At 38.4% G+C, this 63,452-nt stretch overlaps 4 protein-coding genes, 1 long non-coding RNA gene and 1 pseudogene across 5 annotated transcripts; 3 read left to right on the top strand and 3 right to left on the bottom strand.

The window, feature by feature from the left end:
* Positions 1-3,489: 3,489 nt before the first annotated feature.
* Positions 3,490-4,057, bottom strand: LOC130049079 (uncharacterized). The gene is made up of 3 exons (XR_008797605.1): positions 3,902-4,057; positions 3,645-3,773; positions 3,490-3,517 (listed from the first exon to the last, which is right to left on the bottom strand). It is a non-coding gene; the product is annotated as an uncharacterized LOC130049079 (long non-coding RNA).
* A 13,745-nt stretch (positions 4,058-17,802) lies between these two features.
* LOC125656815 (uncharacterized protein F54H12.2-like) lies at positions 17,803-19,206 on the top strand. Its single transcript, XM_056147610.1, has 2 exons — positions 17,803-18,774; positions 18,967-19,206. Exons 1-2 carry the CDS (start codon positions 17,803-17,805, stop codon positions 19,204-19,206), a joined length of 1,212 nt encoding a protein of 403 aa, XP_056003585.1.
* A 2,215-nt stretch (positions 19,207-21,421) lies between these two features.
* Positions 21,422-22,204, bottom strand: LOC130049692 (uncharacterized). The gene has a single exon (XM_056147609.1). The coding sequence runs from the start codon at positions 22,202-22,204 to the stop codon at positions 21,422-21,424; it is 783 nt and encodes a 260-aa protein (XP_056003584.1).
* A 21,052-nt stretch (positions 22,205-43,256) lies between these two features.
* On the top strand, positions 43,257-47,772 carry LOC125663206 (tissue factor pathway inhibitor 2-like). The gene is made up of 5 exons (XM_056147608.1): positions 43,257-43,289; positions 44,896-44,929; positions 45,516-45,742; positions 46,060-46,160; positions 47,646-47,772. Exons 1-5 carry the CDS (start codon positions 43,257-43,259, stop codon positions 47,725-47,727), a joined length of 477 nt encoding a protein of 158 aa, XP_056003583.1. The 3' UTR covers positions 47,728-47,772.
* Positions 47,773-57,336: 9,564 nt separating this feature from the next.
* On the top strand, positions 57,337-60,498 carry LOC130049065 (ATP-dependent DNA helicase RecQ-like). Its single transcript, XM_056146142.1, has 3 exons — positions 57,337-57,808; positions 58,891-59,050; positions 59,487-60,498. Exons 1-3 carry the CDS (start codon positions 57,466-57,468, stop codon positions 59,977-59,979), a joined length of 996 nt encoding a protein of 331 aa, XP_056002117.1. The 5' UTR covers positions 57,337-57,465; the 3' UTR covers positions 59,980-60,498.
* A 1,260-nt stretch (positions 60,499-61,758) lies between these two features.
* LOC125663204 (uncharacterized) overlaps positions 61,759-63,452 on the bottom strand; it is an 11,799-nt pseudogene continuing 10,105 nt past the window's right edge.

Genomic DNA, 63,452 nt, shown 5'->3' with positions numbered 1-63,452 from the left:
TGCGGAAAACATGAATGTTTCCTTGTCATAAGAATTGATAGACAACTGTAAATTCTATAAAAGGGAGATCGAATTTCTTCCGATATTTTCACATTATTTGATAGATAGATCTACATTGATCATTACTTCTGCTAAAGTTTTGGTATTCATTATATTTATTTATATTGCATAAGACACGTAACCCCAATAAAACATCAATAAGCCTCAAGGGACGGGTAAAAATTGGAGCCTACATACTACTTCGTGTAACTTTTTCAAAGTCCCCACTCAGCTACGTCATCATGTTTAAAATGTGTACCAAAACGTGACGTCATAATATATAGAGCAATAGGGTGACGTCATAATACATTTCTCAGTTGGTACAGTATTGACGAAAACTGCACATCGGAGATATATACGAACACATATATCCATAATCAACCATTTTTTTGTTGTTGCTATAAACTCTTGTTAATGTTTAAACGCGAACATGGGCGAGAATACCGCAGAGAAGTTTGTCTGGGTCCATTTCACGACCCACTATATAACCAACGACGACAACCAGATGCTGGCCATCAGCGAATCCATTCCACAACTCGGCTCGTGGAATGTTAAACAAGCTGCTGTAGCAGGTAAATATTCCCGTGGATCATTTTTCGCCGCGTTAAGTTTTTTTTCCACGCAGGTATAATAAATAATGCGTTGATTAACGCAGGAAAATTATACATTTAATTAACTTGTGCTTTAAAATATCAAATGATCAATAAAATAACATTATATCTTAGTTGGCTAATTTATTTTTCACAATTCCCCTATGACCTTTTGACCTACCATGACGTTTGAGTGTGCAAAACATCTATAAACTCTGTTAATTTGAAACGCGAAGATGGACGAGAATACCGCAGAGGAGTTTGTCTGGGTCCATTTCACGACACACTATATAACCCACGACGACAACCATATGCTGGCCATCAGCGGATCCATTCCACAACTCGAGTCGTGGGATGTTAAACAAGCTGTTGTAGCAGGTAAATTCCCGTGTATCATTTTTTTTCGAGTCAAGTTTTTTTCTACGCAGGTATAATAAATAATGCGTTGATTAACACAGGGAAATTATATATATATATTTAATTAACTTGTGCTTTAACATATCAAATGATCAATAAGTTAATTATCAAAAGTGGCTAATTTTTTTTTTCACAATTCGGAAATGCTCTCGAACAAGTTCATGATTTATACAAAGGTAATTTCTCAATAAATGAAGAAAGTAAGTAGATTGGTTGGTCACGAGATTAGAAGGCAAACTTTCCCGTGAAGTGTGCTACACTTAGGCTTTCATATTTTATTATAAAGGTACTTAATCCCAAAGTTGAACATGAATATGCAGATTTTGGAAAAAGAAGATAATTAATGCTTTCTGCCATTACCAATATTACTGCTGTGCCATTTTTGCTAGAACATGCAATGCGTAAATGAAAGATTTGTGCGGCGCACTTTTCTAATCGAGTCAGTTTTCCTCATTTCAGACCAATTATAAAAGCTACTATGTATCCTACTGTTTGGAAAGATCATCACTATTTCCTGAATATTGTGAATTTCTCAATATTAGACTCTTTCATATTAAAATTATGTATTATTCAGACGCGCTGAATGTTCCTAAGATCATTTTGCAGGGGGGGGGGGGACGACAAAATATTGACAACTTACTGCATGGAGGCCTACTAAGATCTAAATAGATAAAAACAAATAACACTAAAACAATCGTAAAACGTACACTGTACTTCAATTCAAACCTCAAATCCTGAACTGGGGTAGGGGGTGTTGCTTCAATAGATGGCTTAATTTATCAGAACAAACTTGCATTAAATACACCTCAATATTGCATGTCGCAGAATAGAGAAAGGGGTTGGGTGGGGGATGGGGTTTTCGCTAAATTGCGGCTATTGCTAATTATCTTAATGTATGCTGCTTTGATATTTTTCAATATGCCTGGATAATTAAAACTGGATCTTAGACTCAATTTATTGAGCTTGAGCATCACTGAAGAGACATTATTTGTCGAAATGCGCATCTGGTGCATCAAAATTGGTACCGTATAAGTTTTACATTACGACCCCTGGGTCGAGGCCTCTGCTGGTGGACTGTTAGTCCCTGAAGGTCTCTACAGCCCAGCAACTAAGTACTTCATTACTAGCTTGAAAATACAGATGTATATTTATTTGCTGGGATAAAATTTAGAAATTCATTTCAAAATTAAGGATTATCTCCCTCATGCATAGTTCTGATCCTTGGACGAATTTCAAAGGCTCCGGTTTTTTGTTTGTTTTGTTTTTTGTTACTCTGGTTTTCCTTTTAGCTCTTACAAGTTTATTGTTATTTCAAATTAACAAAATTTCGGCTTCAGCATCACTGAAGAGACATTATTTGTTGAAATGCGCATCTGGTGCATCAAAATTGGTACCGTATAAATTTTACACTCAATACATCTTTCTTTGCACAATTCATTTTGTAATCCTCGTCTCTTCTAACATTTCCTGGCTTCTTGCTTGCATTGATGATAGTTATTACTTATAGGCGGATATCATTTATATGGTAATTTGTTTTTTGAAAGTAAACTTCCTGTCAATTGCCATATTCAGGTATTATTTTTGACAAACATGCAGTGACCACCATCACATGAAAGAAAAATGACTGAACTACTCCCTGAGAAATGTCCTCGGTGTTTTGGGCGATTTTTTTTTTTTTACCATTTCCATGTTTGAACATGCTCCCATGCTATTACTCCATAGTGAGGTGGTCTGCGTTAAGGTCCTAAGACAAGGCATGCTTAAAAGTACATGTAAGATGGCGAGGTACTATGAAGACGCTAGCTAGAATTCGATGGTTTAGCCATGCTTTTAAAAAAATATATCTAACTTCATATATGTGAAAGACCAACTTTAGAAACCTCACGGACATCGAAAATTATTACTGTTATGAATGAAACAATACAAAAAGGTGCAATTGAGCGAGTTTGATAACATTTTATTGCTGATATAGGTTTGATTTTGTTATTATGTAATTATATTTCAAGAGTATGATGAAGTATTTCAAGTTATTATCATGTATACTTAATCAGTAGATGACAAATTTGCGTTATTTTTAAAACTATATTAACAAGAGGCCCAAGGGCCTAGAATCGCTCTTCTGATAAATTGTACAACCCCACCATTTCTATTCTTAGCCTCTTAGTATTCTAAATCTTTAGTTAAATCCTAAGAATTCAAAAAAAGTAGGTCAATGTGACCTACTTTTTGGTTTACACATTTTGAGAACCCAAGAAATATCAACTGACAAAGTTTGATGATTTTAAGCCAATTAGTATCTGAATATTGAAATATAGCTGTCAAATTCCAATCGTAGGTCATGTGACCTATTTGTTGGTCAGCGAACTCCGAACATGCAAGACCCATCAACTGACAAAGTTTGATGACTAGGTTTAATAGTATCTGAATTATATAAATATAGCCGTCCAATTCCAAAAGTAGGTCAAGGTGACCTACTTTTTGGTCGACACCCTTTGAACATGCAAGACGTATCAACTGACAAAGTTTGATGACTAGGTCAAATAGTATCTGAAATATATATAAATATAGCCGTCCAATTCCAAAAGTAGTCAAGTTGACCTACTTTTTGGTTGAAACCCTTCGAACATGCAAGACCCAACAACTGACAAAGTTTGATGACTGTAGGTCAAATAGTATCTGAAAATATATAAATATAGCCGTCCAATTCCAAAAGTAGGTCAAGGTGACCTACTTTTTGGTCGAAACCCTTCGAACATGCAAGACCCATCATCTGACAAAGTTTGATGACTGTAGGTCAAATAGTATCTGAAATATATAAATATAGCCGTCCAATTCGAAAAGTAGGTCAAGGTGACCTACTTTTTGGTCGACACACTCCGTAGACTCAAGATGCATCAACTGTCAAAGTTTGATGATTGTAGGTCAATTAGTGACTGAAATATATAAATATAACTGTCAAATGCCAAAAGTAGGTCACAGTGACCTACTTTTTGGTCGATACACTCCGAAGACTGAAGACGCATCAACTGACAAAGTTTGATGATCCTAGGTTTTACAGTGCCCAAAATATGCATCTAAAATTGAAAATGTGAAATTTGAATATCTTCAAAATTCAAAAAGTAGGTCACTGTGACCTACTTTTTTTTATAAATATGTTTCAAGGCCTCAAGATGCATCAACTTACAAGATTTGCTGATTCTAAACCTCTCGGTATTTGAAATAACAACTTCAAATATATCTATAAATGATAAGCCATAAAATTCAGAAAGTAGGTCACGGTGACCTATTTTTCAGTTGACGCATTTCAAGGTCCCATGATCCACCAACTGACAAGTTTTGATGATCATAGGCTTCAAAGTGTCCAAGATATGCATCAAAATTAATTTTAAAATAAATACCTGCAAAATTCAAAAAGTAGGTCACCGTGACCTACTTTTGAGACAGCTTGACACAAGGTCCTAAGATGCATCAACTGTCAAAATTTGATGATCCTAGTCCTTATAATGACTAAAATATCAAAGATTTAAGGAAATATAAATTTAGGTCAACTTTGAAGTGACCTTGAGACCACGCCCTTTGCCCCAGGGTAATGCCTTGAACAATTTTTAATCTACAACATATCCTCATCCTTATGTGTAAGTTTGGTGATAATCTGCCCAGTGGTTCTTGAGAAGAAGATTTTTTAGCAACCACTACTTTTGTTTGTATTTTCCTGATTATCTCCCCTTGTTAAAGGTCACATCCCTCTATTTAGTATGTATGAAAGCCCTTGGGCCAATGATACTCTGTAACAAATTTGAAAAAAATTGGCCAAGGGGTTCTTGAGTTATAGCCCCTTTTCTAAAAAGTTTACGCACACCGCACAAATGGCCATAGCATTAGCTCTTTGAGCCGAGCTAAAAATGCAACATATTTCATATCATTATTGATAATATCAAACAAAGAAGACAACATGGCAAAGTCCAGTCATTTCGAATTGGAGTGATTCAGAAATATGTCAGAGTGAAGGAGAGACAACTTGTAAATTTTATCCTTTGAAAAATCATCACCTTGCTCAGTAGGTTAGCACGTTGACTGTTGAACTGTAAATCGCGTGTTCAAGTCTAGCAGGGGTTTTAATTTTTTTTTCAGATTGCTTTCTACTGAAACTGCATTTTTTGACTAAAAGAAGTAAATTTAAAAAATTTCAATTTTATATCCTCAATGTACATATCTTCCACTTTTCATCCATATCCGATTTCTCTGATGTAGCATGCCTCCTTAAGCTGTGTTGATGTAGAGCACATAAGAGTCTTGTGAATATCAATACTCAAATGAAATGTTTGCAAATATATACATGTATATGAAATTTGAACTTTAAAGTATTTTCTGTCTTGCGTCTCATTTTGAGAATGTGACACTCGTGTAGAGACGTGGATAATAAAATATTTTACCACAAAACATTGCAGTTAGTGTTTTACGTTTTTCTCTGAATGTTCAGGATTGGTTAAATTTATCGTTTTGAAAAATCAGTGATTCAGATTGGAATGCAATTTGATAGGACAGAGGGTCTAAATGATACAAAAACTATCGGCCATATTGTCCTTACTCCATGAAAACTTTAGGCCCTAAATACATGTGAAGCAATGCTGCAAATAAACTCAAAACTTTAAATTTAAACTGACTTTTTATTTTTCAATTCTTCAGTTTAATTATCATGACTGCAATTAACTGTTTCGGAATTCTTTTCGGCCGTTCCTGTGTTGCAATGTGTTGTTATTGTTTGATTGTTTTTCATTCCGTCGATAATTGAGACGTCACCAGTTGTAGGTGAAGTATCACAAATTTAGACCTATGCTGAGCGCTCAGGGCCATAGCAGTGGAATTTTTATCGTTTTGAAAAATTGCAATAATTAAATACAAGGCATGTTCACATAACTTACCGTCATACATAGCATGTTTTATTTGTAAATCCGGTCTCTGTTATACATAATTACCTCCTTCTTGTTCCACAAATATTAGGTTTGGCACTGCGTATTTCTTTTATGAATGACACATACAAACAATCCCATTGTTTTTTATTCATTGTATTTTATTACAGACTTTGAAATGGTTACAAATATATACTACACATCTCCTCGTAAATTACTTACAAATACATACTAAAAGTTTATCATAATTCTGTTCAGGAATGGTGAGACGAACTACAGCCTTGCATACTGTGTATCTGACGTTAGTAGTATAACGCCTCCCGATAGGGAGTTCAACTGAGTGCACTTTTTATGCAAATGAGGTCAAGCAAGGGCGTTTTTGATTGGTCAAGCGGTGTTGGGGTCAACGGAGTGGTTCAATATCTAGGACGGGGTCAACCCCAGCAGGGGTTGTAGGCCGGGTGTCGGGTGAATAGGTTGGCCTATGGCCGCTGGTCTAATTTTAGCATGCGGTACTTTCGCTTTGAGTTCCTGGAATGAGTTCCTGCTATTTTTCTGAAAATCGGTATAAAATCCAGTGAAATCCTGTGTATTAAATCCTGTGTATTAAATCTAAAAGAATAACACAAGGTTTTAAGTTGACATGTTTATTAAAGAACAATGGTACAATCCCCAGAGCTGGCACGGTCCCTAGTTTTACCCAGCGCTGTCTACAGGTAATATATAAAGCGGCGCGCGGTGCATTGGGTGTCACTTTCGACATCATGTCAGACAAGTTACCTACTGGACTTCCACGGAGTTATATTGAACAGCGATTGAGATTTTTGAATGATCAGCTGAACAGACAACGGCAGCGTGAATTACAACTCCGCAGAGAGAATCAACGGCGACTACAGTATTTACAGCGGGGAGTGGGGGAAAAGAAACTCATTTCGGATTATTACAAAATTCAACTGGAACGAGGACGTCAATCACGGAAATTTAAAGTCAAGGAAAATGTCTACAATGTTGCCTTCAAACCTATTCCAGAGAAGGAAAATACAGCCTTCATTCGTCGGCTCTTCCGGGATATGTTAAAAAATGTGAAACAGGAAATGCAGTGCAATCCCAATGATTATCTACGTTTAAATATTCGACACCCGTCTCTGGATTCAGCTATTTGGTACGAATTTACGCAGTCCAATCAGCTCAACGAGGACAAAATTCTGAACAAAATAGAATCCGTCCAGCAATCTAAAAAGGAATTCCTAATCACCGACGGGGCAGTGCAGATGGATTTTTTCCATGTCAAATATCCACAAGGCAGCGGGTGCACTAAGAAAAAACATCTGCATGTGGAAAAGGAAAAATTCAAAAACTCCAAGAGAGCGATCGTTCGCATTCAAAATCCTGAGGATTCTCTCTGCTTGTCCCGGGCTATTGTGGTAGCACGTCTACACAGCCAGAAATCAAACGACCCGGCATGGGAAACGAAATGGTTACGCATGAGAAAAGGGGATTTCAAAACTCTCGACCAGAAACGAGAAGCGATAGCCTTGATGGAACAAGCTGGGTGTGTTATGAACCAGCCGTGTGGGCCACGTGAATGGGAACAATTACAGCACGCGCTCGCCCCACAGTATCGATTGAAAATATTTCAATTCAAAACGAATACAACTCGTTTACGACTGGAACCTATTTACAAAGGACCGGGGCACGGGACTTGTTTGAATATCCTGCTGGATAACGAGCATTACGATGCCATTGTGTCTATGCCTGGAGTGACGGAAAACAAATACTATTGCGATGTTGGCTACAGTCACATTGAAGATCATCGGACCGTCTGTCCTCATCGATGCTCATTTTGTTTAGCCGATACCCCCTGTACCCCGGACGGGACTCAGACGAATTGCCCTCATTGTAAGGGATTTTTCAGAAATGCAGCTTGTTACCAGAACCATTTAAAACCCTACAGCAGTAATACAACGACCACGGTCTGCAGTTTAATGGGGCGCTGTAACCAGTGTCAGAAATGGATGTCCAAGCATTTATTAAAACGCCACGCGTGTGGGGGTCAAACCGAATGCCGCATCTGTCACAAAGTCGTCACCATGCCTCATCACTGCTTTGTACAGACGAAACCCAAACCTAAGAAAGAAAAAGAAGAAGAGGAGTTGAAAATATACATTTATTACGATTTCGAATGCAGTCAGGAAAACGGTATTCACATCCCCAATTTATGCGTGGCAGAACGTGTGTGTCAACATTGCGACAGTGTGGATATCGACAAGCCCTGTTCTCATTGTGAAGGATTCGGATCACAACGCCGCTTCCTATTTCAAGGACCCGACACGTTAAAACAGTTTATGGAATGGCTCTTACAGAGCGAGACCGATGAGCAAGGCCATGTGGAACTCAAACACGATGAAGCCACCATCATTGCCCACAATTTCAAAGGATACGATGGGCAGTTTATTTTGAATTACCTGGTTCACACGGCGTGTATCAAACCCACCGTCATCCTGAACGGCAGTAAAATCTTATCCATGCAAGTCTTGGGGTTGAGATTCATCGATTCTTACAACTTTCTACCCTTTGCTCTTGCCAAGATGCCCTCTGCTTTCGGATTAACGGAATTGAAAAAAGGATATTTCCCGCACTTTTTCAACACGACAGAGAACCAGCAGTATGTGGGTCCTTACCCGGCCGCTCATTTCTACAATCCTGACGATATGTCCACCGCCAATCGTGAAGCCTTCTATACTTGGTACCATCAACAAGAGGGCAAAGTCTTTGATTTCCAGAAAGAATTCTTAGCTTACTGCATCTCGGACGTGGATATTTTACGCCGGTGTTGTGCCCATTTCAAGTCCACCCTGTTTGATCTGGTGGAAGTAGACCCCTTTCAAGAATCCATCACGTTTGCCAGCACGGCTAATTTAGCCTACCGACGAGGATTCATGGTTGAAAATACCATCGCCATCATTCCTAATATGGGCTACCGGCCAGCACGACGATATTCAGCTAAAGCTTGTCGATGGCTCGCCTGGCTAGAACATCAACATCACTGCATACGACATGCTAGAAATGGGGGCGAAGTCACGCTTGGACCCTATACAGTAGATGGGTATGATGAGGAATCTCGTATCGTGTACGAATTCTATGGCTGTTACTGGCACGGCTGTCCCACCTGTTTCCCGAATCTGTTGACTGACATGCATCCTCATCGTGTTCAGCATACGTATCAAGACCTCTACCTGGACACCTTAAAACGAGCCAGTGCTTTAGAAGACCAAGGCTATACAGTCGTGAGCATATGGGAACACGAGTTTGATCGTCAGACCCAGACCAATCCCGACTTACAGGAATTTTTACAAGGAGTCGATATACAAGATCCTTTGAATCCTCGTGACGCTTTGTACGGAGGCCGGACCAATGCTACACGACTGTATTGTGAGGAGGGTGACATGCGATACGTGGATGTCTGTTCCCTGTACCCGTACGTGTTGAAATACAAGCCATTTCCCGTCCAACATCCCCAAGTCATCACCAGCCATTTCACCGATGTCAGAGACTATTTCGGGCTCATTCGTTGTCGTGTCCTCCCACCCCGAGAGTTGTATCACCCCGTATTACCTTACAAGACCGGGGGTAAATTACTCTTTCCCTTATGCCGCACCTGTGCGGAACAGCGCAACTTAGGACCCGACGAGCGGTGCCAGCACACCGATTCTGAACGCAGTCTCACTGGCACCTGGGTGACCACCGAACTTCACAAAGCATTAGATCTGGGTTATCGTCTCGACCGCATTTACGAAGTTTGGCATTTTGAGAAAACCAGTGACCACTTATTTCGAGCGTATATCAACACCTTTTTGAAAATTAAACAAGAAGCTTCCGGATTCCCCGAGGATTGTCAAACAGCCCAACAGCAGCAACATTACATTGAGGAAATTCAGCAACGAGAAGGCATTGCCATGAACCCGGCAGACATCCAGAAAAATCCTGTCCGAAGAACCATTGCCAAACTCTTTTTAAATTGCTTGTGGGGAAAATTTGCTCAACGATTACAATTACCCAAATCCCTGTATCTCACGGAAGAAGAAGAATTACAACAGAAATTACAAGATGCCACTTTAGAAGTCAAAGGCATCGAACTCTTAGAAAATCGTGAACGCCCCGAATGTGATATGATGCTGATCAATTATGAGGAGAAAGAAGAATTTTTAGAAGACTGCCCCTTTGGAAACGTGGTGCTGGCGTGTTTTACAACAGCTCATGCTCGTTTACATTTGTACGAGACGTTACAGCCTTTGGGAGAGCGTGTCTTATACTTTGACACGGATAGTATCGTCTATCAGCACGACGAGACCCAGTTCAATCCGACCATTATCAACAGTTTAGGCGGCTGGACCGATGAATTGGGTGGAGATCGTATCATCAAGTACATGTCGGGCGGGCCCAAAAATTATGCATACGAGACCCAGGGGGGAAAATCTGTCTGCAAAGTCAAAGGATTGACACTCAATTATCGTGCCTCTAGAGTCGTGTCTCTCGATACGTTGGAAAAAATGTTAAAAGGAGAAGAAGAAGAAGTCCATGTCCGCTATCCGCACTTTATTCAACGAACCCGCCAACATGATGTGCGAACCATTCCTCTGGTGAAGAAATACCGCATGGTGTATGATAAACGTCAACGTATTCATAACTATGACACACTGCCTTACGGGTATTAAAAAGGACATGCTAGAGAAAACCATCAGTCGGCAAAAATGACGGACTACGAATCACTACATAACCCGGGTACACCACGTTATGCTCTACTGTCAGATCGAGTAGCGTCGTTTGAAAATGCTCCCGAACACTTGCAGAAGCTATTACCTACCATTGCAGAAGCGGGATACTTTTACAAAGGGTACGGGGATAGCACGTGCTGTTTTTATTGCAACTTTGGACTTCACCATTGGGGAGCTGTCGACAATCCTTGGATACAACATGCTTATTGGTATCCTCACTGTCCTTACCTGAAGTGTAATAAGGGCAAACAATGGGTACGCCAAATGTTCGACGCCGTTAGCCGAATGCGAGACACAGGGAAGGATTGGGGAGACTTGTCTGTAGACAGTGTGGAGAATCCGGCTACGACGACGGAGAAATGTCATCTGTGTTTAGAAAGAGACTTGAGAATAGCTTTTTTACCTTGTGGTCATTTATGTACTTGTGCTATATGTGCTACGGGACTGAAACAATGTCCTATTTGTAGACATAGTGTTGAGCAAGCTGTACGTATTTTTATTTGTTAATAAATATGTATGATCCCATGAACTTGTGTCATTTATCAAGATGTATACCTACGAGACACTTGAGCCTTTTCAGTTGAAACATGAATTTACCATGGTGGTGGCTGGACCCTCTAAATCGGGTAAAACAGAATTTGTGAAGCAACTGGTACAAAATACGCAGTGGATTGCACCGCCTCCCGAAAAGATAGTATGGTGTTATCGAGAATGGCAGTCCGCGTACGAATCCTTACAGGACAAGGTCACTTTTATCCGCAATATACCTCAAGACGATGAGCAGATAGTGGCGGATCTCAGTACGCGTCATCTACTCATTTTTGATGATATGATGGGAGGTAAAGCCATCGAATCGATTGTCGACTGGTTTACGCGCAAAGCGCATCATCGCAATACCAGTGTCATTTATATCACACAAAATCTGTTTGATCGAGCAGTACAACATCGTACCATCAGTCTGAATGCTCACTATCTTGTGCTGTTTAAAAATCCTCGAGATAAATCTCAGATTGGGGTGTTAAGTCGGCAATTACAAATGCCGCATTTACTTCCAGCCTATGAGGACGCCACCCGTGTACCTCACGGGTATTTACTAGTGGACTTGAGTCCTCAGACGTCGGACGATTTAAGATTAAGAAGTCAACTCTTTACCAACTTGGCTGTGCACATGCCCCCGAGAGTATAAATAATGTCACATCATGGGTAGGTGTATCATTTGAAAGACAGTCTTCACCATGGGTAGACCTTCCGCGAAGAGTAAATTAGTCAAAACGTTACGCCGTTTACAACGGGAACGGGATCCCGTTCAACGGAGCCATCTCATTGAATTAGGACGTAGAGCCTTACTCAACTGGTTTGCGATGGGAGCTCGAAATTTATTGCGAGGCGTCTTACCAGGCAATAAAATCACTCAGCGGTTCATTCAATCCCATCGCCAAGACTTGAGTGTCATTGCCGATAAGAAGTCCAATGAAGAAGAGCGTAAAAAAGCCATTTTGAAACGAGGAGGCGCCGGATTCTTAGGAGGGACCATTATCCGTCATTTATTCAAATGGGAAACAGGCCGTAAGCCCCGTGGGGGACAACCCAAGAAAACCAAGAAACCACGGGCTAAGAAAGCTAAAAAATCACCTCAGAGAATTCCTAAACTCATTATTCGCTTACCTAAGAAGACACCTAAGAAGTCCCCTAAGAAGTCCCCTAAGAAATCCCCTAAGAAGACACCTCTCAGGATGAAGAATCCGTTTCCCAATTGGGCTCCAAAGAAAACCTCTCTCATTGTGAAGATGCCGTTTCCCAAGGCCACTCCCCCCAAGGTCACTAAAACGTTAGCCAATCTGAAAGCCGGATTAGCTCAAAAGAAAATGGAACGACCCATGCATGGGCCTATAGGAAGTTCCAGAACCAGTGATACTGCTCTACCGAGTTTTGCTCATACCTTTGGAAGCATGAAATTTCAACCCTTAACCACCTCAACACCGGTTCAGGTGCAAAAGAAATATAAATGTAAATTTTGCCCTCTGGTCTTCAATGCGAGAGAGAACCGCAATCGTCACGAAGAGACCGTCCATCACAAGCGTTTTGATCCTAAACATCCGAGTGCCATTGTCCTGGACTAGGTATAAAAAGGAGGGGGAAGGTGCCCCACCCTTCATTACCATGGCTCATACGAAGAAGTGTGAATGTCGATTACGACCTCATTTACCGCTCTTGCAGACGTTAGCGGCTCCTCACTATTCCAGCAAATTAAAGACAGAGGTGTTGAAACATTGTTCCAATGACTGCATTTTAAAGATTTGTGAGATTGTGTACAATCTATTAAAAGGGGTGATTCCTCTCACTCCTACTCAGAAGCGACAACTGGGTCGAAAGAAACACATCTTAAGACGCTTAGTCCACCCTCAACCCGTGAAAAAACGACGAGGTATACTCATCCACCAAAAAGGATTGGGTTCGTTTGTGTGTGGCAAAATTTGTAAGAAATCATGAGTCGAAAAATGGTGTTGGTACCGGAAGCGATGCTCAACGAATTAAAAGGCAAATTACCTAAACCTCCCGAATTTACCTCGACTATTGGTTTACGCAGTGATTTGGACGAGATTGAACATCGAGATGATTTAACCGAGAAAGAAAAAGTGGGGTTGTACGGGCATCAACTTCATCGCTATCGTCAATATTTACAACAAGCTCGACATCCCACCACAGCGACTCTGCCCTCACCAACCAGTGCAGCCAGTGCCGCCTCACCACCCTCAGCCGCCTCAGCACCCGATGACTTGGAGGAACAGATTATCAAAAGCGTCAATAAACCGGGTCGAAAGAAAGCAGGTTTATTACTCGATCATCTCAAGAAATCCAAAGTGGTGACTTGGAATAAAGAAGGAGAAATCAGTTATAGAGGACGCAGGGTTCCTGATTCCAATATTGTGGATTTAATGACCGAAGCCCAACGACGAAGACCCTTAAGACATCGTGATCCCCCCGCGGGATTAGAGGAATTTGCTCAAGCGTTAAAAGAGACTCATGCTCCCAAAGGATATGTGAACAATCGGGATGTTATAAAAGCCATGGACAAACCAGGGAAAATCAGTACGCCTAGACCTCTAGAGGAAGAGGAGAGCGGATTTCAAGAAATCTCTGGTTTTGACCAATCGTTCTATGAAACTCCCAGACGAATGATGACCCCTAAAAATATCTGGGAGGCTAGTAAAAAGACATCACGTGAGATCGGAAAATGGTTAAATCTACCATGAAACCAGAACAGATCTTACAGCGACTGTATTACGATCCCAAGACAGGGTATGGGGGAGTCCAGGCGTTGTATCGTCAAGTGCGTCAATTAGGACACAAGATTACCCTGTCTCAAATTCGAGAATGGGTGAAAGCTCAAGATACCTATACCTTGCATAAACCGATACGGAGGAAATTCAAGCGACGACAAACACGAGTGACGGATATGGATGAACAATGGCAATTAGATTTAGCCGATGTCTCCAGCTTGAAACAAGACAATAATGGGTATACGTTTTTATTATGTGCCATTGACGTGCTGTCTAAATATGCCTGGGTCGTGCCTTTAAAACAGAAAACGGGGAAAGAAATGATACGAGGCTTACGACGGATTTTTCGAGAGGGACGTCGCCCCGTGCGCATTCAGTCCGATCAAGGAAAAGAATTTACCAATAAAGAATTTCGTCAAGCCTTCAAATCCATTCATTTCTTTACGACCCGTAATGCCGAAACCAAAGCCAGTATTGTGGAACGTTTTCAACGCACGCTGAAAGCACGCATGTGGCGGTATTTTACACGTCATAAAACACGACGGTATGTCGATGTCTTGGCCGATCTGGTGTATGGTTACAATCATACCTATCATCGCAGTATCCGGCGAGCTCCTGCTCAAGTCAATGCCAAGAATGTCTTGACCGTATGGAAAACCTTGTATGGAAAACAGAGTGCCGATACCACGAGTCGCTTGCAAGTGGGGGATCGTGTACGCATTAGTAAAGCCAAACGTACGTTTGAAAAAGGATATTTACCGAATTGGACCAAAGAACTGTTTACCATTTCTAGAAAAGTGCCAGGACGAAACGTCTATCGCATTCAAGATGATCACGGGGAAGAATTAGAAGGAACGTTTTACGAGAAGGAATTACAACAAGTGATTAAAGACGATGATGTCTATGAAGTGGAGGAAATCTTAGGGTATAAAAACCGGCGTGTGGGAAAAAAAGTCATTTCAGAAGTCAAAGTGCGTTGGAAAGGATATCCTCCCAGTTTTGATTCATGGATTCCGCAAGCGGATCTCATTCGGCCATGACCGCCCAGTGGACTTTCTTGGGTGAAAAAGTCCCTCGAGCAGAAATTGTGTATTTTGCACAATTATTCCTGTGTTTAACCATCATTATCACCTCGGTCGTCATGTTAGCCTTAGGCGATCCCAATCGCGATTTTTGGATGGTCACCTTAAGTTCTCTCGTAGGCTACGTCATGCCTAGTCCACAAATGACGTTAGCGAGCCCGAGTATAAAACAGGAACGATCTTCTTCAGATTCACCAGTTCACCATGGCTAACACACAGTACGCATGGGAACAAGAGGGAAAGAAAACGGCATGGTTTGCGGATAAGCAGATGTGTTTGATGCATTGTAAACAACACAAAGTGTTAGATCAACCGGTGTACTTGTACAAACGTATACTGATACCTCACGGATGGTCCGCCTTTATCATGAAGACCAAGTATCAAGAGTTTTGCTGGAAAGTCAAAGCCTTCTGGGGATTGATGGGACGACAAGACGAATCCGATTGGACCTTAAATGAGAGTCCTTGGTTTGACCATTCCGAGGACTGTCTCCGACATTTCAAAGACATGATCAATGAAGGTTATGATGTAGCCGATTGCTGGGGAACCCGACACTATCTGGTGATGCGACGACGCTTAGTCCCGAGACGAACCCTGACGTTACCAGACTCGGATGCGTTGATGTGGGGTGGTGGCCGCGATCAAGAAGAATGAATTCAATGTATTGTCATGTTGTATGTTGTTTCAAATAAAAATTGTGAAAAAACAAAACGGTGTTGTGTATAAATAGAGAAGGAAACAGAGACAGGGTCTCATTTAAGACATCATGGCTGGAGGAGAAGGGTTTTACATGACTCTGTTGAGTGATGGGTCGATGGAATCGTTTCCGACGAATACGACTGCTCAATTTAAAACGTTATTGCCACACACCATGGACTTAACGGATGGAGCATGGGAAGTCGGATTGACCGAAATGATGTACTCGGCCAACTTACAAAACGTATCGGATAGCGAGGCTTATGTGGACGTTCTCATTCCAGATCCGTATACGAAACATGTCCAAGATCCCAACACTTATAAATGGGAAAGATTTAAGACAGAGAATATGGGCAAAGTCACGATGGCCAGGTGTGAGGTGGTGGTCCCCTGGCGTCTGACGCCATGGTCCCATCTCTTTGAGGGAGGGGATAGTTTATTTCCCTTCGATATCATTCGCATTCACTTCCGACCCGGAGCTTATACACAACCTTTGGCGTTAATCAATGAAATCAACGAAGCCTTAAGGAGAACCCTGTGGAAAGTATGGAGCGAGATAGGGAATCCTAACGAAGAGGGGAACAACCAGATCTTAGTGTATCACTCCGAGTACGATCGTGTGGAGTATCAGTTTAATGGGAGAACACTGAGATCCACCCCCATGTGCATTCGTTTCCCTACGCCCTTAGCGTACAAGCTAGGTCTGGATAGTGACAAAATGATCCTGGGCGATGAAACCATGACGAAATGGATCAACGTGAATTACTTGGGGAACACGACCATGGATGTCTACGACAATCTGAAAGCCATGTATGTGTATTGTGACATTGTGGATCCTCAAGTGGTGGGCACCAACAAATTGAAATTATTGAGAGTCGTCCCCTGTACGGGTCAATACGACGATCGACAACAAGCCCGTTGGGAACCGATTCGAGCCGAATATTTGAAACTGAGTAAGAAATATTTCGATACCATTGAGGTACACATCATGAATTCTTTAGGGCGTCCTATGGGCTTTTTAAATGGGCGCTCCTTAGTCAAACTTCATTTCCGCGAAGTGTATTGAAAGATGAAGTACCATCGAGGAGTCAGACGCCAGAAAGGACACGGAATCTGGTTTCTCATTCCATGGATTGCCAATGCCATTGTGGGTCAAGCGGGCCAAGGAAAGAAGAGAAAGAGACGGCGTAAAAAGTATAAAAAGCGGGTGTAACCCCTAACGAAGTTCATTTACATCAAGATGCACTACCATAAAGGTTTAATACGGCAGCAGGGTCACGGGCTTGGAGCCCTGCTGGGAATAGCCAGCAAAGTGGCGGGTCCCCTGATCAGTGGATTATTAGGTGGAGCCCCCGCACAACAGCAACAACAACAACAGCGTCCTGTCTATCAAGAGAGATATTATGATTACGACCACCCTTATCGCTCTTATCAGAGGAGACGACGTAGAAGCCATCCAACAGAAGAATATGATCCAGAATCTGAAAAGCAGAAGGGAAAAGGATTTTTCACCGATTTACTCAAATCGGGGGCTAAAAGTGCCTTAAAGGCTGCTGCTAAAACAGGGATGGATGTGTTAGATAATAAACGATCACTCAAAGACGCTCTCAAGACACACGGTGCCCAAGCCCTGAAAGAGACAGCAGGGTATGCCCGTAGGCGAAGATCTCGAAAAGCCCCATCCAAACGAGGAAGAAAAGCACGCACAGGAATACTCAGGAAGCCTGGAACCACGACCCTCAAAAGAAAACAGGTGGGAAAACAGGTGGAAATACAGGAAGGAAAAGGATTTGTTAAAAGAAAACAACGTATCTTAGCTCGGGGAGGGCCTCATAAGAGACCTAGGAAGCAACCTAGGAAGCGATCTAGGAAGGGAGGTAGGAAGCTAGTGAAAAGGGGTAAGCCAAAACGCTCTCTGGATATTTTCGACTGAGAACCCTATAAAAAGGGAGTGAGAAGGAGACCAGAACACATTTGATCCCAGTTCACGCTGAGTAACACATCGTTCCAATATGATGCACCGAGAATCTTGCGCTTGTGGCACCAGCAGTTTAGAACTGTTTAAAGTGCCCCCGACCAACGTCACTTTAGAAGATTCGAAATGGATGGAATATTACCCCATTTCCAGTACCCTCAACTCGGATACGGCTCCGATTGAATTTGAAATCAAAGGACAAGGAGATGAATATCTGGATTTATCCCAAACTTATCTCCAGATGGTCTGTAAATTCACGAAAGCCAATGGAACGAATCTCACAGGAGGCCATTCGACCTCCACCCCCGTGAATAACATTCTACATTCCTTGTTCAGTGAAATCGATGTCAGTCTCAATGGAAAAGTCATTACCCCGGGGACGGATACTTATCCCTACAAAGCGTATCTGGAGAAATTGTTGTCTTATGCACCCAAGACTCTGGAAACCCAGATGAGAGCCTGTAGCTTGTGGGAAAAAGATACGGCAGGACATATGGATGAGGTCAAATTAGAAGCTCTGGCTCAAACTCCTGTGGAATTTGCAGTAGTGTCTAACAAAGTCAACATCGCGGCCGTCATCCCGACTCCCGAGTATCCGGATGATTCCAAGAATGTAGGGTTGAGAAAACGTCACGAGAAGATTACAGACAGTAAGGAGATCGTGTTGATGGATCGATTACATCTGGATTTGTTTGAGCAAGAGAAATGTCTCCCTAATGGTTTGGATGTCCGTCTCAGATTCAATCGCGCTCGACCCCAGTTCTACATGATGACCGATGCCGGGAGTAGTGGGAAAGTGGTCATTCAAAGTATGATCTTGTGGGTGAGGAAAGTCAAACCTGTGCCGAGTATCATTAATCTCATCAATCAGCAACTGAGTACTCAAACGGCGAAATATCCATTGAGACGAGTGGAAGTGAAAACCTTCACCATTCCTAGTGGCACCCAATCTAAAATCACCGATCATCTGTTTCAAGGACAGATGCCTAAACTGATCGTGTTGGGCTTTGTAGACAATGCTGCTTTTAATGGGGATAATACCAGAAACCCCTTTCATTTCCAAAATGAGAGAGTCAAGAAATTAGAAATCAGTATCAATGGAGAAATGATGGAAACCCGACCTTTGGAACCTAATTTCACCGACGATCAGTACCTGAGATCGTATTTGAGTCTGTACAAAGGCTTGGGAAAATTAGGCCAGGACTGGGCTCCGGACATTACCCTGGAAGAGTATAAAAACGGTTACACCCTCTGGTGTGTGGATTTCACGAAAGATCAAGAAGCCCAGACGGATAAATTTCATCTCATACAGACGGGGAACTTGAGAGTGGAAGTGCAATTTGCCGCCAACGTAGCCAGGACCTTAAACTGTGTGGTGTATGCCGTGTTCGACAATCTGCTAGAAATCAACAAACAACGAGAAGTCAGCATCGATTACTAAGAGAGAGATGGATACTCAGCAATTGAGAGATGTTTTACAACGAGATTTAGGACCGGCGTTTGCAGGTGTGTATCCTCGAGATGTCATACCTGAGCTGTTACCTCATCACAAAGCCATCGTGGTGAATACAGACCCTCACGATCGCCCTGGAGCGCATTGGGTCTGTTTGTATTTGAGTAGCCCTACCGTCGAATATTTTGATTCTTACGGATTACCTCCCAGCCATAAAGACATCCAAGACTTTATTCAACGCCACGGAGAGACTTGGATTCATAACACCCATTGTTATCAAGATTTGAATACGGATGTCTGTGGACAATACTGTGTGTATTTTTTACATCAACACCATCGACATAGAAGCACCGTACAAGAATGGTTACTTCCCTGGAAAGGCACGGCCTTACAACGCGATCGTTTTGTGGCGGATTGGTTTAAAGAGACCTTCCGTAAACCGAGAACCCATCAAGGACAAACTTGTCAATGTCAAAGACTGAATGTATTGTAAACTATGATATTGTTATTGTTCATAGTTGGAGTTTAATAAAACGTTGGAAATTTTTTTTTTTTCTTGTCATTGTAATCAACCATGTCTTTTCAAAAAGAATGGGTAGCCCTGAAAAGGGCTGTTTTCTTTCTCTCTCTGTTCTTGGTCTTTTCTCTTCTTCTCTCTTCTCCTTCTCTTCTTTTCTCCTCGGTCCCCCTCACTGTCTGTTCTTCTTCTTCTTTCTTCTCTTCTTTTTCTGCTCCTCCGGGGGTTGCTCGTGGTCAAACACAAAAACAGGCAACCACCCGTGTTTAAAAAACAATCTCCCCGGAGGCCGTTGCACCACTTCTAACTCTGCGTCCCAGTTTTCCTCAGGCGGGGGTAGATCCTGGCTCATGGGCGGTGGGGGAAGAGCCTCCCGTGAGGCCGGCGGGGCAATCTCTTGCTCCCAATCCTCCTCCCATTTGATACAATAATCATTCACTGTAGGGTCTGGTCCTACTCTACGGCTCATAGTTCTGGTTCCTTTAAAAAATCGGAATGCCCGATTTTTGACGTTGCGCTCGTTTTAAAAAGGCGAGAGCGCGGACGTCCTCGAAAACATCCCCTACCTCAGATGGCTGACGTCATGTTGATGACTCATCAAAAAAACACTATATAAATAAGTCACTTGTTACCATTTTTCTCAATCATGTCGTTTGAACGGTACGTGCAATATGAGAAAGATGTACTAGTGTGTGGGTATTGCCGAGGACCTTGGAGAACTTGCGGGTGTTTTCATTATAAAAAAGAAAACATCCTGGCCAAACATAAGTGGATAGAGTATATGGCAGAGCTGAATTATTGTCCCTTTGTCTATAAATGTTGTGGTCACACTAGAGAACCCTGGCTACCGTGTAAGTGTCCGCAGCATTGTACCATCACCCCTGAAGATGAAATAGCACATAAGGACTGTACCTGTGAGATCTGTCAGGAGTTTAGAGAGCGCTGGACTCAGAGAAAGTTTAAACCCCACCTGTTTCAACATTGTCCTTACAGTCAAGAACCCCGGTTAACGTGTACCTGTGAGACCTGTCAACCAGCATGTCGGTGACGGATCTACGAGGAGATGTATTATCTATACCTTGGGTGGATGCTATTGTACAACAATGTAACTGTTTAACGGTGAAACCTCATGGATTAAGTCAACGTATTGCCGACCGATTTCCTTGGGCTAATCTGTATGCGACCCGACAACCTTTAGGACGGAGAAATTTAGCTATAGCAGCGGATCGAGGAATACCGGGTACTGTGTGTATTATGCCTCATTCTACTCATCCTGATGTGATCTGTTTGTTAGCGCAATGGGATTACGGGAGAGGCACTCAACGCTTACCCCTGTATGCCGATACCCCCGAACAACGTGAACTTTGGTTTCAACAATGTTTACAGGAATTAGGCACTTTGTCTTACCAGACTTTAGCGTTTCCTTATCGTATTGGATGTGGATTAGCCGGAGGCAATTGGACTCATTTTAGACAATGGATTTGTGACTTTGCTTATCAGTATCATAAACATGTTTACATTGTCAAGAAAATGTAACTTTATTATAGCTTTATTCTAGCTATTACTTGTGTTAATAAAACTTTTTTAAAACAAACTTGTGTGTTTCTTGATTTTTGCCATAAAAAGTGTCTTTTCAAAAAAGTTGGTGGCCCTGAAAAGGGCCGTTTGGTCCTAAGGACCGACTTTTCAATCCCTGGTTCCGGTAAACCGGCATAACGGGCACCGTCCCCGGGTGTGTCGCCGCTCCTGTAACTCTTCCACGCACGAGCAGCAAGCTGGGCGCTGCCCACATCCCCTACACGTGATACCGGAGTGTACCCTGTCTTGCCAGACAGGGCACTTAAACCAGATAGGAACCGCCCTATCTGCCCAGCCAGGGACAGTCATAGGGTGGTTCGTCGGGGGATGAGTTGCCACCGGTGCGTGGGTTGGTCTCGGTGGTGGAGTCCTCCCTGCAAACCGGATGGTAGGTGGTGGGGGTCTTGCAGGGGCTGCTGGTCTCGGTGGTGATGACGTGCCTGCCACCAACAGCGACGGACTCTGACGTGGGCTGGAAGGTGGTGCGGGGGACGGTGACCTCGGTGAGTACTCCACCGGTGACGCTGGTGAGTCGCTCATCGGCACCGGGCTGTATTCCACTGGTGCCGATGGGATCGCTGGTGGTGGTGTTGTAGGCGTCGCCGGGGAGTAAGGTGGTGGTGGTGAGGGTGGCTGTGGGGCCCGTCGGCGCGGTCTCGTAGCCGTGGAGATTCGAGCGGTGCGGCGGCGTCCCCTCCCTTCATACTCTGCCCGCACCCGACAGATGATCTCACGGACCCCACTCTGGTCGAAAGGGGAGAAGGTGCTCAGGTCGTTCTCAGAACGCACGACCCAATTCTCCCCTACCCGTTCCTCAGCCACCACTAAGAGCCGGTACCGAAACCCAGGCAAGGTCTGGAAATTGTAGAGCGGGTCTCTTCTTGCAGCCATTCTTCTTTCTTCTTTAAAATCCTTCAAACCTGTGCTGGATCACCAGTGAAGCGAACTGGCGAGTGCGCCGGTATATATCAGGAAAGCGCGGACCTCCTCGAAAACATCCCTCGCTTCGGAGACGAGGCCGTCAAAATGGCGGATTTGTGCTTTCGAGTAGAGAGTTTTTTCTCATTGTCTTTTTCTAGACATTCGATATCTGTGCATGGTAGATTTAATCTGATAGATTCTGGGGCGGGGAATTCGTTAAACTTATTTTTATTTTGCTACGTCGCATAGTTTTCAAAGAAACAGAGGTTAAAGAGCTCGAGTCGAGGTTCAATGTTTCTTCACCACCTCTTTAAAAAATTATTTCTCGACCATGTACATCCCTAAAAACATCTCATAAGGTCTATTCGATAGAAAACACCTTATTTGATTCGATTTTCACTCTACCTTTAAGATTTTCTGGATTCCTCAACAAATAAACCCTTCTCTGAGAGACTCAACCAAACACAGCTTTCGTGTAAACAATTTTATTCATGTCACATATTTCAAATACATAACTCCCACACACAACACCAATTCACATGTCTTTTTAAAATAGGGTCCAACATTTTTTCCATTTCTCGAATCCTGCGTCGAAATCGATATCGATCAGCGACTACAGTCATCCAGATACTTGTCCGGTCTTCTTCGGGTAACCGATACACTTCATTATTGTCCAGATTAAAAGTCACACGTTTAACTTGACGTACATCTCTCGAAGACATCGTAGTCTGATTTTCTCGATTTCTGCTCTGTCTGTGGGTCGAATTCGTTTCAATTCCTGACCCATTAAATGAATCAATACTAAGGCTTGCGGGGTGATCCGGTTCTCGATCAAATACTGACAGAGACATGGATAGTCCTTTAAGCTGATGGGAAATAATTCTTCTCGCATATAGTGTAACACAAATTCAATCTGCCAAGAATGAATGTCTGTGAGATAATCCAATACATAAACTATCGCTTTCTCTGTGATGTGGTCACTGCTGGCCATCCTCCGGGAATAAATGAAATGAATTAAGTTCTTCACACTTTATGTATACTTCTCGAAGCCAGTCCTTGGTGATACTTTCAATCTCGGCGGTTTTTTCAGGCATGCGTTTCTTGAATTCCTCCCCCAGGACATAAATTAACATCAATCCCGCATCGTTATAGAGATTGATGTATATCCGGTTCCGTAGATCTGTATATTCGTCCAGAGTCATTGGAAACACTCCCGCTATCAGAAAATTTTTAGCGAATTGAAACACCGTATCGTCTTGCATTTTCTCGACCCATTCTAATGCATGGTTATGCGCTTTTTCTGCGATGTTGTCACTTTCAGCCATGGTTTGTAAATGAAAAAATTCCAAAACGTTCTTGTTTTATAACAGGGCAGCCATTCCTTTCATACGAATCAGTTCTACGAATCCTTTTTGTAGACAATCGCGTAAGATCCGATCAATGTCACTCATCTGGTCTGGAAGATTCTGTTTCAATTCCTCAGCATACAAATAAATCATGAGTAAACGTCCCGTATTGGTATTCTCCGCTAATGAATCAGCAATCCGTTGAAAACTATGTACATTTCTGACCTCCGGTGACATCTGTTGTACAAATTGACGAGCATTTTGAATGAGAGGATTATGTAAGGCCACGTTCATACATTGTAGTACATAACTATATCCATTTATTCTCGTAGTAGCACTGCCGCCCATAGTAAATAACGAACGTTCAGAAAACACCTGTATTTATAGGTAAAGGTTATGCATCACGTGATCAAACACCTGCACCACGTGATCAAACACCTGTACGTCAGCTGGTTTTTCTACAGTCATTCTTGTCTGACCTTCAGTCATGGATACACGGAGAATTTTAAGAGCGAGACGCCGCCGCCAGGGAATACAACAAGTGGAGAATTTAACCATAGTAGAAGATTATGTAGACGAGATGGAGATCTGGGACAATTTAGTACAGAGATGTCGCCATCGATTACGCTGGGGCCGATCTAAAAATTGGTGTTTTGACTATGTATTGCGATCACATGAAACAGTGGAGGATATTTACCTGCGTTTAAGTGACATGTACCTGAAAAATTCCCCCCTCATACAGTACATGATTTACCAGTTTTACACGTTATTGAACGGCACTCAAAAAGTATCGGGATTTATTCGACTGGAGAAACCACGTCACCGGAGAAGTGTATGGGTATTGTTTTGGGATGCACACTGGCTGTGGGAAACCGTCGAAGAGATACGTTTCCCCGGGAGAAGAGCTCGACAATTAGTACAACACATTATATCCGAAGATCATGACTTACACGTGTATATAGAAGAACCTGCGTATGAAGCCGGCCATTTTTGAAAATAAAAACTTCATGCACAGCCCTTTTTAGGGCTACTTTAAACACCAATATAAGTTCCATTCCACTAAAGTCAATGTGTACCAATGTGCACTAGCACGCGCTGGTCGCGAGAAACCGGCTTTTCAAGTTCAATTAGTGCACTAGCACGCGCTGGTCGCGCGATGTTCTAGCTGAAACCGGTTTTTCCAGAAAAAGATGATGCAACCACGTGCTCCCCACGTGCCCCCCACGAGACAGAATAGTCTAGACATTTTGCTGGCTATAAAAGCGGAGCCCCAGTGTCAGTCCTCATTCGATCTTCAATCACCTTCCAGAAGACATGGCTCAGAAACAACTAGAATTTGTGGACAAAGCTCAGAAGAAAATAGATCAGCTGGTACAGAAGGAGATGGGGCCACAGAAAGACTACATTGAACTGAAGAAAGCTAAGAGTGACGATCAGAAGACTGAACTGGGGAAGACCTCGAACTTCTTGCTCACGTCTCCAGACTACGTTGCTCAAAGAAGAAGAGAAGAGAAGAAGATGGCCCAGACCTCGAACCAGACCACGAGCTTCAATCTCACGCCTTCAGACCACGTTGCTCGACAAGAGAAGATAGCCCAGACCTCGGATTACCTCCCTAGCCAGAATCCGACAGACCCCGGATTAGGCTTCTATTTTCCCGATTCACAGGATGCTACGGGACTGGAGATGGGCTTATACGATAAACTCCCCTTCGGTGGAGAAGATTCCCCCATGAGCAGGACCGATTTCGCCATCATTACCACGACACTAGACGGGATCGTTAACCGCATTAATGTGCTGAGTAATGAGATTGGAAATCATACCACAATCCTACTGAAGAAGCTGGAAGAGCTGACTTCTAAAAAACCTAGGAAGGAATACACTCCAGATTACACTGCTAACCCGTGCTACACGTGTGGAGAAACAGGACATTGGTCGCCGGATTGCCCACAGAAAACAGATTATCCGCAGACCAGTAAGAAATCGAGGTCAGCAGATTCTCAACAGACCAGCAAGAAAACCAAACAAAAGGATCCTTGCTTCAAATGCGGAAAAATAGGACACTGGATTAGTGAGTGTCCAGAAGAACAAGCGGAGATAGATGCGATGATTGGGTCCGTACCTGGCTCAAAACCCCCTGTGAAGAGAGAATACACACCGTTAGAGATGTGGAATCCGCCCGCACCTACTGAAGAACGGCCAAAAAAGAAGAAGAAACTCAGCAGAAAGTAATGGACTGTGCTTGAACTGTTATGCTTATTGAACTGTTTTTTTATGCTTATTGAACTGTTTTTATGCTTATTGAACTGTTTTGCATTGTTCTATGCTTGTACCATTGTTCTTTAATAAACATGTCAACTTAAAACCTTGTGTTATTCTTTAGATTTAATACACAGGATTTCACTGGATTTTATACCGATTTTCAGAAAAATAGCAGGAACTCATTCCAGGAACTCAAAGCGAAAGTACCGCATGCTAAAATTAGACCAGCGGCCATAGGCCAACCTATTCACCCGACACCCGGCCTACAACCCCTGCTGGGGTTGACCCCGTCCTAGATATTGAACCACTCCGTTGACCCCAACACCGCTTGACCAATCAAAAACGCCCTTGCTTGACCTCATTTGCATAAAAAGTGCACTCAGTTGAACTCCCTATCGGGAGGCGTTATACTACTGACGTTAACCAATAAAGCAGTCACCATGACTCAGTTCTCAGAGAGTGTTGCTATAATGCAATAATGTTATGAAGAGGTCAAGCTAAGTGACATCAGAATACTGGAGCGGATCAAAGATATTGTTTTGATCAGATTGTGAGGAGATCAGGATTTTGTAAATTCTGAAGGCTTATCATGAACAAGGGAAGCAGAATTTATATAGAGAACGGGAAGTCATTCTCAGAATCTACCGTTTCATATACTCCATACAAATACATGTACATATGTATTTTAGAACCATTATAACTTTTGACAATTCATATGTTTACGGTGTGACCGTTGAGACGAGCGAAGACCAATAACATCTTATAACATTACTTGGGCCAATTCATGTAACGCGGTTGATGTAAACAGTGCATTGTGACAATATCATTAAGCGATTGTTTTTCTTTCAAATAAAACAGAACCAATGAAAACTGGGGTGAAATTTATAACCATAGTAAGAGGAATTAAGGTAGGTAAATACTATTAGAAATTTCTGTCAATCAATTTTTTTTTTTCATTTAAATAACTTTAACAATTCATAAACTAACTAAAAAACCCATATTAAACATACCTTTGCGGGTTTATTTTTATACTATGTGCTACAAAGCACATATACCCCCAAATGCAAAAGCCAAATTTTAACACAAGAATGCATGATCTCATGTTTTATTAAAATTTGCACCAAAGCACATTATATTAAGCTATAATATATAAAGACCAATAGCTATTCATTTACCGAGAGCATTTTTAAAGATATTCAATTGAAAACATACACAATTGCTGTTTAATCTGCGCACATCCTTCAGAAAAAAATCACAGAATATCGCAATTTTGAAAAATTCTCAAAATCTAAATTGTTTACATGCCAGTTTTTAGCTCACCTGAACCGAAGGTTCAAGTGAGCTATTCTGATCACATTTTGTCCGGCGTCCGTCCGTCTGTCTGTCCGTCTGTCTGTAAACTTTTCACAATTTCGACTTCTTCTCCAGAACCACTGGGCCAATTTCAACCTAACTTGGCCAAAAGCATCCTTGGGTGAAGGGCTTTCAAGTTTGTTCAAATGAAGGGCCATGTCCCTTTCAAAGGGGAGATAATCACAAAAATAGGGTGGGGTCATTTTAAAATCTTCTTCTCAAGAACCACTGGGCCAGAAGAGCTGAAATTTACCTGAAAGCTTCCTGACATATTGCAGATTCAAGTTTGTTCAAATCATGGCCCCCGGTGGTAGGATGGGGCCACAAGGGGGGATCAAAGTTTTACATACAAATATATAGGGAAAAACTTTAAAAATCTTCTTCTCAAGAACCACTAAGCCAGAAAATGGTTTCCGGGCTCTAGAGCGTTATCCTTTCCACTTACAGTCCCTATATCATACATATTGACTATCCATGGAACGAAGATGTTCCCTATTGAATTTTTAAGGTCAAAATATCAAAGGTCAAGCACACTGAAAATTGAAGTAGCAATATTGTTTCCGGGCTCTAAAGCGTTATCCTTTCCACCTACAATCACTATATCATAGATATAAACTACTCATAAGACGAAGATGTTTCTTATTAAATGTGAGGGCCCAAAGGTCAAGTGCACTCATAGAGAAGAGACTACACAATGTTTTGACATGCCCTTTCTTTTTTACACTCAGAAAAGGGGTAATTTATACCTATTAACAACACCCTTTGGGAGATTGGGGTAATCGGGGGTGGGGGTGGGGTATATTATTAGTGCGTATGTTTGATCTATGACCGTACACAGGGTAGGGTAGTCAATCATCATTACGATTTTTGGTAAAAGTTGGTTGGTTGTATACTGTTTTACGTCCCACTGGAGAATGTTTCACTCATATGAAAACGTCACCATTATCTTGCCACATCTGCTGTTACATGTACACGGGACCTCGGTTTTAGCTCACCTGATCGCCTGGTGTCCGTCGTCTGTCCGTCTGTAAACATTTTACATTTCCGACCTCTTCAGACCAACTGGGCCAATTATAACCAACCTTGGCCTAAAGCATCCTTGGGTGAAGGGCTTGCAAGTTTGTTCAAATGAAGGGTCATGTTTCCTCAAATCACAAAAATGCAAAAATAAGGTGGGTCATATAAGAATATTCTTCTCAAGAACCACGGGTGTAGGATGGGACCACAATAGGGGATCAAAGTTTTAAATACAAATATATAGGAAAAATCTTCTTCACAGTTCTAGAATCACTGGGCCAGAAGAGTTGAAATTTACATAACAGCTTCCTCACATAGAGCAGATACAACTTTGTTAAAATCATAGCCCCTGGGAGTAGGAACGTACCACAATAGGGGATCAAATTTTTACATACAAATATATAGGGACAATCTTGAACAAGCATTCTGAGAGTATTGCATGGCAATACATAGTCCCCTACCGGTTGCAAAAATTACTGTACCACAACAATATTCGAAGTTCATTATGTAAGTTGTGGTAATAGGGGAAATTGGGAAACCAGGATAGGAATGGTTGGAAATCAACTACTATTCGTGTGTAGATTAGACCAGGAAAAAGACAAATTTATAATTAGGTTTAGATCTTTAACCAAGTCAAAAAAACTGTGACATGTAGGTGATCTTGAATAATTTAGCTACATTGTTGTATTACTATGCTAGACGTTTTAATGAATGCAGCACTTGGATGTAAACTAACAATTCATGTTATTTTTCTAAGTTCAAGGATCATAACTTAATGGAAAATCTACGCACCAAGATGAAATTCGATTATGATCTGTAACTTGTTATGGCAAAGCAATGTACCAAATATCAAATGAATATCTGCAAACACAACAAAAAAAAGCCCGGAAAACTGATCATTCGTGCTATTTTTTTTCAGTCCAAGGATCATAACTAAGTAAACAAGCATTCTGAGAGTACTGCATGGCAATACATAGTCCCCTACCGGTTGCAAAAAATCACTGTACCTCAACAATATTCAAAGTTCATTATGTAGGTTATGGTAAATAGAAAAATTGGGGAACCAGGATAGGAATGATTGGAAATCAACTACTATTCGAGTAGAGACTAGACCAAGAAAAAAGACAAATTTATAATTAGGTTTAGGTCTTTAACCAAGTCAATAAACTGTGACATGTAGATAATCATGAATAATTTATCTATATTGTAGTGTTACTATGCTAGAAGTTTTAGTGAGTGTAGTATTCTTAATTCTTATCTACAGAGATAAGAAACTTGGATGTAAACTAACAATTCATGCTATTTTTCTACGTTCAAGGGCCATAACGTGATGGAAAATTAACGGACCAAGATGAAATTTAAACTTGATCTGTAACTTGTTATGGCAAAGCAATGTACCAAACATTAAATGAATATCTGCAAGCACAATCAAAAAAAGTCTGGAAAACTGATTATTCGTGCTATTTTTCTAAGTCTAAGGGCCATAACTAAGTGAAAAATCAACGGACCGAGACGAAGTACGAACTTGTTATGACAAAGCAATGTACTAAATATTAAATGAATATCTGCAAGCACAACCAAAAAAAGTCTGGAAAACTGATTAGTCATGCTATTTTTCTAAATCCAAGGGCCATAACTAAGTGAAAAATCAACGGACCGAGACGAAATTCGAACTTGATCTGTAACTTTTTATGGCAAAGCCACATACCAAATATAAACAAAATATCTGTAAGAACAGAAAAAGGTGCGGAAAACTGGACTTACGGACAGACGGGGCGCAAACCTAAAATTCCCTTGACTTCGTCGGTAGGGGATTAAAAATCTTTTCAACAGCCACTGAACCAGAAGAGCTGAGATTTACATGCAATCTTCCTGACATAGTGCAGATTCAAGTTTGTTAAACTCATGACCCCTGGGGTTAGGATGGGGCCACAATAGGGAATCAAATTTTACATAACTAATACATAGAAGAAGAAAAATCTTTAAACCTTTTTCCTTTAGAACCATTGGGCTAAAGAAGTTTACATTTGCACAAAAGCTTCCTGACATAGTGCAGATTGAAGTATGTAAAGACCATGGTTCCCGGGGGTAAGATGGGTCCACAGTAAAGGATATTATTTTTAGGTACAAATATCTTCTGAAAATTCACTGGTCAGAAAAGTTTACATTTACATAAACACTTCATGACATAATGCAGATTCCGTTTTGTAAAAATCATGGCCACTGGGAGTAGGTTGGGGACACAAATAGGGTTAACAGTTTTACCTGTGAATATATAGAGCAAATCTATAAATACGAGCCAGGGGAAATCTTTAAATATCAGCCAAGGTGACTCAGGTGAGAGATGTGGCCCATGGGTCTCTTGTTTGTTGCTTTACGGTATCATCCAAAAGACCGCCCCATTTAGCATCTCACAACAAGCAAGGAGGTTCCCACATAATTATGTTTTGCATCATGATGTCTGAAAATGAGCTCTAAGGACCGCGGGCTAGTAAAGGTAATGGGAAACCCCCTAGGGATTTTTGCAAACAAGTATGTTTTGAAAGTACATAGTCTCTTGATTATAAATCAGGTTGTTTGACATTTCTACGTGGGGGCATTACGAGTTTAGATTAAGGATTATCTCCCTCATGCATAGCTCTTATCCTTAGACGAATTTGGCTCCACTTTTTTGGCACGCTGTTTTTGGCTATAATAGCTCTAAAACTTCATTTTTATTTCGGATTTCAAACATTTCGGTTGAGCATCATTGAAGAGACATTATTTGTCGAAATGCGAATCTGGTGCATCTAAATTGGTACCGTATAAGTTTTACATATGACTCGTGTAATATAGCTATATGTATTTCTAAATTTCACTTGATCTTTAAGCTAAAGAGTAATATAAATCTCTTCCCACAGAACGTGTTATTGCGTAAGAAGATCACATCAATAACAGTATCATTATTTTGATTACCATAACCAATATCACGCCAGTAATAGCAATAGTAGCGCAATGGGTATTGAGTCCTCCAACCCCGCACAATAGAAAAAACACAGCTATCTGTCACCGAGGCATGACATAAATCAAGCATTATTCCATGCAGTGTGGGTCTCTGATACTTTTTCCGAATGCAGATCCGAAGATTCAATAGTCACTGATTATGTTACAAACAATCCAAACCACCAATAGCTATAAACATATCCATGACGATGTGATAACTAAGGAAGAACGTGTTCGGCTTTACAGTTCTGTGTCTACACTACTATTACATCAAATATGAATCAAAACATTTTTTTACTATAAAAATATGAAATATGAAAAAATAGTCATTACTCAACATAAAACTAGGTTAAGACTTCCGGTATGCGCTTCGTTTAACAGACATGTATGTACTAGTTGTTCACGGAAAACAAATCAAAACATAGATTATGAAATTATTAGATTATAAAAGATCTTCTCTTCGCAACAGTTCTATGCTTTGGTTATTTTTCCCCAAATAAGGTTTCGGAACATAAATTCTCATGCAACAATAATATTTGTGAACTCATATAAGATTAAATGTGTTGTGCAAATAAAAGCGGGAATTAAGTCATTTAAAGTGCAATATTGTGTGTTAGAATTTTTCCCACCCTATAATTCTATTGGTATCCTAAATCAATGTGCTGACAGGTTTTTACTACTTGTAAGATTTTCCACCATGCAACAATAGAGCTTGAAATTACAGCCAACACCTGTGTGTTTAACATAAATTTATCATATGGGATAGGATGCTATAAATGATATCAGATCTGTTTTGTCCCTGGATCAAGATAACAAACTTTTCTGCTATGATTCACGTTTGAATCAATACACATTAAAGCTGACATGAATTAATAAATACGTACACCTTTCTCATCTTATCCGTCATATTTCTCTCAGGTAGCCTAATTTACTCTACCCGAATATACCCCAAATATGATTGTCACACCTGAGTGATTTTTCTAGGTGGACTCGACCAGTGCACATCTCCGATAGTAATATATAGGGAATGAGAAACAAATAAAATCACATTTTTAAACATTATGCTTTGCTCAAAATTACAAAATATTGGTTGTATACACTGTACTTATGCAACATTCTGGAAGTTTAGATAAGTTTGACAAAAATGAAAAGAAAAAAAAAAAGCTTTTCTTGCATACTTGCAAGTGCATGCAAGTATTTGCATTTTCTTATAAAATAAATGCGGATAAATCATTTGCGAATTACATATTGATAGAATGGAATAGGCAAGAGCATAAAATATATTATTTATATCAATTCTTGCAAAATAAAGGTGCATGCCATATGCATAGTATGCAATGCACAAGGTATATTCGCCAAAAAAACAAAACAAAACAAAAAACAAAAACACCGGTATCAGATACGGGCGTCTATTCAACAGGTATCGGAGATGTGCACTTACCGAAAATATTAGATTCTCTTTATTCTGATAAATCCACGAAACAAAACGATAAACTCCATTTGTATCTCGTTAGAACTTTACAACACGTTGTCATTCCATTATACAGACTGCGACACACTTCACCCGTGCCAAACAGGGTGTCTTCAATCAGGGGAGATGTCAGAGTCGAATATTTTTCATGTATTGAATGCTTGTCTGGTTGAGGTTCTGCAGTTTATAGAAATCGGGAATCTAATATCTGGTTGGATATATTGCGTGTACAATTCAAAATTTCTCGATGATAATATACAAACTTGGATATACAACTAAGGGAATAATGATCGAAAATATACATCTGTGAAAATGCGTGTATTACATTTGCAATCCATAATAAATAGTTGATTACACAAAGACACATATAAACGGAAATTTATAAACGAAAATATAGTTTTGTTGTCTCTTTTGGAACCACGTACTTATTCACGGTCTCTGTATGTCCACATTCAGTGACTGAACAGGAGAGAGAGAGAGAGAGAGAGAGACAATATATTATTTCATAGAAGGAAAGAAAATTGATCACTGATATAATGGAAAGCTTGAGAGTATTAAAAATGTCCAGCTATTTAAAAATTTGTGATTGACAATATATTAAAAACTTACAAGAGTCGATGTTTATAATTGAGTTGATGCGTATAATTGAATTCATTACAAATTTAAAAACAATATTAGTTTGAACTGTGCATGTAGAAAATACTGACTTTGTATGTTAGAATAACGAGAAAAAAAAGTAAATTGACAAAAAAGTGGGGAAAGGAGACCAGCCTTCCTGCCCACCCCAACCCCCTGCATACGTTCCTGAAACAACATATCAATTTGTGTTGAAATAAAGGTGCATATATACATTTCATTAAATTCCAAAGGAGCTCTTAATTATTTTGTATGCTAGATTCGTTCCCGAATTTAGGATCATGCTTTCAGTCAGGGCAGAAATCAATTAATTTTGAAGTACATCTAGTTTGAATGCAAATGTTGGGCCCCTTCTTTTAATTTCATCAAACTCATTAGAAACACCTCACTCAAAATGTACAGCTTTGCTTTTATTGATATCTAAATCGGTATAAATGAATCCGTATATAAATTATGTAATGTTTTTTCGTGATCATATAGATATTGATACTAATAATGAAAAAAGAAAATGTTTATACTCTTGCCTTTTGCATAACCTACTAATGCATTACAGTATATTGACATTGTATCATATCAAGTAAAACCTCAGCACGAATTTTACTGAATTATGAATACTAACATCTTATCGAATACATTTGAATTTGAAATTTCTACGTACAGCGGTATGGCCATTGCGCCAGATCTACGAAATGAAAATATTGATGAATAAATTACACTCAAGCCTGAAAGAAATCATTATGGCATGTTACAGAAACATTAAAACACACATATGATATAGTCCTGCAATGCATGCATGCGATTTTTCTGAATACATGTATTTATGTATTCGTGAATGAAGTTCCTACGCTTGAAAATATCTTGGTCTTTATGTATTTTGTTTTGTGATTTTGGTTTACCATTCCTTACACTGTGTAGATGAAGGAAAACTTGGTAAAGGGTTCAATTCTACATCATACAATTAGTATACATGCATGTGTTGCAAAGCAAAATGTAAATGTAATAACCAGACATATATCGTCATTTTTCATGGGGGAGGGGGGGTACAACAGGGGTAAAAATTGAAAATTGGATTCTTCAAAACTTCTTGCCATTCAAAATAATAATAAAAAATGAACGAAAACAGCAATAAAATAAAACAAAACACCCAAACAAACCAAGATGTTTTGTCCGATGTTCAAAGTCCTAATGTGGGGGTGAAGGGTTAAAGAGTCTTTTACTTTGACTACCTCAATAATTTCCCCCTACACTTCATTTTCTTCAATCGCTGGGGGTGAGATAGGGTGGTTAGAGTCCTCTACTATGAGTACCTCACAATATCTTCATTTTCTTAATTGGTGGTGGTGTGTGTCTTCTACTATTATATCAGAACTTTCAAGCTTGGGCAAGTGGGGGAGGAGTTGTCACTCAATATATCTTTTATTTGCATTACAAAATAACAAAAAAATGGATATTGTTATTAAAGGTGGGGGGCAGACACTCTTGTCCTCTCCCTTGATTCTATGTGTTTGATAACAACGCATAACATGATAAACTCGATTATTACATTTTGCATTGGTACAATTTGCGTCGAGTTCAACGCAGAATGTAATAACGCAAAATGGCATAGATATATATATAAGGTCTATTGAGCGCCAAATTAGCATAAAATGAAGTAATTGAAAATAACATTATTTAAAGATATGTTTAATTTTTAATTATTGCGTGCTTTAAATGAATCAAATAAATCTGTATAATCAATTAATGAGAGCAATATTGAGTTACTAGTACTGTTCTCTTTTATTGAATTAACGATATCATTTGTCTTAATAAGAGCGCGATTATTACAAGGTCATCGGTTTTTTCTCTCTCTCTCTTGTTTCTCTCTCTTGTTCTCTCTCTCTCTCTCTCTCTCTCTCTCTCTCTCTCTCTCTCTCTCTCTCTCTCTCATCCCATCCCATACACTCGTACAGTATTGTATATGCAAATTTACCTAAATGATTTTCTGATTTTTAAATCTGCAATACTCTGACCAGTAAATCATATGGTATAAGGATTCATGCACAATACAGGGTAACTATTATACTCTGATACTTCCCCTGATTGAAGATAGCTGATCGGCACGGGCTAAGTGTGTCGCAGTCTGTACAATATACAATGTTGTTTACTGTTGGAATGCAAATGGAGTTGATCGTTTTGTTTCATGGATTATGTAAATAAAGGGAGTTTTACTACTACTTAGAGTATTTTCGACAAGTGTACACGTACATCTGCGGGCCTTTACAGATATAACGAGTAGGCCCAGGTAAATAGTCGTCCGCATTCGATGCGTTTTCGTGGCGAGCATACATGCCATGTTTATAAATACAGTAGTATTTATGTATTTGCCTTTTACTTGAAGTAATTGTGAATGGTATAGATTGTATACCCTTTGCTTATTCCATTTTATCAATAGATAATAGATGAAATATTTCTCCGCATTTTTGTATAGTTTTGACATATTTACTGCAAATGTACGCAAGTTCACGTAAACAAAAGACATTCTATATATATTTATCGAAATATATATATATATATATATATATATATATATATATTGAAAATCAGAATGACACATTCCATAAAAAACAATCATTTACTGCTAGCGCTTTCTCCATGTCTGCATGGTTCACCAGGCAGTTCAAATATGTATACAAAAATTGTTTAGTAACGTCTTTGTTAACAATTTTTGTATACATATTTGAACTGCCTGGTGAACCATGCAGACATGGAGAAAGCGCTAGCAGTAAATTATTGTTTTTTATGGAATGTGTCATTCTGATTTTCAATATTTATTTACAACTGTGCCGAATCAACTTCTAATATATATATATATATATATATATATATATATATATATATATATATTTAGAATGATTTACTACTGTACGATATTTTATTATAATTTTGAGCACTGCGTGGTTTTCCAAAACGTGATTTCATTTCTTCTTGATGTCCTATAAATTAGTATCGGAGATGAACGTGCTACCTTTCGAAGCTACCCGCACAGGAAAATCGAAGACACTGATGTGAAGTGAAGCGTAGCAAAGCTCGTCCCCTTATATACCATGCGAACCCTTATACATATAATAATAGAAATTCTAACTAATATGGCGGATTAGCAGAGAAATATGGCGGACATATAGAATTATACTATATTTATTAATTCATGTCAGCTTTAATTTCATTTCTCGTTAGCATCATTGAAGAGACATTTGTTGAAATGCGCATCTGGTGCATCAAAATTGGTAGCGTATAAATTTTACACACACACACACACACACATATATATATATATAGATATAGATATATATATATACATGTACATGTGTGTGTGTGTTTATATATATATAAACTAGTTGGCAATTCATATCTAAGTAAACTTTAAGATCAATAAAGTATGATTCAACAGTCACATTCTCAAAATACATGTTCACGTGATAAGAAATGCAGCATTTTCTATTCTGTATTATCTATGTATCTATATTGTTTTACCTGTTGTCACATAGAAAGTTTTGTTCAGAAGTTAATTAAAGGACATAAATTTAATTTTTTACATTTGATCACACTGTAAATGTTTGACCTAGTAAAAGGATCTAAAGTCATGTTTTATCCTGTTCTTTATAGCATGAATGATACTTGCATATTGAATAAGAATAAGTTTCACATTTTGATAGGTATCGCAGAAAACCTCATAAGTAAAAAAAAAAATTACCGTCATCTTAAATAATGATTTATAAAGTTACTGTGAAAATATTATTAATTTAACAAAGAATCGTTTCCTAACCATAATCAAGAACTCTGAGGTTATGACTTCATACTTCATCTATGTATATCAAGAAACTTGCAATTATTGCTTTTATACTTGTAGTTTTTACTTAAATACGTTGTTGATATTTCTCTCTCGTTCTTTTAATTGAGTGAAATTTAGCATGAATGTCATCTGATTGTGTAACATCTGATCTTAAAGTTTCCAATTAGTTGTAGTTGTGACAGCCATTTTCTTGCTTATAGTTTATTTTGGAAATAAGGATAGCAGGTAAGGGTCGTGACAGCGATCAGACACGTCCTGTCCGTTATACCACCATACAGAGGTGCATGGGCACACTGCTCTGTAAAACAGACATATACTAATTAGAATAAGTTTGAATTAATGCGTAGCAGCAATTATAAAATCAAGCAATTTTTTTTATATATATTCATCCGTTTTACAATCCAATCAAATGAACATTTATTCTGAGAATTAGTTGATTTACAAAATATTCATTTATATAATATATATAATTTACTAAGGGCCTCCGTAGCCGAGTGGTTAGAGCATCGCGCTCAAAATCACACGGCCTCTCACCTCTGTCGGCGAGGGTTCGAATCCTGCTCGCGCCGGTAAGTGAGAAAGTTTCCCAGTTTACTTTCGGAAGGTCGGTGGTCTCTTCCCAGGTGCGTTGTATCTGGGTTCTCTCTTCCACCAACAAAAACTGGGCGCCAACATATAACTTTGTTGATATAAAATTGTTGAGTGTGGCGGAAACATCAAATCAAAAATATAATTTACATGTCAAATCGTTAATAGAGTAAATTCACGGGCAATGCTATAAAACTGAATGTTATCAGTATTTATTATATACCCATTAATGTATCGTTCGTTGATACTGTGGTTTTCCGGATCACCACACTGTGGTTTTCTGATTCCGTATCAGTATCCTCTGAAACTGATGCCGTCACAATGCATCAACGCAACGTTATTTGTGGAAAATATTGACCGGGTATATAATAAATTTATCATTATTACAGTAACTTGATCCGAAGAGTTGGATCACGTCTCGTTGACAGGCGCGGATCATCAGAAGCGTCGAGTTTGATCTGATTTTAATTACTCATGCTCAAGGCATTGCGACGTAAGAAATATATATTATTACTACAGTAACTTGATCCGAAGAGTCGGATCACGTCAAGTTGACAGGCACGGATCATCAGATCAAACTCGACGCTTCTGATGATCCGCGCCTGTCAACTTGACGTGATCCGACTCTTCGGATCAAGTTACTGTAGTAATAATATATATTTCTTACGTCGCAATGCCTTGAGCATGAGTAATTAAAATCAGTTCTACAATCCTAAGATCTTTAGACTATTCTATATGCAAGATAGATGTCAAAACTGGATTATCTATAGCAGATCTGTCAGCATACCATTGAAATCCACGCATCTTTCCACATATACATATCAGATCAGTACTTTTTTAATTATCGAGGAACACCCATTTCATAGCCAATGACACCAACGCCATTTGACAGAGAAGGTTTTTCTTGCATACATGTACCTGCAAATGGCATCAGGAAATCTTGGGCAGATTTCATTAGTGCAGGGAGCAACGACACAGGCTATCGCTATGCAAACTACAAATAATCCAAATGAAAGAGAATCAGCATCTAAATTTGTAATAATGTAGTGAGCTTGTAGTTTTAAGACAAGTGTAATTTATTTGCAAAAACAAATATGAACATATGTAAATACATATGTAGTAGCCATCGTATTTATTTATGTGCTTTCTCGGAAATGTTTCGCTTATCTAGAGACATTGATGCTTTTCGGGGAAGGGTCACACGTGTTGAACTTTCCATGACCCTTACACCCACAGCTTTCACCTACTGTGACACGGGACCTCTATTTTGTAAGGTTACATCCGAATAAAATGTGTATTTCGTTTTAAATAATTGGTATAAATATATTAAAGGTTAATAGCATGATACTTTCCACTTGGTTTGCAGACCATGTTACAAAGAGATTCTGTTTCAAAATTGTTTGCATTTCCTCCGCAACAACTATACGTAAAGCGGTGGCATTCTCCTTGCTTTGCGTCGTAGTGATAACGTGGGCACACTCCTTTACAATCACCAGCATTGGGGGACAGAGAGCATATATCATCGGCTGAAATGGGTTTTATTCTTGTGGATTTCTCTTCATAAAATGAAAACACACTGATTCTATTGTTATGATTTTCTATAATTTTGATATTTCTCTATTCATAATTGTATGCATACATGATAAAGCAATAAATACATCAACATGTGATTGGCCTAAAATAAGGAGGAAAACCGGTGAAAACGAATGCACACAAATATTTGCCTATATGTATCTGAACACCTCACGCGGGATTAACATTTTTGGAACAATTATGGTACCTTTCAAATCCAATGAACAGGGAGATAGAAAACAAAGTCTTGCATGATTTCCTTGTTCACCGGATATGTTCCTCGACAACCCCAGAAAACCAAACTGCATGTAAGACCCGAATCATGCACAAAATCCACAAACTTTAATCTAAAGGGGCATTTGCTGTGATTTTGGCATAAAAAATTTGATTTAATAAAAACTGCCTCATCTTATGTATTTCAGTAAGAACACCAGTATTTAATGGGGTCAAACACCTTTTATCCTCAAAACTGGCACATGGATATGTAAATATGGTAATAAAATACTTATTTTTTGCAAGACAATAATTCTTTCTTATATATTTCTGAACACTAAAATTGGTTATCTGACGTTGATTCTCTTCTTGTATAAAATAAATATTTTGTTAGTTATCAATACATATCCCCATGTCATTGAGAGATTTTGAAAGAAATGGTTGCCATCACTTCCACAGCTAATGCCCCTTTAAGATCATAGCATCAACAAAATTATGCGTATAAAGACATCCAAAACAGCCAACCCCTTTGATAATGTACGGAAAATATTGTTAAACTTTTACTGTTTTCAATTCATGTCAACAGACCGTACACACAAGCATACTTACTTGAATTTATCCATCGGAGTCTCACGGACACAACCTAAGATACGAAATCAGATATATTCCTCTTAGGCACCTGATCCTATCTCTTGTCTGTCCAGGAGTCCGTGCTTGGCCAACTCTCTATTTTGTATTGATTATAGGACTTATGAGTCTGATCAGTGTTCGTTATTTTTCGTCTTTCATAGACACCCGTATCAGGCAGATGAAGACGGCTTTGTCGTAACAAAGTTATAGAACTTTTAAAATAGCAACTAACAAGACAGCATTGTCTATTACACGCAATAACATGAAGTTACTTTTGATTCTTAAAACATTAAGTTGATGAGTAGGGCAAACACAGACCCCGGGACATACCATAGATGGATCAGATGACAAGAAGGAGTAAACATCCCCTGTCGACCTGTTACACGCGGCGCGATCTCACGCGATATCTTCCGAGTCCGGAAATCAATTCACGGTGGACATTTCAATCATGACTATTCAACAACCCGAGATATACGTATACATGAATAGTTCATTGGTAGAGCACTTGCTTGATTAATATGTATATAGTCACTCTCATGCTCGGTAAAATTGTATTATCTGAGACCCCCAATTCAAATATTTTTATTCATGTTATCGAGGGGAATAAAGTGGTATTAATACATTGGTTTCACTGTTTCAATACGGTACGATTGCTCAGGCTTATATACAAATCTTTTTTTCTGCAAAAAGTATCCATTAATTTACAATACGTTTCATTAACTTCAAATATAAACCATGAATGCTAAGATATTTATTATTATTGAAGTCGATAATCTATCGATTATTACTTGATATGTCAACCATGCAGGGTTTTTTTTTCACGGTAGACGTTGGTGCATTTACGATATAAAAAAACAACCGCTCACTGCTTCCGCCTTTTGCACCATACATTGGTTCACATTGTTGACACGTCACTTAACGATTCTGACGTCTCTGTGCGTGCAAAATCATTCATTGAGACGTAACACATCTTGCAAACGATAAAAAACTGAGAGGCTTAGTAAAAAGATTATATTTATTTCTCCATCTGTATTTCGTATAATATGGTTAGAAATATATGTCATTTCTTCATTGAAACACATACGTGCATGATACTTACAGTGAAAAGTGCTTTTATGTATATCGGTGTCATATTTCCTTCCACTCTGCACAATCAAAAGATGCGTCCTTCCAAAATAAAACGCACTGTTCTATTTTGCTTAAATAATATTGAACAAGCTGTGTATTGATGTAGGCTGGCACGTGATATATAAGTTATATTTAACACACGTTTATAACTGTTTAGACAAAAATCATACAATAGTTTACGTGTGATTTGCATATTATTTTAATAGGATGTGACATAGTGTTATCTAAATAATTATAAACAGCTTATAAGTCTGTGTACGTTGAAAAGGCAGTCACAAGACAAGAAAATCAATTGTCGCACGGAGAAATGAAAATTGCAATCTTTTATATGCTGGAAGATAGGTTTGGAATTTGGTTTATGCTGATGATACTGCCAACGATCTCTAAAATACATTAAACGAATTTTACTTGCATTATAATTAATGGCGGTTACAAGACGATACAGATAAAACAAAAATATTGATATTTTCTCGAGGGTCATTGCCGAAATATGTTTTTCACTTTAATGAAGATACTATAAAAATGTAAAATATTTTAAATACCTGTTTGATCCAGAGCAGGGTCTTTTTAAGAAAAAAATTATTTATGTGAACATGCACAGTAAGCAATCTATAGGGTAGGGTAATCAGAAAAATTACCAGTTGACTGTTAGCTCGATTTACTTGATAATATTATTGTTCCAGTGTTACTATGTGGGTGTGAAATTTTGGGTAGCGAAAACAGGTTATTGAACGTGCATACTTAAAATTTTTAAAGTACACTTTTAACTTTAAAAGCAGTACATCTTATGTGTTATACGGTGAGAAATGGCAACACCCTTTGTATATCAATATATATGTAAGAATTATATTCCACTGGGCAAAACTTTTTACATGCTCAGAAAATGAAATTGCATTTGTGTTGTACAAGTATTTATCCATGTATCACGATAGTGGGTACATGTCAATTTCTTTGATCCTATGTATTAAGGAAACAGTAGACATGTGTGGGTTCTCTAATATTTGGTCTGAACAAAATATTGCAAATGTAAAATAAATTTCAGCCGTTGTGAAACAAATGTTACAAGGCTAATTTATTGAGAAATGGTTCTGTGATATCAACGACTCGTAAAGGACAGGGCCCTTATTCATAAAATAGCTTACGACTAAGCTGAAAAATTATTCTGTCTTATAATCAAATACCGATCACAAGGTCATAAGTATGTATTAAAGTTTTATAAACCATGGATGTACTTTTCATATTAATTTAAAAGTTTACAGGACATAACAAAAGAAAATCACAGTGTGTGTAAATTTTAATCTTAGTCGTCAGATATTTTGAGAATAGGGCCAAAGATATACAGAATATCTAATATGTTGTGCATGCTTTCATTTATTGAATAATACATGTACTTGTAATTAAAAAAAAACTGCAAAAGAATATAAACGTTACATACAGTGCCACAGAAATTGTTGTAACACATTGCCATTACATTCAATAAATTCAGTTTGAATTTTTGAAACACAACAGGGTGAAATACTGAAAAATAGTATCTTCTAGTTAAATATTCACATAGTAAAAGTTAAAAATTGATAGCATATTTGTACCACTCATTGTGATAAAAAATCTCTTTATACTACCACATTGACTAGATTAAGCTACATCAATATAATACTGATGTCATGGAATTGTATATGTGTGTACGATATTGAAACAATTCCTTGATGTATGCAGCTTTCTCACCGTGCTGAAACATACGAGCCAAAATTTCAATTTCCATCTTATTATTTTAATGGACAATATGTTACTTCCTATAAAATCCTGCGTAATTGACTTATAAGAAGAAATGTATTGACAGCTGTAAATGTGCATTAGATGTGATTTTTATAATCACGTGTTAGCCTACATCAATATTTGGTTGATATAATGATCCTACTCAATACCATTGAATTAAATAGGATAGGACGTTCTGCTAGGAAGTCAGTAATCTTGTGATTGTGCAAAGGAAATCAAAGTATGAATTTGTCATATTTGACGGTGCTGTTGGTAGTAAGTAGCTTTCATCAACATGTTTCAATAATGGGAAGGTTTTGGTTTTGTTTTTTTTTATTTATAACATATAAAGTAGGTTTAGACACTGCGTTACATGTACCACAAAAATCGACTAGTGCGAATTTTTTTTGTTAATGGTTGATTTTTTTACTCCGTTCACCTGATCAAGATAAAGGGATCACGGTGGGTGTGACCGGTCGACAGAGGATGATTACCCCTCCAGGGCACCTGATTCCACCTCTGTGATGCCCAGGCTCCATGTTTGTCCTCTTAATTTTGTATTTTTTCTAGGAGTAATGAGATTGATCGCTGTTATCTCCACCTTTTCATTATGTTTTACGTCTTATTTCAGGTTATTTTTACTCATATAGAGCGGTTAACATGTAAGTAAAGGGTCGCTAATTTTGACTTACACATTGCGCTTGCGGCTTATTAATTGTACCTCATGTACCACTGATCGATGGTGTGAGCGAAATAAATGAACTTGATCAGTCGTGGTTCTTGAGTATCCCCCTTTAATGCCTGATGCGACCTGTGACTTAATACCTGACACTTAGTGAAGGGACAATTTCTACCTGTGTTAAACGTCTAAGGGTTGAGGCGGCGTCAGATCAAGAATCGAACCCGGGCCTGCAGATTTGGAGGCGAACATTTTATCCACTACGTTAACTTGACTGATTTCTTAGCTGTAAAACTGCTTCAACTTGCTTTCTATTTTATCAAATAAGCAGGAATCGCTATCATTTTATATGAATTAATTTCTAAAATACATCTGATGTAATACGGGGATTAATTATAATGAAACTGTGTATTTAAAAAAAATATGACGAGGAGAGAATTGCTGTGGAGGCAAAATGGAAACGAATGATTTAAATTTCACAGTTGAAATAACAACTTGGCGTTATAACAAGCAGGGTGGGTCCGGAATATCCATCATCGTCAACTTCCCACCATGTGGTGTTTATGTCTCTCAGCTGATTGTATATTTGTACGTGAGAGCATGTCCAGTGAATAACATTTGTTCGATATCAACGCAGTCTACTGACAAATAACAGGGGCGAGTCCAGGAATTTTGTAAGGGGGGTTCCACCCTAAAAATGCGTTATCTTTACCTTTTTAGCATTTTTTTTTTTTTACGAAATGGGAGGGGGGGGTCCAATTCCCGGAATCTCCCTCTGGATCCGTCATTGAATAAGTTGATATTACAATGTAGCTGGAGTTTCGGGCAATTTTATTTTGGTTCATTTTGAGCTCGGATTCCTCCGTTTACTTGATCAAGATAAAGAACTCTAGGCACAGCGACTGGTCAACAGAAAATGTTTACTCATAGGCATTTGTCCATACCGTGTCTACAGGGCTCTGTGTTTGCTCTAATATAATTTTTGTATTCTTTATACAACTTATTAGACAGTAGAAAATGAAACCGTGAAATCATTGATTACAGCTGGTTAAAGTAGAAATGTAGGTAATCAATAACGCGATTTGAATATTTATGCTGCACTATCTTAAATACTTTAATTTAGACAGTATTCATGCATTTGATCATACATAAAACGTATGTGAATTTAAGGCCTGTTTGATTAATTCGTGTTTTGTTTTAAAGGTTGTATCAGTCGGGCTCCGCTTGGTGGATTCAGGTAAGTAGATTGCTCTCTCTCTCTCTCTCTCTCTCTCAGTATATGTAAAGTGTGGCGAGAGTGCAAAAAAAAAATAAGATTGTTCACTCATTTATGATACAATATTGATGATAATTGATATAATCTTGAATGGCTTCTGACCACTTGGATTTAATATTTCTCACTACTGAATCGAAATTCATGTACACACATCGCTGGATTCATTTTTCGAACTACTCCTGCATGCACATCGTTTTGCTAGTGGCAGGTTATAGTTTGGTCCTCTAGAGCAGACGCAGGGAAGATCTATCTGTAAAATTGATCGGGTTTGGTTCATGTGGATAAACAAATATTTCAAAATCGATATTTTAATGCTAAATCGCAAAGATAGGCAACTTTTTTCATACCGATTTTTTTCCTTTCCTTTTTTTCATCACAGATCTACTAACATTCTAACTATACACAATATAAACCTAGCGCTCCCTGTTGTATACATGGGTTCAATGAGAAAACATCTGTATTTTGACGTTCATACTATACAGTGTATGAATGATGGGCATGCTTATACTAATTAGCTTTGAAACATACGATATTAAATCCATTTCAGCTGATGATATCTGTTCCCTGTCACCCGATGCTGGTGATTGTAAAGGAGCGTGTCCACGTTATTACTACGACGCTAAGAGAGGAAGATGCCGCCGCTTTACGTATGGTTGTTGCGGAGGAAATGCAAACAATTTCAAAACAAAATCCCTTTGTGAAACGGTCTGCAAACCTAAAGGAAAGTATAGTTCTACTAACTCTCAATATATTTACACATTTTTACCGACACGTGTCTGCTTTATTTTGACATGGCCTTAAAAACAAAAGTCTCGTGATGCGGTAGACGTTGGTATGATAGCGAACCCTTATGCTTGTTAGGGCCATGAAAATTTCAGAATTTGTTACACTTCAACTAAATCTAGATAGGAGTGAATCATTCAGGAAAATTGATGAAATCCGTATACAGAAAGATGTTTTTGGATAACATGTGTAAATTCTGACTGGGAGTGTTGGCGTGCTCCTGTAATCTAGCTTGTTGGTTGTACGATTGTACACAGTAGTCTTTAATGACACGTTCACTACAACACTATTATACGGTTATATCTTGATCAGTAACGTTGATCTGTTTTTTAGCTTGCATAGCCATAGCCTGTTTGATTGGTGCCTGTACGATTCAAACCTGTCCCAATTATCCTGATGCCATTTGTAGGTATGTAATGATGACTGTGTCATGGATTAATGGACACATTATAAAGTGAAACTATGGCAGCCAGTCATCTCTCCTGACCATTCAGTGCACTGAATGATATAGTTTCATCCTGTGCATGCTGTTTAGTACTTATAGGTTATAGGCTTTGCATGGGGAAATATTTTTTTGGCGCGTAGACGGACCGAGCTCGCTACAAAAAACGAGGTCGTCATATTTTCCCATATAAAGTCTACAACCTTTTTATCATATACTTTCAATTTAATTTAGAAACTAACAATTTTATTTTTAACAATTTCTTTATTGGTTTAGCTGTTTGAAAGATGAAAAACACGAAAAATTTGAAAATTAACGGCGTAGTTCCGGTTTGTGTATTGATCGTGACATAATGTTTGCGGTCTGGAATGTTTCCGGGCATATATCGTGTGATATATGCCCGCACACGTTTAAAGAGAAAAGAAGAGATGAAATTGAAAGTATATAATAACAAATACTGGCCTAATATGTAAACTAGTGTGCATGCGCATGTACAATAGCCTGGATTTCAATTATATAATGACAAAATATAACTGCTTTCTTCATCTTGCATACACAGAATGGCGAACAATTATGAAAATTTAATAACTTATTTCCCATTGTCCACGGCGTTGTACGATATGAACAAGACATTTTGGTAATACATCTTCTAATACACATGTCATCATTGTTGGAACACAAATCTGTAATATTACAAAGCAGTGTCCTTTACCTATTTTACACTATATTCTCACAGGGGTGGGGTAAGGTGGGGAGTTTTAGCCTAAAGAACATGAAGTAGGTCCTCGCTGAGAAAGAATGATAACTATTGGATTGATTTTAGAAAGGGTGCATGTAAAACTTATACGGTACCAATTTTGATGCACCAGATGCGCATTTCGACCAATAATGTCTCTTCAGTGATGCTCAACCGAAATGTTTGAAATCCGAAATAACTATGAAGTTTTAGAGCTAAATGTAGTTAAAAACAGCGTGCCAAAAAAGTGGAGCCAAATTCGTCCAAGGATAAGAGCTATGCACGAGGGAGATAATCCTTAATTTTGAAATGAATTTCTAAATTTTATAACAGCAATTAAATATACATCCGTATTTTCAAGCTAGTAACGAAGTATTAAGCTACTGCATGTGAGTTTCTGTATTCAGAATTAGCAGATCATTAAAGGCAGATCCAATGCCGGGGCACGCCCCTTCAAAAGTATGATCCTTATTCAAAATAGAAATAAGTCCAAAACACCCCACCCCCAGCGTTGCCCACTGGGGTCTCAAAACAGCCCTCGGACACCCCCTTCTGTTCTGAAATATTTGGATCCGCCACTGATGAGCAGCAAAATGATATGTTATTATAGTGGATCAATGGAGATATATGTAACTATGTCAACAACACATCAGCAAAGCAAACGTGTTATTTCCGGTGTATCCATGTTATAGTATACGTGTATGTCTGTTTTACAGAGCTGTGTGCCCCTGTACATCTCTATGGCTGTACGATGGACAGGACGTGACTAATCGCTGCCACGACCCAAAACCAGAATAAGCCACAAAACAAGACATGGTCGATACAATTGTATGGAGACCTTAAGATCAGATGTTACACCAACAGATGGCATTTAATAAAAAGAAATGTTCAATTTCATTCAGTTTCATTATGTTCATTACACATATTGAGAAGATTATTAACAAAATAATATGTATACGGTGTGACCGTTGCCATCTTACAACACGACTTTAGGCATTTCATTTAACGCGGGAAATATAACGCGGTTGATGTAAACAATGCATTGTGACGTCATCATTAGCTGCGATATTTTTTTCTTTCAAACCAATCAATTATCCACAACAAAACGTACGAAGGTATGGGAAAGCTTGTTTGGAATTTAAAATCATTTGTTGTACTTTCCAAACTATTTATTTGCTTTATCTACGGGGTTGTCAATGAAGTATACCGCAGTGACGGCGATATTTTTTTTGGAGGCATTATGGATAGTCCCCATCATTTTTCAGCTGATGAAGAGCAAACCACGTGACTTCATTGCGTACTCATTGGAGCGAACTCGTCGCGTCGCTTCGTGACCTTCGCTCGCTATAAGAAAAACTGTTCAAATAGTAGAGAGCGAAATGAAAAAGGTAAACATAACAGTAATAACAATACGTTTCATAAAATACAATACAGGCATGTAGTAACAAAGATTCCAAATGTAAACTTTAGGATCGATAAACGCCAGCAATGTCAAATCAATATCCAAAGTTAAAACAAAATCTTTAAATGACTGATGAAATATGAATGGTACTGTATGCATGGTCAAAGGGAGCATTAGAATTTTTTTCCTTTCCACAACATTTTTTCTTCTTTTATTATCACTGTTCGTTATCTTCACCTTGCATTAGTCAGATATTTCTGGAAGAAGCTGCATTTCTCAATTCATAAGAACGTACTTTAATTTTATAATCTATAATGCACGGATCACGATGGTAAATCGAATGTATCACTAATAAAGTACAGTAATAATAAAATTCAAATAGCGCTAATTTGGGTGGCCTAGAAAATTGTATACCTTGTTAGCACACTGGTATAATAACACTTTGTTAGTGACATATTTTTGGCTACCCTTTTTGTCTTTGTTTTATCATTTTATACTGGGAGGCAACATATACATGACATAATCTGCCCAGTTTTTAGCTCACCTGAACCGAAGGTTTGAATCAAGTGAGCTTTTCTGATCACATTTAGTCCGCCGTCCGTCTGTAAACTTTTCACATTTTCGACTTCTTCTCCAGAACCACTGGGTCAATTTCAACCAAACTTGGTCAAAGCATCCTTGGGTGAATGACTTTCAAGTTTGTACAAATGAAGGGCCGTGTCCTTTTCAAAGGGGAGATAATCACAAAAATAGGGTGGGGTCATTTAAGAAATGAAACTTATAATTCTTTTTTTGATGCATGTATCAAACGAAACATATTTCGTTTGATACATGCATCAAACAAAGAATTATAAGTTTTATTTCTTATCATTTAATTATGTTTTTAAGATAGAAAAACAAATAGTTTCTCCCATCAAAAAGCTTAAATTAACGTTTTTTAAATGGCGCGTAGGAATACATATATATAAGAATGAAACAACAACAAAACGGCATGGCTGTGCGTTTAGGTCAGGAACCGTTACTGTGCAGATTTAAATGGATTATACGCCAAATTAAAGGTGCAATGGTTAAAAGCTGAATTAAATATAAAGGAAGATAACAAGTGGTGAATGAATTTATGGTGCATTGTGTTGAAAGAGACGTTGAACACTGGTTGTGTCGTTGGAACGGTGGAATGCAACTCGGCTCCATTTCAATATCGAGTAAAAAGTTCAACACCTTTTATCTAAAACGCACTCGTTGACTGAGCCCCATATAACGCAGTTCAATTTCATTAATATTTACCAGATCAGAAGTCGCCACTTGCGCCGTCATGTTATCGATCTCGTAAAGCAGACGATTCATATCGGGAACTCGTGTAATCTGTCTACTTCTACCAGTAAGTGGTCTACGTCATCAAGTTGACTATTCTGTCACGTCATCGCTTATGTATGTTCTTTCTTTAAATTAATTTGTATTTTATTCATATCTTTAGTTGTGCTTATTTTTGATAGCAATGAAAAACAAAAATCAAACGAATGCATGTCGTTCTATAAATGCTTGTGTGGAAATCCCGTTCTGTAAATAGCTCTAGAATTAGAACGGGGAAGACGCATTCCAGAGAAAAGTAGTCCCGCGTGCTTAGTGCAGATGAAATCCGAACGAAATTTTGACAGAGAAATCAAACGAATTTTTCAACCAATCAGCATCGTTGATAAGTCATCACTTTAAAAGTTATTAAATGATTTAAAAATCTTCTTCTCAATAACCACTGGGCCAGAAGAGCTGAAATTTACCTGAGAGCTTCCTGACATATTGCAGATTCAAGTTTGTTCAAATCATGGCCCCCGGGGGTAGGATGGGGCCACAAGGGGGTATCAAATTTTTACATACAAATTTATAGGGAAAAACTTTTAAAATCTTCTTCTCAAGAACCACTAAGCCAGAAAAGCTGAGATTTACATGAAAGCTTCCTGACATAATGCAGATTCAAGTTTATTCAATTCATGGGTCCCGGGGGTTGGATAGGGCCACAATAGGGGATCAAAGTTTTACATACAAATATGTAGGGAAAATCTTCTTCTCAAGAACCACTGAGCCAGAAAAGCTGAGTTTTACATGAAAACTTTCTGACGTAGTGCAGATTCAAGTTTCTTTAAATCATGGGCTCCGGGGGTAGGATGGGGCCACAAGGGGGGGGGTCAAAGTTTTGCATACAAATATAGAAAAAAGCTTTAAAAGAACCATTGGGCCAAAGAAGTTGACATTTACATGAAAGCTTTCTGACATAGTGTAGATTCAAGTTTGCAAAGGGTAGTTTGGGCCATGATAGGGACCAAGGTTTTACATGCAAATATATATGGAAAGTCTTCAGATATGGGCCAAGGTGACTCAGGTGAGCGATGTGGCCCATGGGCCTCTTGTTCTTTAAAATATTTAGAATTATATCTAAGGTTAACAATAAAACATATTTTACCATAGTTGACCAGAGATATTTTGCAAAATGGTCTCTTGAATACGTAAACCTCCATTTTTAAATTTAAGTTTTACAATTATTCTTTGCACACTTTGAAAATAGTAAATTGTTACAGCAAATACAGTCTTAAAATCAAGATTAACAGAATATGACAACATATATATATGTAAAACATACTGAAAATTTTGTCCTACCAGACAATTAGAACACAAGGAGTGGGAGGGGGGACCCCACCCCTTCCTTTTTCTCACAATTTTTTTTTGGTGTGTGTGTTATTCTTTTTTTGTTTGGCTATCAATCATATCATACATAACAATACCTACATGCTATCTCATACTTACAGAAAAAATAAATATAGTGTAACATATGTGTAGATTCTAGCAACTACAGCTCATGTACAAATAATTTTGTTTCTTGAAAATACTTGTGAAGAAGAGTTCAAATATTCAACAACTTTACTGATAATGTTCTGAGGATTTATAATTTTGGTTTCTTTGAACCAAACACAAGCTCACTAAAAACAGTTTGAATTCCACTGTGAGGGTCACGCCTATGTATGATTTTTAACTTGTTCAGGCTTAGATTGCAAGCTATGAGCCTTTTAGAGATCAGTGTAGATATTACATTGCTTTGTACCATTGGAGCTAGTGAGGACTTGACACTATAATAAATCATGGTAAATATATCTAAGATTCACATTTGAATGCTAAATTTGACTCGTACAGTTCTCGTAAACTACAAACATCAGAACAAAGACGTTATAACTGGAACTTTCTAGTCGGTGTTTAAAATTTAAAACCGGATACGTAAAAGCACGGACTTTCCTTAAGAGATTCATTTCATAATATATTAGACAGGTAAAAGGCTAACAGAGAATGTATACTTGAATGGAATTTAAAAGTCATCTCATAAGATGCAAGTATTTTTAGAAATAAACTGTCAGAAATCCCCGTCTATTTAGGATTGGTGTGATGTAGTCACTAAGTATCCGTTACTTTAAACATGATAAATGAAACACAAGATATTTAAGGTAAGTCCCCATACCATGTCAAATAACGTTAGAAACGTTATTCACGAGTCACGAACGTTATCACACATTCAACGAACCCGATGACATTTTGATGAATTTTAGACCGTTTCGTTTTAGGACTGATTGTTTGAAAGCAAACAACAAAAATTTAGAATTAGAAAACAACAATCGCAATATTACAAACAAGCCGGTTAAATATACAAAACAACGTTCGGGAGAGAAAATGCTTATAGTTATACATCGCGAAGTCGTAAACTCTCCATACACATTGCGTTATGGCACACAGTCGCGTATATTAGTTCCCGTAAGATATCTGCAAATATTACAGATTGATGTTAAATCGTGTTACCATCCTTCAATGTACATCTATTGTAGGTCATTTCTTTTTTGATTTCTGATCATTAATGACGGGTAGAAATATCGAATCTCCTACAACAAAATGCAAATTTTGTTGTGCTACATTGCTGGATCCAGTAAGTGCTCTACCAAGTCCCTATCTTTGCTCCTCACGAAAATGTTAACAGCTGTGAAGGAGAAACTTCAAACTTACTGTGCAACTACATATGCCAGAAGTGGTGTTAATCAAATGTGGATTCTAAAACATTCTAAAGAACTTTTAGTAAACTTGAAATCACAGAATTTTCCCCAAATCAATAGCATTGAAACCTATTACTTTTCAACACTATACACGACCATTCCTCACGATAAATTAAAGACTAGACTTTTTGACATCATAGACAGTTGCTTCTTCAACAAAAACGGAAAAAGGAAATATTCATATCTAGTGATCAGTCATTCAAAAACTTACTTTGTTAAACACCACTCCGATTCCCTCACAAGTACTCTGAAGTTGAAATAAAAAATATGCTAGAGTTCCTCATTGACAATATCTTTGTGGTCTTTGGTGATCAGGTCCTCCAACTGTCTGTTGGAATTCCCATGGGCACGAATTGTGCTCCTTTGTTAGCTGACCTGTTTTTATATTCATATGAAGCAGAATTTATTCAAAAACTTCTACGTGAGAAGAAAAAATCTTTCGCTGTGACCTTCAATTCGACTTTTGATATATCGATGACGTTTTGTCTATTAACAATGATAGCTTTCATTCATATGTCGATTTGATATATCCCTGTGAGCTCGAAATAAAGGACACCACAGAGTCGTCCACTTCTGCCTCATACTTAGATATTTTATTGAAAGTAGACATTAACGGCAAACTGACAACTCAGCTGTATGACAAACGGGATGATTTCAGCTTCTCCATCATCAACTTCCCATATTTGTGTAGCAATATTCCATTATCACCTGCACATGGTGTTTATATATCTCAACTGATTCGATATGCAAGAGATTGTTCTGGGTATAGTCAGTTTTTAAATCGAGGTAAGCTACTGACAAACAAGTTGATGGTACAGGAATTTCAACAGTCTCGATTGAAGTCAGCATTTCGCAAATTCTATGGTCGTTATAACGATCTAGTTCGTCAATACAACCTCGCAATGGGTCAAATGCTGTCTGACGTGTTTCATACCGATTGTTAAGCCGTTCTTGGCACACTGATTTTGACTGCGGATAACTCCGTTTACCTGATCAGGATATGGGGCTCACGGCGGGTGTGACCGGTCAACAGGGGATGCTTACTCCTCCTAGGCACCTGATCCCACCTTGCATGTACTGACAGTAACATATTTTTGTTATGTTTTCTTTATAATTTATTTAAACATGAAAGAATGAATGTCGTCATGACCTAAATAAAATATATGCATAATCTAAAGCTACATTACATTGCAAAATTTTATATTTATTTACACGACAAGAATCCTTTTCGAACCCAACCCCCCCCCCCCCCCCCGAATCCATAATAAATGTGCATATCTCTGTTTTCTCTATACGCTAACAGATTTGTCACATATTTATCTCTAGGTGTCGTACGTTTGTGTTCTTGTGAGTACAGTATGCAGGCGCGGGTCCAGAATTTTTTTCCAAGGGGGGGGGGGGTCGAACCTTTTCACAAAATCGAACCTGTGATATAATGTTCAACCCTTTATTTTCCAACTCTCGAAGGAAATGCTCTATATAACCATTGCACCACGCGGGCGACCTTTTTGTCGTGTATTAATGTTTTCTGGTAGGAAGTGTAATTTAGCTAAAGAGACTTAATTAAAATAATCTTCGTTTTCCTTGCCTGATAAATGATTGTAAAATTTCCTTTTGGTCAATTTCTAATGAATGGTGAAGATGCATTAGTGCAAGCCCAGTCAATCTGTCCTCTTGCATAGTACTGCGCATGTAACTCTTGATGCATCTTAATCCAGAAAAGGATCTTTCGGCCTCACATGTTGTGATAGGTAAACACATCCAATGTGAAGAAGAATTTTCACGTTCGGGAAAACGTCCCCATCTACAAAGTTGAAAAGATTGAGCATATTGCAGAGCTTGTCTGAAGTTCTTTGCTCATGTTAACACAATAACGTCTCCAATCTCTGAGTTCTTTCTCCAAGTCCTTTACAGAAAGACAAGGCAGGTCGCTCCCCAAAATATTAGTTCTGAGGTAAGTTTTGACAATTCCTCGTGTGAAATATTTGTCACATTGACAGGCAACAAAGAGCATATCGAATATGCCGCCAGATCTTCTTTCTGAAACCTCGTATTTAATTCACTGAGGAAAAAGTCCATAAATGGAATGGCCACGACAGATCTATAATAATCTCTTGGATTACTTGTGGAGACATTTTCTCTGTGTTGCTGCTTGGAGCAAACCCTTGGGGTTTTAATCACTTTATCAAGGTCGTCTGCAATTTGTTTTGCATCTTCAAAGCAAGACTCCAATTCGGTATCTACCGCTCTACGAATTTCTTTGATCCTATCCACGTGTTCCTCAATTAACTTACTTGCAGTGAAAATGTCAATATCTCTTTTCTGAAGTTTTGAGAGTCAGAGGCTTTATTGTATCTAGGACATACCTTACAAACACAAATGTTATCAACACAGAGAAGGACGTCATCGAAGCCAAAAGCCCCGGTACAGTCACTTTAGTTTGTCTATCCCAAGACCAGTCTTCACTGGTATTTTCATCAAGGTTTTGATTGAGAATGTGCTGCAGACATTTGATGACGAACTTGTACATAGTGTAGAACACATCAAAGCAGATATGACGCTCAACCCACCTAGTCTTACAGAATCCAACTAGTTTCTTTCTGTAAAATTCTACAGACCCATCATTTTCTATAATAGTCTCAAGAAACCCTTGTCGTTTAGGGGAACTGTCAAAGAAAATAAACACTGAATTAAGGACATCTATCATATTCCTCACAAGGGGTAATTTGCAGGCTGAAGCGATGCTCAGATTCAATATATGACTCCGACAGTGTGTACACAAAGCTAATTAGAGACTTGATTCGTCCCTGACACCCCCGTTTTTTTTTTTATGCCATTGCTGCTGCACCATCGTATGCTTGCCCTCGCATGTTCTCAATCGGAATTACAAGCAAGCGGAGGATTTCAATAAGTTTATCAGCAATTGCTTTCCCCAGTAGTTCTGCTATATTTGCAAAGTCAAGAATTCCTCCTTAATGATGGCAGGGTGTTCTCTAGTATCTAGAAATCTGAGACACAAGACTAAAACTTCTTTGTTAGCGTACTTGTCAGTTAAATGTACCTCATCGGCTATGATGGAATAAAAAACCCTCCCTTGTAAACCCTTCAAAATTTTACCTGTGATGTGATTTCCAATGAGTTGGATAACCTCATTCTGAATGGTGTTGCTGGTATATAAGGCATTCTTTTTTGCTTTTTGTAGATGAGACCAGAACTGCTCATCATGCTTTGCCAACAGCTGTAATATTGCCAGGAAATTACCTTTATTTGAAGAATAACTTGTGGTATCATCTCTGTGTCCTCGGAGAGGAATATTTTGTTTCCCACAAAGAATGACCGCATCTTCTATTTTCTCAAGAAACTTTATGTTGTGCTGATACTGTGCCTGATTTTGCTGATTGAGTTTATAAGGAAGAGACGAAGCTGACACTTCGGATGTCATCTGGGTTGTGTGATAAACAGATTTGGCACTCTTGTGGTGTTCTGAATTTTGATGCTTTAAAAGGGCAGATGTTTTTCCAAGGGCTTTCTTATAAGCAGTAAAAGGTTGCGTAACAAATGTATTTTGATGTTGGACATCTGACTGAGGGAACATGACACAAAACTTACACAGACCGCCATTTAACAGTTTGCTGAAGGTCAACCATGAAAACTGATTCATCCAAGAAGATTGAAATGATAAAGTCTTTTTGAGTTCACCCGTATTCGTTGTTTGAGCACGACCTGTTTTTAACTTGGCGACATCGTCTGGCAAGGGTTGATTCTGAATATAACTTATCTTTTCAGCTGAGGACATTGTGTTCAACTTTATTGCACCTGTTACAATTTTACCAACATCAGAAAAATCCGAATCGTCAAAAGATGTTTTATGTTTATCATGTTCTGTTGTCTTAATAAATTCATTGTCATCAGATTTAATATCCGTCTTTTCATTTTGTGAGTCCATGGTGATTTCCGGGGTATCATCAATACAAAGTTTTGACTTTTTATGGGCAGGCTCCTTCATTTCATTGGATTCAGTAGGTAAAACTGGGGAAAAAACACGAAATGATTTGGTGACCAATTGTTTGGGTTGCTATTTTCAGTGTGTGACCACATGATCTAGATGGGGGAACCCTTACGTACCTTTTCATCTGAAAATGGCTTTATTTCTTGATGAAGAAAATGTCTGTTTACAGCAACATTTCGTATTGTTGGATAAATGCTATATATTGGATGATTCAGGGCATTTGCCGCTGCGAAAAAATGAATCAAAGAACAATATTCCCCTGATTTGATTGAATTTAGAGTTTCATTCTGAATCGACTTGAGAAAATTCCCCGGTACAAGTGATCTGTCCGATACTGACGTCTCCACAACATATTGTACACTTGTGGGATGAGAACACATCTTGTCGTAAGTTGCCTGTGACGCATACTTTTTCGAATTTTTTACAAGTTTCAATACGTTAATGACACGAAGTTCGATATGTAAAACTTATACGGTACCAATTTTGATGCACCAGATGCGCATTTCGACAAATAATGTCTCTTCAGTGATGCTCAACCGAAATGCCTGAAATCCGAAATAACTATGAAGTTTTAGATCTAAATATAGCCAAAAACAGCGTGCCAAACAAGTGGAGCCAAATTTGTCCAAGGATAAGAGCTATGCATGAGGGAGATAATCCTTAATTTTGAAATGAATTTCTAAATTTTATAACAGCAATTAAATATACATCCGTATTTTCAAGCCAGCAACGAAGTACTTAGCTACTGGGCTGTAGAGACCCTCGGGGACTAACAGTCCACCAGCAGAGGCCTCGACCCAGGGGTCATAATGTAAAACTTATACGGTACCAATTTTGATGCACCACAATCTGATTAAAACCAGATCTTCAATCCGCTCCTCTATTCTCCATGTCGCGTTGAAGATCTGGCGAAATGCTATAAGGGGTCATGTTCTGGTGAACTCTAATGACGCAAGATTTACAAGTCGGTCAGCCAATCGTCGGATTTCCTATCAACCAATCACGTTACACCTTGCTTATAAGTCTTCGGTTTAGTAACCAAGATGGCGTCCAAATTTGAGTATAGTCTCTCTGAAATATGTAAACAGTTCACGATCGACAATTTGAAGCCCGAGCAGAAAGAAATTATAAATGCATTGGTGAAGAAAGAAGATTGTATTGCAATTTTGCCCACCGGCTTCGGAAAGTCATTGCCATATCAAATTTTGGTACTCTTTATCCGCGAACTGAAAAAGATTGCGAGTGAACTTGAAGAGGACCTTCAGAAACAAGTGAAGAAACACTTTGATAATCAGACAATTGTGGTTTGCTGTCCATTGATATCACTGATGCAGGACCAAGTGGAACGTCTTTCAGCTATTCCAAATCTACGTGTTGTGTTTAAAGGTATGTAGACGCGAGTCAAAGGGAATAAGAGTCGGACAATTATATTATTATAGATGATATATAGATGCTTACCAGTTTGCTTTTCAAAAATGCTAGGTGTTTGGATATTGAAATAGGCAACACTCAAGCAATGTGTATTTATATCTTATCATATGCTATGGGATAAGCAAAACTGTGAATGTCATTTGTACATGGGAGATACAGCACTCACAATTCTGACTGTGTTATGTAAACAAGGCTCGCGCCATGTTTTTGTTTACATCTAGGTTAAATATACTAGTATAAGTTTTGTTTAAAGCAGACTTTTTCAATTTACAAGTCAAGTCTGAATACATTTAAATAGTTTTTAGTTTTTGGCACATCTCATTTTGTTTAAACATATTTTCTATTAAGCGCTTCATATGTAAACAAAAACATGGCACAAGCCTAGTTTACATAGAAAAGAACTGCTGCAAGTGCTGTAACTCAATAACTGATATTAAAATTTTGGTTGACCATTATAAATACTTTAGTTTAGCATTGTAAACAAAATGGAAAAATAAAATTTGAAAAATTTCAACTCTAATCGATTCCATGCCCTTTTAAGCGCAAAGCATAGGTCAAAGTTTCTGGTATTTCACCTACAACTGGTGACATTTCAATGACTGAAAAATTTTCAACGGGACACAAAACAATCAACAATTTAATAATCACCTGAATCAGTTCAAATTCATAAATTTCTGTTACACTCCTAAATAATATGTTCAACATGCTCATGCAGAAAATTTTCATCCCCTGTCCCTGTCTCTTTCATGTCATTGTTAGTTTAAACACAATTGGGAACATTTTTAACTTGTACAAATAAAAATAAAAATGTAATTTAACAATTTGATAACTTGGAAAAGTAGCTGTGCTGTTTGTTTTTCTGCAAGTGCAAGTGAATGTGCACATCTAAACATGATTGTATGAATTTATCCCATGACCAACTGCTCCAGATGCAGATCATCAAAAGGGGCTTGAATAGTGTCAACATGGAAAAAATGTTGATTAAATTCTTTTTTCAGACAATATGCATGTTAATATTTTCTGTTTAACATAACTAGGCACTGATCCAGCTGTAAATGAACAGATCAAGACCGGAGAAATAGATATTGAGTTTGCCTCACCTGAGACTTTGGTTGGCGAATCTGACTGGAGAGCCCAGTTTCAGACACTGAAAGTTGACTTGATAGTTGTTGATGAGTTCCACACTATAGCAACATGGTAATATCATTAATTTATACTTTATTTGGACATTAAATATTAAGTATATTTTACAAGCATTTGAAAAGGATGAATGTTGGTGCTTTAAAATTTTTCAACAATTATTGAAACCCAAGTGCACAACTAAAACATGTACAAGTCAACCCTTTCATATACCACCACCAGATCACTTATATATGTAATGGTGTCTTAGGAGAAGTGAGTAAAAAGTCATGCAGACAGACACTCGGACAAACACGTGAACAGACATATGTCAGCATAATACCATAATACATCCCATAAAAAAGTAACAGAGAAGATTAATTCGATTTATTATGAAATAAATATTCGACCCCAACCCAAAAGAATCCTGAATCTATTTAACTGACTCTGCTTATATTTAATCAGGGTGAGGGTATACACATTTTTTTTTTTTATCTATTTCCTATAATTTTAGGGGAGGAGATGAAAATGAAGATGAGAGGGCTGTTTTCAGGAAATGGTTTCGCCATATTGGAGAATTACGATCAATGTTCCCATCAGCATCCCTACTTGCACTAAGTGCAACATGCACCATAAAAATTCGTAAACGTGTTGCCAATGTACTGGACTTGCGTGAAGAGTCGACCATTATGATAACAAAGTCTCCAAACAGAAGTAACATTAAACGTGTGATATCAAAAACAAATAATACAATTGAAGAGGGAATGTACTGGCTGATCAGTGGAATGGAAACTTTAAGACATGCATTTCCCAAGACTTTAATTTATGCTAACTCTATAAGTGATGTCGCAAAACTGTATACCTATGTTGTTAATGAGTTACCTGACTGTGCCGAGTTTGTGGATATGTTTCATTCTGAAACAACTGAGGAAAACAAAAAAACAATTTTAAATGCTTTGCGTGACAATACCAGCACAAAGAGAGTAGTGTTTGCAACAAGTGCCTAGGCATGGGTATTGATATAGGAAATTGCCAAAGTGTTGTTTTATATGGTCCACCTCATAGTGTTGTTGATTTAGTTCAGGAAATTGGAAGAGTTGGGCGTGATGGACAGTCATCAGTTGCCATCATGCTCTACAATTCTTATCATCTGAGAAATGTGAACAAAGACATAAAAACCTTGTTTAAATCAGAGACTTGTAGGAGGCAAGTATTAATGGGTAATTTTCTAGAGGAACCACAACTAACTAAACTGAAAGCTGAATGCAATCTGCATACTTGTTGTGACGTTTGTGCCAAATTATGCCTATGTGGAAAGTGTGAAAAACTGCCAGTGGAAAAACTGTTGGAAAATATTGAGTGTGTTGAAACATGCAGCTCAAGTGACAGCAACACAGTGGACTACAGTGATTTAGAAGCAAGTGATGTAAACAGTGACTCCTTCACAAGTGATTGTGAGGAAATGTTGAAAGCTTGTGATGATACAAATTAAATGTGCTGTTCAATAAAATATTTTGGTATTTAAATTTTGTGCAAGTTTACTTCAAATTACCAAATCTTTTTAAAATTTCTTTTAAATGCCCTTATCCAACACAAGTATTGTTATTTTGCTTTTATTTACAAAATATATTAGCATGTTACCCTTTTCCAAATCATTTTAGAGCATAAAATTTATCATATGTATTGGGAAAAGTATGCAGAATTTTTTTTTGAATTACAGGAGGAAAAATTTGTTCCACACACATTTAGAAATTGGGTAAATGTTACCACAAATATTTGAAACCAAAGCAGGGAAAGCAATACCATATAAAGCATAAAACTAAAAAATAATTGTGGCTTTCATATTTATTTATAATTAGAATCGTTTATTACGTAAACGTCCATATGGTAGCATCGGTTTATGTCTCCGAATCATTGTTGCCAACCCTTGGCAACAATTCAGAAATGGATTTCTGTTTGTGGACAGCTGTGAGCAGTTTAATTTCCGATTAGGTTTATTTCTCAAAGCTTCAATCTCTATGAGCTCTTTGACTACCTTGTGAACATCAGCTTTGTATTCAGGCAATTTATGGAAACCCTTTCTTGCTTTCAGCTCTGAGATAATGTCAAAATGTTTCACATAATTAATTAAATGTGGATATTGCTTTGAGTGGGAAATTATGCTTTCCTTTGTTTGATTTACTTTTGCAATGTCTTTGCTGTCCCTATTCAGCATCTCCAAGTATTCGTCCAATGCAATATTTCGGTTTGTTCCCCCTTGAATATTGACACATCGATTTGAAATAAGTCTTTCACGTTACTGCTCCGGAAGAATCTCCTCAGTTAATGTTGTAAGATGGATGCACCCAATAACATACTTAGTTTTGTGTGTTTTATGAAAGATCGGAAGCTCATATTTACAAGATCGAACGGATCTATGACCATCTGCCATGTCAATAGCTGTGTCTAGGTTCTTGAGTAAAGCTGTTAGCTTAAACAGAAGACACATATAATTATACAGCTCATCTTCAGTATTTTTCACTGTGGGTTTCCTCTTCATTGGCTGGACTGTATGTTGATGTTTGATTTGTTCATGTGATTTCAGGCTGCCTACATAGGAGAAAGATTTCTCACAAAAATGACATGGAAATCGACCATCATTTGCATTGACCACATAGTAATTTTCTTCGTGATCCGGGTTTTCAAATACGTCACGTATTTCTTGACAAATATCATCACTGTCCTCAAAAAACCATTCCTTAACAATAGTTTCACATACATCATTCAACCACGATACTTTATCCAAATCACTTTTCTGTTGGAAATTCTACTTCTTCTTCTAAATTATGCACACCAAATTCATTCAGGAATAAGATGCAGCATATTCCATCAAAAATGGAATAGTATAGATGTTTGTACGCTCGAAAGGAATTTTTTACTTCTCCTTTCACATTTCTGGCATTCAGCATGTTCCTGAAGTAGTGAGCTGTACCTCTGTCTCTTTGTGAAGTTGTATTATATGTTAATTTACAGATAGCCTATAAAATAAAATAAGACTTGCATTATCCTTATTCGTTTACATAATTAAAACAAGACTTATGGGCCACATCACTCACCCGAGTCACCTTAACCCATAGTTAAAGATTTTCTCTCTATATTTGCATGTAAAACTTTGATGCCCTATTGTGGTTTTCTGTAGTATGTTAGAAAGCTTTAATGGGATGGTTTTGCTGTTTTCCGCCGCACTCAACAATTTTTCAGTTATCTGGTGGCACCTAGTTTTTATTGGTGGAAAAGAGAACCCAGATGCAATGTACCTGAGAAGCGACCAATGACCTTCCACAAGTAAACTGGGAAACTTTCGCACTTACCAGCGCGAGCGGGATTCAAACCCGCACCGACCAGAGGTGAGAGGCAGTGTGATTTGGAGTGCGATGGTCTAACCACTCGACCACGGAGGATACAGAAAGGTTTAAAGTAAATTTGAACATTTTCTGCAGCAGCGGATCCTGAGAATAAGACATTTCAATGACCCCCACCCTATTTTTGCATTTTGTGATTATCTTTTCTTTTGAGGGACACGACTCTTCATTTGAACAAACTTGAATCCCCTTCATCCAAGGATGCTTTTTGTCATGTTGGTTGAAATTGGCCCACTGGTTCTGGAGAAGTCGAAAATGTGAAGAAAAAAATGCAGACAGATGGACGACGAACAGCGGGTGATCAGAAAAGATCGTAGACTCATAAATGTCAGCGAAATAGCCCAGACACAAAAAAGCTTACAGACCGATGTCTGCAAATGCCATATCATTATAGAACCCATCTATATAGACGGGCACGTAATAATCATGTCGCAGTTGTTACAACTATTGAGGATACATTGTATTGATTGTAAAGACATATTATAGTGCAAAAATAGGAGTTATGGTTGTTTAGTTTGCATAAATACACTTCAAAATGCTATTTTACACAATTTCTTTGATAGATTTTTAAGTGGTACTAAAAATTGTGGAATCGGATTTTTAAAAAAAAAATGATTTTAGCAATTTGATTGGATATTCATGAGAAGAATTTTGACAACATTCAAATTTTACATTAAATCTTCTATGATCGTATGGATAATCAGCAAGACTCTTTTTGACAATTTCAGACATGTTACAGGATAAACAATTGGATTTGTACCTCCATAAAATTCATCATGCGATGCCAATCCTCAATCTTTGAAATAAACCCTTCAAGTCGTTGGAGTTCTGTTGCAGCATTCCGCATAGCTTGCTGAGCCCCTTGAATTTTTTCATCTGTCAACCGGTCTCCTTAAAAAAAAATTAATCATTAAATTTGTGTTAAATAAAATGCACTTGACACTGTCAAAAGTTCACTGAGGCGGATTCAGAAATTTTTGAAAGGGATGGGGGGGGGGGGGGTCCACACGTGAATTTGGTTTTCAATGGGGAGGAGGTCCACCCTCAAAATGCATTATTTATAACTTTTACCAAAATAT

The sequence above is a fragment of the Ostrea edulis genome, chromosome 8 (assembly GCF_947568905.1).
Source record: "Ostrea edulis chromosome 8, xbOstEdul1.1, whole genome shotgun sequence".
Taxonomy (NCBI): Eukaryota; Metazoa; Mollusca; class Bivalvia; order Ostreida; family Ostreidae; genus Ostrea; species Ostrea edulis.
This window is presented reverse-complemented; position numbering and strand designations above follow the sequence as displayed.

What these genes read in the sequence shown, in the direction of transcription:
- LOC125663206 (XM_056147608.1), top strand. Translation starts at nt 43,257, where the DNA reads ATGAATTTGTCATATTTGACGGTGCTGTTGGTA. An exon ending in GCTCCGCTTGGTGGATTCAG is followed by an intron (nt 44,930 to 45,515) that starts GTAAGTAGATTG and finishes AATCCATTTCAG; the next exon opens with CTGATGATATCTGTTCCCTG. An exon ending in TATCCTGATGCCATTTGTAG is followed by an intron (nt 46,161 to 47,645) that starts GTATGTAATGAT and finishes TCTGTTTTACAG; the next exon opens with AGCTGTGTGCCCCTGTACAT.
- LOC130049692 (XM_056147609.1), bottom strand. Translation starts at nt 22,204, where the DNA reads ATGGCTGCAAGAAGAGACCCGCTCTACAATTTCCAGACCTTGCCTGGG.
- LOC125656815 (XM_056147610.1), top strand. Translation starts at nt 17,803, where the DNA reads ATGATGCACCGAGAATCTTGCGCTTGTGGCACCAGCAGTTTAGAACTG. An exon ending in AACTGATCGTGTTGGGCTTT is followed by an intron (nt 18,775 to 18,966) that starts GTAGACAATGCT and finishes AAATTAGGCCAG; the next exon opens with GACTGGGCTCCGGACATTAC.
- LOC130049065 (XM_056146142.1), top strand. Translation starts at nt 57,466, where the DNA reads ATGGCGTCCAAATTTGAGTATAGTCTCTCTGAAATATGTAAACAGTTC. An exon ending in TCTACGTGTTGTGTTTAAAG is followed by an intron (nt 57,809 to 58,890) that starts GTATGTAGACGC and finishes TAACATAACTAG; the next exon opens with GCACTGATCCAGCTGTAAAT. An exon ending in TTCCACACTATAGCAACATG is followed by an intron (nt 59,051 to 59,486) that starts GTAATATCATTA and finishes CTATAATTTTAG; the next exon opens with GGGAGGAGATGAAAATGAAG.